The 72,089-nt window shown below is 43.9% G+C and overlaps 1 protein-coding gene across 1 annotated transcript; it reads left to right on the plus strand.

Annotated features, from left to right (window-relative positions):
* The first annotated feature begins 2,288 nt into the window (after positions 1–2,288).
* Positions 2,289–47,397, plus strand: OSR1 (odd-skipped related transcription factor 1). The gene is made up of 3 exons (XM_056125483.1): positions 2,289–2,380; positions 45,566–46,257; positions 46,994–47,397. Exons 1-3 carry the CDS (start codon positions 2,345–2,347, stop codon positions 47,127–47,129), a joined length of 864 nt encoding a protein of 287 aa, XP_055981458.1. The 5' UTR covers positions 2,289–2,344; the 3' UTR covers positions 47,130–47,397.
* The last annotated feature ends 24,692 nt before the right edge of the window (positions 47,398–72,089 follow it).

Genomic DNA, 72,089 nt, shown 5'->3' on the forward strand with positions numbered 1-72,089 from the left:
ATAAATTGAACTAATTTGTATATTTTTTTTATCCCGAGGAGTTTTGTGTTTATCGCATGTGTTTATCACAATCCATCCATGATTGGACTTAATGATTATTTTGACATCTGATTTACCTCTTGGAAGAAAATAACATAGGCTCAGGTTCTATTTCCAATTGTGTCAGAATCTCCTTGAAATTTGTGTGCACAGGGACAAATCGGGGACTTTGGAAGAGAGACATACTCTATGTAGAAAATGTCTTCCTTTGATTGTCCTGTTCTCAGATCCAAGAATCCTATAGGTAGCTTGATGCTATTGCTTGGCACCGTGGTGCAGAATCCCAAATACATGGAATAGTTAAAACCCAGCTCCCATTAATGATTTCATTGCTTCAACTCCATTGGTAATGTCAATCCTTCAGAGGTGCTTTCTGTTCTTACCAGAACAGTCGCAAGCTGGAGGGTGCGTCACCTTCGCAATCAGCACCCCTTTTAGCTGCTAATATGGAACACATGGTGGTTGAAGAGGTTACAGTGTTACAGAAATGTCATTACAGAATTTCTCTATGTTCATGTGTATCATCTGTCACGTAATTGTTTGTTTTACAGCCCATACCTATAATGGGCTAAGTGGGGACTATTTATATCAGTTAACAATGAGTGCCTTTAATTAGCATTTCATACAACTGGAACATGTTAAGAACGCTGACACAAATCTGGCTGGGTTGGGAGATTCCATGTGAATTTCATTATGGAATTGCTCAGATGTTACAGTTGCACAGGTACGAGGTTTCCTTAGCTGCCATAAATGCTATGTAAGTTCAACATGTTTGAAAATTACAAAGTATCACATTGGGTTTCACCAACCTCATGATCATGTGGAACTTGTTCACTTTGTACCCAGACGCCCAATGTTTCATGATAGCTTATCATGGGACCTGTACAGGCAGGCAGAGCTGGTAAAAACCTCTGGGGAAAATGCCGGAAAAAGAAACAATGGGCAAAGCCTTTGTGGTACAAGTGCTTAATGCTAAGTGAGAGGTTGGCAGTTGGATAAAGTATTTTTGTTAACTGGTGAAAATGGTTTCCTTTTCCCCATTCTCAGTTTTAGACACTTTTATTGATTCAAAGAGGCCCCATCAATGTCTTAGATGTTCGAAGGCGAAACTGGGCTTAGTAGATAATGGAGACACAGTTATGTGTCTAGACCTATAAGAAAGGGTCTTCAATTAACCATATTGAAGAAGATAGCCATGTCAGCGTACGGGCCTTTAAATTCCTTTGTAACAGAATCCCCACCTACGACTACAATAGAAGCTGGCAGGCACTTCTAAACAAACTCTGAACAACTCCATGTGATGTGCCCGTTCTCACTTTTAGAATTGTGTAAGGTATGCATAGTATATTCAATCTGTCATCTGGGTTTACAGAATCAGACAACATTTTCACATGTTGATCTCAACTTCAGAAAGAATGTTAATTGTTTTGTCAGACTACAATGAATTTTTAAACAGTGAAGTTTTATCATTTGGGGGGGTGATTTATTACTTAGTGAAAAAACAATCGCCCCATTTTTTGACAGTGTCAGTGTTCCAGTAGTTACAGAAGTTAACAAACTTATTGTCTTTTCTGTGAAATCTTTAAAGTACTGCTTAGTGGCACTTTATGGAAGTTTTCTAATGGGTGTACCTAGCTCTCAGAGGCTTCTTGGAAAAGCCTATGTGTCTTTGCATGGTAAATATACACAGATCACCAGATATCTCTTTCTATGACAGAATTCTGGAGTCTGAAACACTGGAAAGTTACTGGCAGGTCTCTGCTTCATGTTACAGATGTCATCCTGAAGTGCTTAGATTAGGATGATAGTTCGTAGTGAATGTGCGTCACTCCTGCCTATCAACACACATCAGGGCACCTTAGTCATCAGTATCCTCTTCAGTTTCTTTTCTTCTATGCAGGAAGGGGGAAAACACACAGACTACGTGTTTATACCATGTCTTTTGTCCTGTTTCTGGGTGAATTTGGTGTAGACTTTTCTCAACCCCAGAGAAAACCATTAACTTCTCTATTTGTATCAAGAGCCAGATGTTTGTGTGTGATTCTATATACTTCCTTGTTTACTGAACTGATGTCATTTTCATGCACAGACATAGCTGATCTTTAAATTTATACCACTCATTCATTGCAAAATCTTTAGGATTTTAATTATATATCATATAAACAACAGAATTTTGTTGTGAGTTTTAAATATAATGAACAACATTTTTGCTTGCTTTAGGGTCACACCTGGAAGTACTCAGTATTTGCTCCTGATTCTGTACTCAGGGATCACTTCCGGTTGGCTCAGGGGACTTCATGGGTACATGGGAATGAAATCCAGTCGGCTATATGCAAGGCAAGTGCTCTACCCACTCTACTATCTCTCTAGCCCCATGACTTTCTTTTCCTTCTAAAAGTATTTTCCTAATTACACTTGCTATTACATTTAAATAATGGTTACCATCTTTCAACATTCTGAATTTTGTATGGTTTTACTTTAGTATATTTTTATAAGTAGAATATCAAATAACTGATACTTCTCATTTCAATAAAAATCAAATACAAATATAACCTTTATTTTGTTTTTTGTACTTTAAAATGAATACCTTAAAATAAATACTTTATTTCTTTTTATTGAGTCACTTCAAGAGGTGAATCCATTTGAAATAGGAGTGGTTTGGGTCACAAAGTGGCTTGTGCTTACTTCTGGCTCTGTGCTCAGGGATCACTTATGGCAGTGCTCAGAGGAACAGGTTCAATGTTAAGACTTAAACTAGAGTTGGCTGCCTGCAAGTTATGCTTCTTAACTCCTGTGCTCTCTGTCTCAGACTCTGTTTCTGTGTCTCTTCTCTTCTCTTCTCTTCTCTTCTCTTCTCTTCTCTTCTCTTCTCTTCTCTTTTCCTCTCTTCTCCCCTCCCCTCCCCTCCCCTCCCCTCCCCTCCCCTCCCCTCCCCTCTCCTCTCCTCTCCTCTCCTCTCCTCTCCTCTCCTCTCCTCTCCTCTCCTCTCCTCTCCTCTCTCCTCTCCTCTTCTCCCCTTCTCTCTTCTCCCCTCCTCTCTTCTCCCCTCCCCTCCCCTCCCCCCTCCTCTTCTCTCCTCTCCTCTCTCTCTCTCTCTGTCTCTCTCACCCCCTCCCTCCCTCCCTCCCTCCAATCTCCCCATCTGGGTCTATAAGTAAAAATTTTTAATTCCATTAAAGGAATATATTTGATCTTCCTGCCTCCAAGTTGATATGCATAATATAAAACAAAACAAAAATAAAGATTCCCAAGGTCTGTACTGATTTTTTTTTGGTTGCTCTGAGATTATTTTGAAACCCCTAATACTTATGTGGGTCCCTCCAGAGTTGATATATCTTCGATTAAAACAGAGTCTGAGGTTGCAGCCTACACAGGATGTTCCCTGAGTTTTATTGGGCTTCTGGAGACATCAAAATAAATGCCACCGTCCAGCTTGCTGACTGATGGCATGCAAAAATAAACTGGAGAAGGAAAAGGAACAGATAGTAACACTGAGCTCACAGTTCCTGTGCCAGTTCCAGTGAGAAAAAGTCCTGACTTGACAATTCCACAATGGAGAGGAGAGAACTGAAGATATGGGGGACACCCAGGGATAAGAATTCTAAACATAAGAGCTTCTGGAAAACATAAAGGGATATATAACATAAAGTGAGGATTGAATGTCTCAGGATGGTGAGTAAGGCAATCTAGAATTCCTTCTGCTACTATACCAACATTAACTGCCTAATTGAGTTCATCATACTAAGCTAGAATCTTTGCTATAGGAGTACCACACACAATGGGAAAGTCATCAGGATCTTTTCGTAGAAAATAAGCAAATTATGGTGCTGGTACCATGGAAAATTTGAGTTTAACTCTACCACTGCATTTCCCAAAGGGGGGAAATTGGATGGCACTTTCTGTTTGTTTTCTTAAAGAAAATTGATTTCCAGGTGACGATCAAGTGATTTTTTTTCTTTCTGAAAAGAGGGCAGTAAGCCAAATAAGTTGGAACCTTTGTCTATCACTAAATCCTGAAAGAACTAAGTCCTAACCAAATAGAATATCCGAGGCAAATGATGATCAAGACAGATAAGGATGTCTGGAAATAATTCAACTTCTTCATAGCATATTGATATAGAAGATCTACTAATATATAATCTGTGTTATAGAGTTTCAATATTTAAATTACGAATTCACTAAGAGTTGACTAATACACAACTTTGTTTTTCATTTAATTAAAAAAGATATTAGGTTTTGATAATACCTTCAGTCTATTATTGAATAAAATATTGAATCAATTGAGCATTAAATACTATGGAGCTAAACAACAATAATTTACCTCTTGTGCTTGCATTTGTAAACATGAATTCACTTCAACTAGATCAAATTGGAAGGAAGACAATGTAGTAGATACCAATAAAATCTTTTGCCAATGACACTAGAAAAATTAAAGAAAAAAGAAAACTTCAAAAGTAGTCACTAGAAACACAGTAGCTTGTAAACTAAACATGCTTAAAGCAGCAGAAAACTATGACAACCAACGTATTATATGAAGTTCTATGATTAAATCTCACTGTGTGGATTTAATTATAATTGCAGATGGAGGAACAAGTACATTGGCAGACAGACTTGCCAAGCTCAATTTTCAAAACGGAATAACAAAAGCTCGGACCACACCATGAAAAGAATCTTTCTTTGATAGCATACTGCCCCAGGAGAATAGTTATTGAAAGGTGAAAAGGGGCTATAAATGACCAGAATATGATTGGATATGACTAAATGGTTCCTTGTATAGTTGAGAAATGCAAGGTAAATCTTTAAAATGCCAGGTAGAGCAATATCAATAAGTCAGTAGCCAGCAGCCTTAGTCTTCCATATTCTGTTAGAGAACAGAACTCACCTCTCTCTCTATCCCTTTGCTGAAATAATTTATGGCACCCAAATATAATTAGAAACTAGTTTGCTTTAAAACACACACGCATTTTCTTTTGCATATGGCCACCATTTTTTTTTTACTAAGCAGTAATGAAATGCTAATTTTAGGCCATTTACGATCATCAATCATAAAATAAATGTTCAAAAATAAATTGTTAAAATAACAGTCCACCTCCAAGGTAGAAAAATAACACACCTCCAAAACTGCCAAGTGGAATCCAGCATGAGGCCAAGCAGAGGATGACTGAGGGTGGAGCAGAGTGAAGGCCGTTATGTGTGTTCCTGTGTTGATAAATGCCTTCCTGGAGAGTGTGCCCTTTTAGGACTGGTAAAGCCATGGACCAGCTTGTTTCCACAAAGTTTCTGCTATTCATTTCAAATGTAAGAATGCTGAACAAGTTAAATAAGATGTTTATTCAGCACTACTAAGAAGTCATTTCAACCTGATAGAGAAACTAATTTATATTATATGTTGGCCTATAATTATGCAAAGATGAAATCATATCATTTAACACTGCTGGGGTGGAATTGGAGGGTATCATTCTAAGTGGTCAGACAAAGGAGAGGGACAGAGACAGAAAGATCTCTATCAAGTGTGGGATAGAAAGAAACACACTATAGAAATAACAAAAGACCAAAGGGAACAGAACCTGAAAATTGATCTACAGGACTGAAATTATCATTGCAGGAAGTAGGGGAAGGGATTGCAGAAGGGATCCTGTGAAAGCAGACATTAGTTGAAGGTGTGGTGTTGGAACATCTTATGCATGGAACTCTACTATTCATAGTATTATAAATCATAGTGACTAAAGCATATTTATAAAAACAAAAATAAATATTCTGTTATGTATTGAATTAAGGGTCCAATAGACCCCAGTTAGTGGGTATTTTTTTCAGTTTTTATATACTTTATTTTCATAAAGTAGTTCACAATAATTCATTACAGATAATATTCAAAGAACAATCCCACTACCAAGCACCTTCCCACCACAATCAGAGGGAAGTGTTTGAAGGTTGTTGTATTTCATTCTGGAGCCATTTAAGCCCGTATATAAGAGAATACAAGCAAGTATGTTAAAACCAAACAAATGTGTGCTAGTTTTGGCATGTAAGTGGGCTAGAGCTCCAGGAAATTCTGTGTTGCTCTCTTCCAGGAGCTTTAGTTTATAGTCTCTAGATCTTGGCCGTTGATGAGATTACATGGCTCAGGGGGCAGTTTGTGGGTGTGACTACCAAGCTACTGGAAAACTGGGTTGCTTGTGGGGAGGAGGCCTGGAGATCTTTGCATAGTATATTCAGAGCAATGGATAGAGCAGGCTTGGAGATCTCAGTCACAGATTCCCTCATACCTGGGTTTTTCTGACGGTTCTCTCCTGGGTGAAGCTTGTCCAAGTGTGTGGAGAGTGGCCTTGACCATGGCGGCAGTTGGGTTTTTAAGGGTTTTGGCTGCAGGGGTGCTACTTGGGGTGGGGAGGGAAACTCAATCCGCCCCTCTCTGAGGTGCCCCAGTGAAGACAGCCTGGTGTGGGGTCAGGACATGTGAGTTAACGAGTATTTAATCTTTGTACCATATATTGAATTATCACTGTATCACTGTCATCCTGTTGTTTGTCAATTTCCTCGAGCAGGTACCAGTAACGTCTCCTTCATCCTAGTCCTGAGATTTTAGAAAGTGCCACATACAAGGCTCTTTCAGGGTCAGGAGATTGAGACCCATCATTATTACTGGTTTGTGGCATATTGAATACTTCACAGGGAGTTTGCCGGACTCTGCCATGAGGGCAGGATACTTTCGGTAGCCTGCCAGGTTCTCTATATTAAATTAAGTATTTCACATGTTAAGCTACTTAATTTCTCTTAGGAATCATAAAAAGTAGATGTTATTATCTATTTAATTTTTATGAAAAAATGTGAATCTCTTTTTTCATTTTGGGGTAGTTACACCATCAATTAAAATATGAGTTCTTTTTGGAAAAACTCAGGCTAAATTTATTCTAAAGATCTTTTAACGGCAATGGATAGAGAACATATTATTGAATTGCACATTCCATGAGAAGCATGTCAGATAGCATATAATCCAAAGAGAGCATACCTTGTAGGATAACACTGTTTTGTCCTTCCTGCATAGCCTCAGATAGTTTAGGTTTATTAGGTTGCTCCCATCACAGTGCTCCCATTCCTCTGTGTTTATTTGTAACCTCTTTCTTTGTGCTCTGTTGACTTATAAATATTGGTTTTCTCTTCTCTTCAGTCCAATAACTATCAACATATCAATGGCTAGCTATTTTTGTATGGACACAGTAAGAGATAACATTGAGACTTGTAGGGCAGCTCTCCTAGGAACATCTTGCCACAGACTCAGACTACAGTGCTCAGGCCAGATTAATAATTCCAAACCCTAGCAGGGTCCAAATCTAGTTATTACTTTTTGGATCATGACAGCATTTGTCCATGACCAAGCTCTTAACTTATAGTTAAGCATTATGGCACTTTGGCCAGGCTCATCTCAATGCTAGGGTAGTGCATAGCTTACCACTTGCCCTGGGTCCATCCAGTCCCTCATTGGAACCCTGCTTTTAGGAGCGGTAGGAAGAAAGGGCAGCTGAGGCTTTGGTGAGAGAACAGATGCCCAGGAGGGAAGTATTACTGAGAGTCACATTACAAAGGCATGTCTTCTTGTGTCCATACAAAAAGAACATTGCTCTGAATATACTATGCAAAGGACTTAGGGAGAAGAGAAAAACAATATTTACTAGTCAACAGAGCACAAAGAAAGAAGTTACAAATAAACACAGAGGAATGGGAGCACTGTGATGGGAGCAACCCAATAAACCTAAACTACCTGAGGCTATGCAGGAAGGACAAAACAGTGTTATCCTACAATACCTTACCATTACAGCATATGATTTCCACTGGATTGTAGGTATTAAACAGGCTATGACACTGCTCAGTTCATTGTCTCATTGTCTGGTAGGCCCAATGTAAACAGAAAGGTTCTGACTTGGTTCTCTAGCTCAGTCAAGTCTTCTTTTCACATGGAATTAGTAATGTTCATTACCAGTCCCTGATATAATAGGAAAAGAGAACCGTAGATCTCAGCACACTTCTTTGTTATCTGAAGCCATCAACAAATGCAACAAATGTTATAAGTGCAAATAATAACCAGCTAGAAGACAAAATGAAGCAGAAAGTTAAATTATAATAGTCACAAAATGTGACTTATTTAGGGATCAGTATAAAAATTCATGTTCAAATGCTCTATGTAAAAAGTATTTTTAATAATTCATGAGACACACAAAAGTAGACTTGAATAAATGGAAACAAAGCGCTTGCTTTTGCTTAGGACATCTCAACACCATCAGGATGTCAGTTTTTTGTAATTAATTTATAAAATTGATGTGCTCTTATTATTTTTCTATAGAATTAGAAAATCTTATTGAAGTTTTCTTAGAAAAATAAATATGCAAAAGTAACTAGAAATACTCTAGAAAAGAAGTTATAAGAGGAGACTAGTTGTCCAGATATTTAAACATACTATATAACCTTGATCACTAAAACAGTAAGGTAAGATGTTGAATTGGCAAGAACACCAGTGGCAAGAATGGAAAGTATAGGGGGGATATGGAATAACATAAGGTACTCTAGAACAGCGCTTCTCAGCTCAAATCTATGTGGCTTCCAATAATGCACAGATAAAAATTATGCAAATGAAAGCCATAGCATAAGATTAGGGGGTCAATTTGTAGGACAACAGAGGGGACCCAAGGACACAAGTTGGAAAGTAGCTTGAGCGGGCCCAGTAACACCTCCATTGTGAGACTTTTTGTTACTGTGCTTGGCATATTGAATATGTCACGAGTAGCTTGCCAGGCTTTGCCGTGCGGGCGAGATACTCTTGGTAGCTTGCCGGGCTCTCCGAGAGGGGTGGAGGAATCGAACTCTGGTCGGCCATGTTGGTAGTGTACAAGGCAAACGCCCTACCCGCTGTGCTATTGCTCCAGCCCAGGAAAGTAGCTATGGTTGGGAAAATGTTCAGTAACAATGATAGAGACCATGACAATGGTGGCTGTGAATACTGATGCAAAAATGAATTTGTTTTTTGATTAGAAAAATAAGAAAATGACCTATGAAAAGATTTTTTAAAAGATTTTTAAAAATCACCCATGTAAAGACAAAACTAGATCCGTTTCTTACAGTATAAAGAAATTAATTCATACATTTAAATATTAAAAATCACTTTACAAAAGTGCCAAGAACATTGGAACATTTGAAAATTATTTGTATATAGGGATTCTATGCTTGGTTTTGTTTATTCTTTTACTTTTAGTATTTACTTTTAGTATTTATATTACCTGTAGTAGATGCTTCTATGTTTTGATTAAGTTTTGTGATGCAACTTATGTTAAAAAATCTTTCATAACTTTATTCTATTTATATTCTTAACATTACATCTACAGATACATATCTTATTTATATCCACTATGTTCAGTAGTTTTTGAGCATGTTTTTGTTCTTTCTTGGCAAATATTGTTATCATAGCAATTGTACCATATGTATAAGGTTTTATTTGCAAATATGACTTTTGATCAATAAAGTCACATTTCCTTAATTCTTTAGTTTTTGTCTTAAGACACACAGACGCACACATACATAGTTGTTGTTCTTTGTTTTTGTTTGGAGCCGTACCCAGCAGTGCTCAAGACTTAGTTCTGGGGGCTGGAGTTCTGGGGGCACAGCAGGTAGGTCATTTGCCTTGCACGCAGCCACCCCAGGTTCGATTCCCGTCATCCCATATGGTCCCCTGAGCACCGCCAGGAGTGGTTCCTGAGTGCAGAGCTGGGGGTAACCCCTGTGTATTGTCAGGTGTGACCCAAAAAGCTAAAAAAAAAACAAACAAAAAAATCACTCCTAGCAGGTTCGGTGGACCATATGTGTTGTTAAGGATAGAACCTGGTTCAGCTGTGCACAAGGCAAGAATCCCCTTACTGTGCTTGCCACTGCTCTATCTCTCCAGCTCCAATATATTATTTTATTGTCTGGATTTGTTACTTCAGAGATTTCAGTCAACCTGAGGTTCATCTGCAATTGTTTTCTTTTCTCATTGCTTTCAAATAATAATCTATTTTGTCCCTCTTATTCATTAAGATTATTTTAAACCTATCCTACATGCCAGTAAATCAGTTTTAAGCCATGTCAACTATATGACAATGTTTTTAATTATTTCTATATGGTAAAGGAATTGTCTATGTAGATAGAATATGTCTATACAGAAAATTTATATAATTCAGAAATATTTTCTAAATGTAGGGAAGAGTTTTATTAACTTATGAAATTAATAATAGAATGACAATAGCAAGTATAATTTTCAAATTGGGAACAAACACAACTGAAACTTGTCAGACTTAAGCTTCGCACAGTAGAAGCAAAAGTTCAATGTGGCTAGAGGGCCCTGAGGATTGAGCTTGTTCTGGACATCAGCCAATATGTCTAAAGAGAGAAAGGATGGGCTAAAATGCGCAGCTGAATAGTCATTTGTGTTAAATACCTAATTTGGTATAAATACGTGTGATAGATGCAGATATAAACACATGTGTACAAATTCATGCATTTCACAAGCAAAAACCAATACCTTTATGAATGTGAAAACATTAGGTTCCTACCTTAGTTGGGAACAAAGCAAATTTTCCTTCACCTCTGCATTTGTTGGTTGGAACAGTCAAAGAAATCAACAGATAAATCAACATGCTTTGCATGACCCAACTGCCAAGGATTCCCAGGTATGGCCCTCGTGGTCCTTGGCAGCACAAGGCCTGAGCATTTATTGAACTGTTTGGTCTGGTGTCACCCCCCAGAGCACCATTTAGTACCCATCCAAAATCGAAAACCATAACTAATGAATTCCTAAATTGGAAGACTTTAATATAATTTAAAAAATTAATGTTTTCTCAGTTAGTGTATAAATGTAACAGTATCTTCCTCTCCCCCTCCCAATTCATTACGATGCTTATTATCAAAAAGATTAGTGTTAGGATGCAGAGAAAAGAGGAACTCTTATCATTTTGATAAGACTTTATTGGTACTAAAAGGTTGTCGTGTATATCCCTTTGCCCACTTTTAACACCCAAGAGACTATCTCACAGTGATTCAATTAAAAAAATAAAATAATGTCTATTGCTGCAGCAACTATGGGAAATGTTTTAAACATTCCTCAGTTTAAAAATAATTGATCTGCATAAGAGGTGCATCTGAAAATAAAAAGTGAAATCAGGATCTTAGAGATAATCTGTACCCCCACATTCATAGCAGTATTATGATGCTCATCAGTAGGGTGTTATCATCAACATATGTAAGTAATGAAGAGGTTAAATAGATCTATGGCTTAAATATGTCCTGCTGACTTTGTAGCCTAAGTTATCCTTCTCTTTCCAGGAAAAGCTTTAGCTTTAGCAGTTCAGGGTCTTAGAATAGTCTCATTTACAATTCAATAAAGCTGTCTTCCAACTATCCTCTGCTGTGAATAGGAAAATTGCTTTGTAGATGTTTTCAGAATCTCATCACAGCCCAGCACTCATATTTATTTATTTATTTATTAATGAAACACCATGAGGTACCGTTATAGACTTAGAAATTTTTGTGCTTGGGTTTCAGTTATACAATGACCAAGTACCCATCCCTCCACCAGTGCCCATCCTCCACCACCACACCACCATGGTCCCAGCATCCCTCCCACCCCCCATCTCCCCCACCCCACCCTGCCTCTGTGGCAGGGCATTCCCTTTTGTTCTCTCTCTCTCTCCTTTTGGGTCCTGTGGTTTGCAAGAGAGGCATTGAATGGCAATCATGTTTGGTCTATAGTCTACTTTCAGCATGCTTCTTTCACCCTGGGAGGATCCTCCCAACACCCTTTATTTGATGCTCTCTTCTCTATCTGAGCTCCCTTTTCCCCTAGCACGTGTGGTTGGCCTCAAAGTCATGGAGCAAAATTCCTGGTACTAATCTCGGCCACTCCTGGGTGTTAGTCTCCCATTTTGTTGCTTTATGTTCCCCAGATGAATGCAATCTTTCTGTGTCTATCCCGCTCTTTCTGACTCATTTTGCTTAACATGATACTTTCCATGTAGTACCACTTGTATGTGAATTTCATGACTTCATCTTTTCTAACAGCTACATAGTTCTCCATTGTGTAAATGTACCAAACACTCTTACTGAACTGACCAAGGCTTCTAAGACTCTACATGTCTATGGACATCAGTTTTCCCATCAAAGCATAGCTAAAATTTGAGATTAATTGATTTTTTCTTCAAGTCTAGGATTGGATCAATCCGGGGAGGGGGGTGCGGGAGACCACAATTGAATTTTCAGAAATCCAGATGAGTCAAAGTTCATAAAATCAGCTAAGCCAAAAACACAACTTTCTTAAATTATTTTACTAACTACACACTTCTTTTATGAAACCCATTTGGTTGGGGCATAGAAACAATCAAGTTCACAAGGAACATGAGGTATTGCTGTCCAGGTGGGTCTGTCATTCACACTGACATCTCCCAAGGCACTCTTACCACCCATGCACACCAATGGAGACGACTGCTGTACTTCCTTGGTCAACTCCAGTCTGCTCATTCTCTGCCAAATTTATGCTGGATTTTGTGATAAGACACAGATTAGGTTAATTTTATTGCACCCCTCCAAATTGTAGCTCAGATCCAACTGCCTAGATTCACCAACAATTGTCCTCTCAATCTTGTTCCTTTGCCAAATCTATCCAAAAAGAGGAGCTGACATGTGATAATGGTCCTCTCTGTTCTCGGGATCACCCACCAACACTCCCAGTGCCTCCTTTCTTAGAAATAGAGTTACCAGTCATTCCCAATGCCATTCTGAATTTTCTTTCTCCACCAAGCTCCTGAAATCCTTATCTAGACTAAAAAAAGATGATTTTGGTGCACTTTCTTTATCAGCATAAAGTCGTCCAAAAGAAATGTGCTAGAACTGTGTATTTCAAATATGAAATGAATTGAATTTAGGTTCCAAATTCAGAAGCAATGGAAAGACATGTATTCATCGCAGATAAAATAGCACATATATCACTCACGGAGCTTATTGAAAGAATGATTGACATCAGTTACCTAATTGTTCTCCAATTGGTTTTCCCTAAATGATACAATCTTGCATAGTTTGTTGGCACAGTTCTCCATCTTCTTTGCAAGGGGCAGACCTCTGGCACAGACTGGATACTAGAGTTGATTGTATGTATCCTGCAGAGAAACTGGCACTCAAAATAGAGAGATAAAGACTACTTCTTTCAAACTCACCAATCAGATAACTGAGTTCTCATGCATGATAAGGGATGAGTAAAAAGCATGCAGTGACCCAGACTATTACTATGAGGGTAGCTGTTTCCTGTAAAAGCATAAAACTGGGAAACAGAGATTCTCATTTAACTCTAATGACACATGAGGTCAAGTAAACCTGGAGAACAATGTGGAGTAGTAGCTTATTTCTGTACACAAAAGAACATTTCTACATAAAATTTGGAAATTAAAAGAATCTCACCATTTCTAGACTTCTGGTAAATATGGGGAAGATAATGGGAGTACAGAACACAGAACATCAGTCTTAAGTGAAAGTTTTAAAAATAGCAGGAAGGACTATGATAAACTATTTCTTTTAAGTTGAACAGGTATAAGTATGAGTTTCCTTTTATTTTGTTTGTTCCTTTGTTGTGGGGACACACCCAGCTGTGTTTGGGACTTACCCCTGTCTCTGCACTCAGAAATAACTCCTGGCTGTGCTCCAGGAAACCATATGCAATGCTGGGGAATGAAACTGGGGCCAGCCATATGCAAGGCAAACACATTACCCCCTGTGCTGTATGTGGCCCTTATATGGATTACTTTTTAGTAGGCTACCTAGTAAATTCTTATATAATGAAGCATCATTTACTAGTACTGCCAAATAGCCATCTCCTTGTTTCTCTTCATATTCCATTGTATGGACCCAGAGGTCCTGGTGAATGTGAGTGATATTTAGCAGTGGCTATTATTAGCCCATCCCTTAGTGGTGCCAGGTGTAGCCTTGGAGCTGTCAGTATATTGAGAAATAGATAGATGGTTCTTGATTTTCGTCCTCTTGGAGGAAGCTTTTTATAAGCTCTCAGTGTTTGGATTACTCCCTTACCCAGCTTTGAGGCAGTCATGTGCCAGATACCCTCTCTTTCTTTCACCTGCCTCTAAACCCCAGACAGCACAGAAACTTCAAAATGTATCTCTCTCTTTGGGGGGGGCACACCCAGTAATTCACAGGGATTACTCCTTGATTTTCACTCAGGAATTACTCCTGGAGGTGCTCAGGGGGCCATATGGGATGTAGGAATCGAACTCGGGTTGACCGCATGCAAGGCAAACATCCTATCCACTGTGCTATCACTCCAGCCCCTGTATCTCTCTTTTCCTCTCTTCTTTGCAGCAGCTTTGCTAATTCAGCTCAAACCCTTCTCTGCAGGTCAACACTGGCCTGATTTCATAAGATCAGCTTTCTAGGGAAAAAAAAAGATCTAAGCAGATTGATCTGAGAATTCCAGAATGAGGTTTCTGTTTTGTTTGTTTTGTTTTATCTTGGGGGCCCTCCCCAGTCATGCTAAAGACCACCAGTGCTTGGGAGTGACAGTGCTTTGGAGGACATGTACTAGAGGCTTCAGTGCTTGGAAGGTAAACTGAACCCGAGGTCCCCTGCACCGCAGGCATGCACTACAGCCCCTGGAGCTATGTCTTCAGCCCAAGTCCAGGAAGCCTTTTCCTACATGCCATGTTTTGACAACATCCAAATCTAGGCCTTTGCACCCACACTTGCTTCTTTAAATTCTAATTCAGAACAGTTATGATTGGTATCCCCGTGGGAAAACAAGAGAATTCACTACAATATAGAACATGGTAAGAGTGTATTCATGTGCTTCCACTGAATATATAAGCAGACCTTGGAGAATGTAGACAAATCATAGCTCTGTCTTTGTTTTCCCATTTTCTCACCTATAAAACAAGGGATTTGGTTAAGATGGTGGCAGAGAGTCCTTCCAACTATAACATCTGCAAATTCCATGAAGTTACATCTCTCAGGGCTTGGCCTCTGATATGTTAGCACTTAGCAGCTGTAGCAAAGGGGACTTGGAACATCACTGAAGCAATGTCCTGTGACAAGCTGTCCCTATCTAGATGCTCTGTGACTGCTTACTAGCTCTGCAGGCCTGCCTCAACTCAGAAGTTGTCCTGCTCTTGAGTCCTGCTCAGCATTTTTTTACAAAGATCATTTGAGTGTTTCTGTTATACATCTTGGTTGCCATGCAAACTTGGCTCACGGCAGCCTGAAACAAACCCCAAACACCTCCTTACATACTTGCTTTATGACATTCTATTTGAATGCCAATATAACAAGTTTATAGTAAATGGAGGATATGGCAGGAGACTAAAATAACACCATAGTCTTTGAACACTATAATCTGAGCTTAATAATTTTAAGATTTTTAGACATTTGTAACTCAACCTATGGACCTAATCTAGTAGTAATGGTACTTGGGTAAAGATGTTATGCATGGAGCTCAAAAAGATTGTACTGGATCAAATAACACAGTGGTTCCAAAGGAAACTAAATCTTTTTAAAACCCTCAAACATCAGTTTAAACTGTTAACTTTAATTTTATTTTAAATTCATGTTAAAGTAATTGCCTCAAGCTGGGATTAGGTACCGTCTCTGACTCTCCTACAGAGTTAACCATTTCACATATTAGAAATATAAATATTGTTATTAAAAGAAAGGGGGTTAAAAAACAAGTCAGTGGTTTCTAACTCCTGTGGTTTTGCATGAGTAATGTCCCTAAGTGCCTCTTCCCTAGCCTGGACGCCAGTCACCCGTCTCTCCACCTGTTGCATGGCAGAACCTTACACTGGGCAAATTACCCAGCGGAGAGATCACAAGACAGTACTCAAATTCTTGGAAAAAGTGACATTTTAGCCAGAACCAAGAATGTGTATTCATAGTCGTTTGATAATGTTCTCTAGGACAGATTCTTTGTGTTTCTGCTTCTGGTGCAAGGATGCAGGCCTAGATAACACTATTCTCACTTTAAGTTCAGAATGATTAACAGGGTTGGATCGATAACAGAGCATGTAGGTCACTTGCCTTGCCTGTGATCTACCTGGATTTGGTCACCAGTACTCCAAATGGTCTCTTGAGCCCACCAGAAGTGATCCCTGAGTACAGCCAAACGTGACCCAAAAAACAAACAAACAAAAGGAGAATACAAAATGATTGCATTTGTGATGGACTTATGGGTTTGTTTAATTCTTTTCTTGTGTAAATTATGTTTGGGGATCTTTTCATATTTTATAAACCCTCTTTAAATGAGTTCAAGACTATTTTAGAAAAAAGGAGAATATGTCTATTAGAAAGTGCAGTAAATCATGTAGCAAGGCTAGCTGAAGTCTTATGATTCATTGGGGCTTATTCAGCACTTGGGCAGGGATGACCCAAATCAGAATGCTAATGCCTGTTTAGTCAACCTCTAGTGTCCTAACTGTAGTAATGTCAACACTCATGGGGCTGGAGTGATGGTATAGTGGGTAGGGTGCTTGCCTTGCACACAACTATTCTGGCTCAAATCCTCAACACCTTAAATGGTCCTCCTAGCCTGCCAGGAGTGATCCCTTAGCTGAGGAGTAAGCCAGGAGTAAGCACTGAGCAGCATCAGGAGTGGCCCAAATACCAAAGAGAAAGAGAGAAAGAGACAGAGACAGAGAGAGACAAAGAGAGAGACAGAAAGAGAGAGGGGGAGAGATTTATCCGGTTTTGTCTCAGCATTCTAAACTGTAGGTTTAGGACATTCTGTCAAAGTCTGATGGTCTGGGACTTTTCATTTAGTAAAGCTCCCCAAGTTGCACATAAGGGAACCATGCACCAGTGCGTTTTTAAGTGGCTCTTTCATTTCTCCTTCTCTCTCCTATGACTTCCTTCACATCAGAAAGTAGCCGAAAATTGCCCAAGTGCTCTCACCTGACCAATCCCAGGCAGTAGTAATGCAGTGTTCCTGTCCTTACCAGAGAGAAACAGAGAAACAAGCAAAGCGTGCAATTCAGCCCTGCCTTCATAAAACAATATTTTAGAATCCCATCTCCAGTGTGATGCTGCACTATCAGGAATCAGAGCCTCCATCAGAGAAGCTGAGTTTATAAGAGGATGAAAAAGCAGAGGAGGGCCACATTTAGGCCAGCTATAGGGCAGACACAAAAGTCAACTCTTGGACAACTGGGAACAGAATGATATCAGGAATGCAAGCCAAAAACCAATCAGGGCTGCTGAGCAAGGAACAGACCGACAGGGAGTAGACAATACTTCCTGGGCATGACCATTTGCAGTCCAGATGCCATTCCTTCCCAGGTATCTTTTGTCATTGGCGAACATAGCCCAGTATAGACAGAAGCAAGCTCTCGTGATGCTTTTACCCATCATTCCAGGAGCTGAGTAAGTGTCTACCTACACTGGAAAGAGATCATTCTGGAAACCAAAAATCTGTTATTCCATTTGGAAGAATTGCTACATAATTTCTTTTTTGGTCTATTAAAAGTGTAAGTGGCCAGATGTGGTCTTGAGGCAGTTCACTGATGCCCAACTTTTGCTTCTCTGAGCACAGATTTAGGAACAAGCCCTGAGCACTTAAGCACTGCCAGGTGTGATGCAGGACCAAAAAAAAAAGAAAAAAGAAAAAAGAAAAGAAAAAAGGACCTAGCTGTTTTAGTTTTCTTTTATATTTTATACACACTCTGCAGAATGAGTTGTAGGTTATTCTAGAAGGAGACCATTTTTTCTTAGGGAATATAGCCAATCTTATATCTTGGATACAAAATATCCTGGAAGTAATCCCTATTCATGCCAAATTTCCATCTTTGTAATTGATATTTTTGCAAAAAGAAAGGGGAGAACAAACTGTTTCTTCATTACCAAAGAGACCACTTTTTGCTATTTTTCTCATTTTCTTTATTGTTACTTTCTAGAAGATATGACAAAAGCAATAAGTAACTGTCATGTTAGGAATTTAGTAGTAGTAGTAGTAGTAGTAGTAGTAGTAGTAGTAGTAGTAGTAGTAGTGTTTAGATCATATGGTTGCAGTGGTGTCAACTTATAGTTTTGAAGTACAAAGTTACTATTCTTCACCACCAACAAGTTGCCCAAGACCCTTTACTACAACTTGTGTGTCACTTTTAGCCCACCTCTTTATTACCTCACCTAATGATTAGCAATATGTTTTATAAGACCAAACATTTGTTATTATGTGGTTCTATTTCCTCATGTTCTTTCTCTGTCTACCACAGATGCATGAGATCATTTTGTTTTTGTCCTCTCTGTGACTAACTTTGCTTAGCATAATGCCCTCCAGTCACAGTCTTTTCTTATAGCTGAGTGGTATTCCATGTGTGTATATACACCACAATTTCTTTAGTAATTCATTTACTAATGAAAATTTGACTAACTTCTAGGAATATATCCCAAGAGTGCATAAAAGCACAGTAGAAATGAAATCCACACCTATATGTTCACCGCAACACTGTTTGCAATAGCCAGAATCTGGAAACAAACTGAGTGCCCGAAAACAGATGACTGGTTAAAAAACTTTGGCACATCTACACAATGGAATACTACGCAGCTGTTAGGAAAGATGAAGCCATGAAATTTGCTTATAAGTGGGTTGACATGGAGAGTATCGTGCCAAGTAAAATGAGTCATAAAGAGAGTGACAGACATAGAATGACTGCACTCATTTGTGGAATATAAAATATGAGACTAACACCCAAGGATGGTAGAGACAAGGGCCAGGAATATTGTTACATGGTTGGAAGCCTGCCTCATGAACTGGGGGAGAAGGCATCTGGGACAGAGTAGGGATCACTAAGTCAATGATGGTTGGAGAGATCGCTTGGGATGGGAGATGTGTGCTGAAAGTAGATAAAGGACCAAACACAATGGCCTACATTATCTGTATTGCAAACCATAATGACCATATGCAGAGAGAGAGTAAGAGGGAAATTGTAAATCATAGAGGCAGGGAAGATGGGATGGGACAAGGCTAAGGGAGGATATTGGGGATATTGGTGATGGAAAATGTAACTGGTGGAGGTATGGGTGTTCAATCATTGTATGACTGAAACTCAAACACAAAAGCTTTGTAACTGTAGCTCATGGTGTTTCAATTAAAAACATTTTTAAAAAGAAAAAGAGAAAATTTGAGTAATTTCCAATAATGGGTATTGTAAAGAGTATTGGAATGAATGTTGATGTGATTATATCTTTTTAATTATTTTTTGGGCTTTTGGTGGGAGGGTGGTAGATGACCAAATGGATTGACTTCTTGGAGCAATCTTCATACCATTTCACATAAAAGTTGACCCAGATAACATCCCTATAGATGAAGAATTAAGGTTCCTTTTCAGAGATATGTTGACACTACATCTCTGTAAACATAAAAAAGTCAGGAGAAGAGATAAACATATACTTTCCTTAGAGGACATATGAATGGGTTGGTAGACATATTTTTTAAAAGTTCTTTATCACCTATTATCAGAGAACTGCAAATAAAAGTGATAATGTGATACCAGCTCACACCAATCACAGTGCTCTATATCAGAAAGTCTAGGAAAATCCAGGGATGGTTAATTTTATGCTTAAATCTGTTTTTCAGATATTTGTTCAAACATGATATGGAGTATGCCTTGAGGATTTTCCAGGAAAGACTAGAATTTGTGTCCATTGGCCAAATAAAGCAAATTATCCTCCCTAGTGCAATGTCATCCAATCAGGTGAAAAAGATCTGAATGGATCAGAAATCCTGAGCAGGGGGAACCCTGTTCATTTGAGCTGGAACATTCATAATTTCCTGCCATTGGGCTTAACTGAAATGTCATTTCTTCTTGGATTTTCAGTCTGTCAGCTTTCCTGCTGGAACTTTCTCCATCCAGGCTCCTGATTCTCAGTACTTGGTACTCAGATTAAACACTCATCAGCTTGCCTGGACCAATAGCTTAAAAATTTAGATCATAGACCTTCTCTGCCTCTGTAATCTGAGGAGTCAATTACTTTGAGGGGAGGAGGAAGAGAGAGAGAGTGGTGTGTGTATTTGTTCTTATTCTCTGGTGAAAACTGACCAACCCAGAAGTCTTATTCTAGTCTATCAATGTCCAGAGTACATTTTATGCATTTACTTAAAAAGGAAACAAAATAAAACTCATTCTTTTCACAGTCCACCATTTTTACTATGAACAGACACTTGATATCGTCTTCTATTTCTCTCTTATAGCTCCCCTGTTTTTTCCTGAGTGGTGGTGCTTGGTCTGCATATTAGATAACTCCAGAATAGGACCCTTCTTCCCACAGGTACCAGAGGTTGTAGGTGTTGTCTACAGCCTTGCCAAATAGTGGTCAAACCTCACATCTCTGTTACTTGGGAGTAGTCTGAAATGTTCTCCGGCATATTCTGCCTGTCCTTGACAAGCATTGCTTTTCTGCTCATGAGAAGTCCTATACCATCCCCATTTTTATCCTGGGTCTCTCCTTTCTTCCCTTATTTTACTTGGAGCCACTTTGGCCAAAACTTCACTGAGGGATGGTATCCTGGAGGTACACACACTCTATAGTTCTTCCAGTCTTGCAGCTTAGCATCTGTCTCAGATCTTTGGCCACAACCCAGTTTGCTAGAACACCCTTCCTGAGACTCTTCCAACCCTAAAGGATCAACCCCTGGGTCAGGAAGTCAGTGACTCCCAACCAGAGGCACTGCGGCCACAAGACACATGGCTTGTGCACTGGTCTGCCCAATCAGCCAAGTACAATAATTTCTGGTGAATCCATCACCAAAATGAGTTCATTACAACTCTCTTGATGTACCAGGGTAGATTAGGTTTAGGACATCTTGAAGCTCCTTGTCTCTAATTTGGAAGGTCTTAAGAAAAAGCACTCAAGGGGCTGGAGAGATAGCACAGCGGGTAGGGCGTTTGCCTTGCACACGACCGACACTAGTTGGATTCCCAGCATCCCATTTGGCTCCCTGAGCAGTTCCCTGAGTAACTCCTGAGTGAAGAGCCACGAGTAACCCCTTTGCATCGCCAGATGTGACCCAAAAAGAAAAAAAAGCACTTAGTCATCAAGCAACATTAGGTATAAACATGAATATTTTGTTTAAAATGAGAAAAAAGTCACAAAAATGTTTTTCTTCTTTTCAACTTTTATTATACTAAAATAATTGTTACTTTTAAAAAGTTTTAAAAGTTATTGATAGTTGAGTTTTAGGCAGAAAATGAATGTTCTAGCTCAAATCCCACCACTAGTGTCAACTTCCCTCTGCCAGTGTTTCCAAGTTCCCTCCTGTGCCCTGATCTTTACAATATATTATTATAATTGTTCTATTATATATGCATCACTGTTGATCTCTTAGTGTGCCTCATTTGTAAATCAAAATTAACATATGTGTGTTTGTACAAGACATACACACAGTCTAGAGGCCAGAGCAATGGTCCAGCAAGATAGGCAGCTTGCCTTGCAAGAAGCCAACCCAACTTCTATCCCTGACACCCCATTTGGTTCCCAGGACTTTCCAGGAGCAGTCCCTGAGTGCAGAGTCAGAAAAAGTCATGAGCACTGCTCATGTGTCAAAAAATATACACAGTTTAGATAGAGTTCATTAGTGTTTTCACGTAGGTTTCCATTGGTGTCTTGGAACATGTCCCACACAGAAACTGGAGAGAGTGATAGATGGTTTATAACTTACTTTAGGCAATACTATTAACTTTTAAGATTTAGGAAAACCTCTGGCAAGTGTATCATATTAAGAGGTAAAAGTTGAATTTCACATAGACTAGCTTCTTGAACGATACATGTTAGGTAATAAGTGTATGTGTATATGTATATATATGTATATATATGCATTTATAAATACATGCATGCTTGTACCCTGGAACTCTCTGAACACATACGTGTTCCCATAGCATCTCCTCTTAGTAATCCAGTGCCACACTATTCTGTAGAGTGGATATAGGTATCTTCCTGGACGCCTTTACTGCATGAAGGATAGTGTGATTGAGACAGTTAAGTCAGTTAAATATTTTTCTTTTTTCTTTTTTTTATCATTTTTTTATTAGTGAAACACCATGAAGTACACTTATAGACTTATAAATTTTTGTGCTTGGGTTTCAGTTATACAATGATCAAGTACCCATCCCTCCACCAGTGCCCATCCTCCCCCACCACGGGTCCTAGCATCTCTCCCCCCCTCCATCCCCCCCCCCCGTCCCACCCTGCCGCTGTGGCAGGGCATTCCCCCCTGTTCTCTCTCTCTTCTTTTGGGTACTGTGTTTTGCCAGAGAGGCATTGAGTGGCAATCATGTTTGGTCTATAGACTACTTTTAGCATGTCTCTCCCACCCTGGGAGGGTCTTCACAACACCCTTTATTTGGTGCTCTCTTCAAGTTAAAAAAATAACACCATATAACAAATTGCCAAACTTCTGTCAGATTCTTAGAGAAGTATGAGAAGATAATTGATGTTTTATCTGCTTCTTGATAAGCTACCCACTGGACAGTCCAGTGAATGGGGGTGGGGGGGCTCTATTATTTCTTCTTTCTTTGTAATATGCATTGCAGAGTCTGCTGTCACCTTGGCCTGGAAGACCCTCCTTACACTCCAAAAAACAGTTGAGGTGCTTATCCTGTGTCCTTCAAGAGCATCATCCTATGTTCCTACAAGAGCAAATGTGGTGCTTATTCTGTGTGTCCTTCAAGAATTTCCTGTGTTCCCTCTAAGCGCAGCACTCTGCATTGCTAAGCCTGTCCGTTGGTTGATCTCTTGTGGTAGGTTAGAAACTTCAGTAAAAATAGGTCTGTCCTTCCCTACTGTGTCTCTGGAGCCATTCGTCACAGCTGGTAACCACTCTGAAAGTTGGCCCTTTGGTTTTAGGCCATCAAGAAGTGATTTAGCAATGACTACTCCTTCCATTTAAATTTGACCTCCATCTCTGGAATCCATTTATCCCCTAAAGTTGTTTGGCCTTTTATAAACAGTGATTGTCTTTTGTTGCCACATTATCCTCCAGTAGGCATGGCCTATGACATAAAAAGGGATACAATCCTTGCTTTTTGTTCCCTACCCTTGCTTCTTGTTCACTCTAAAGTTGTCACCATTTTTTTCACATCCATGTCATCCATAGATTTTCCCCCACGAAATTTATTACATGGGTTGCAGGGAGGAATCTATCCTATGATACAGAAGAGGAAGACACACTAGGAGAAGGAAGCAAAGGAAAGACTTAGAACAGAAAAAGAGGAGAATCCGGGTAGGAAGATAGCTCAGACAGCTGGAACAACTTCCAAATTTAATCTTAGGCATTACATGCTCTTCAAAGCACTGTCCATGTAGCCTGGTAGCTGCTACCATCACTGCAGAGGTAATACTGTCCACCCACAACATTGAACCAAGGATCTCCAGAGTGTCCCTCAGTCCTCCTGAGCATGATGGGGAGATCTGACCCTACCCTAAAGAAACAGAGGACAGTAAAGAAGAAGAAAAAGAGTAAGATAAATAAAACTGAAGGGGAAATTTTTAAGAGGGGAAAGAGAAGAAAGGGAATAAGGAATATTAAGGGTAGAAAAACTCAGAGCTATGAAATGATTCGGTCAACACCACAGAGGGACTTGGAATCAGTGCTGAGCTTCAAAAGTCCCAGTGCAAGTCTCTGTGCACCATTAAGACAGTGTAATGAAGTGCTACACTGAGAGCCTTAAGAGTTCTAGAAGACAAGGTGGTAGCAAAGCCTTTTAGAGGAGGTGGGTTAGAAACTGAGCTTTGAAGTTTGGAGGATGTTTAGAAATGACAGTAACAGTGACAGCATGCATGTGGAGAATGTTAGAATACCCACTGGGAAATCTTGTCAACTCCACCCAGTATTACCTTTCTTTTCCAAGAAGAGAAACACACAGCCACAGTGACAGAGTAAATTAGCCAGTTGTGCAAAATGGACTTTCAAACAAGTGGACATCAAAAATGTGTGCAGCCTTCCCTTCCCAGCAATGGTGAGTCAATAGTGCAGTCTAAGTATTCAGTAGGGTTATGATGGAAAATAAGGATGGTGCTTGCAGCAGTGGACCCTACCTTCCTTACCTATGTCAATCCACAGTGGTAGCCTGCTGGTATATCTCAGAAGAAAATGGAGAAACCCAATCTGCAAAGAGAGTTGGGGCCCTGACAGAAGCATAGAATCGCCTTGAAGTACAAGGGCTTGTGGACATTTTACATCCTCTTTGGAATCCCTTCTAAACTCTGCCTCATGGGTTTCCTGGTACAAGATCTAATAAATCTGCACACTCAGCTTAAACTTAGTGCCAGCCCTCATAATGGAATGATTACATGTGTTTTGTGTGTCAGAGACCTGACAGGAAGATTATACAGCATAGTGAAGCAATCGTTGGGGTTTTGGCAAGGAAAGAAGGAGATAAATATGTGTCCAGGGGAGAAAATGGCAGCTCATGGATTTGCTGCTTCAATGTCATTCAATCATTCACCAAAAGTGTATTAAATTTAGGCCTACATGCATTTATCAAGCGCCTCCTACGTAGACAGGCATTGGGTTACATCCTCAGAGTACAAGAGTACTCTATACAAGACACATCATTTATCCTTGGTGCATATGGATAAAACCATCAGAAAAGACAGGCGTATGAGAGGTGATTTCAGTACCGTGATGTGGGTATGGTATAGTGTAGAGGAAGGGTATGTGGCGAGGCCTGGGCATCAGAGGAAGCTTCTGTAGTAGGAGTCTGGAAGGATGAGTGAGTGCCGGAGAAGAGCGCCAAGTAGAGGAAGCAATGTGAATTAGAGTACATAAAAGTAAATGGTACACATGTGAGCTGAAAAGGGGAAGGATGGAGAATAGATATTAAGTGACTAAACAGAATTTTTATGTCATCAGAGTCAAGATAAAGATAAAGTGATATGAGGTTCAGAGATGAGTTCTGCCACAGAAATTACCAAGTGATCAAACTGACAAGTTAAAGAGGCATTTCAAGTTGTTGTTGCATAAGACCCCATCATAAAAAAGACTCCAAGTCCTGTAATATGTGGTAAGTGCCAAGAGTTAGAATGACATGGAATGGTGAAGACAGTATAATGGGGAATGGTTCAGTAGTGGTGATAATGAGCATATAGTGGATAATGGATAAGGCCATTGAAAAAAAAGGAACATTCCCAATTTAGGAAATGGGAGTATTTTGATCAAAATATAAAGGTACCATTGATCCCAGTTATTTTTAGGTTGGCATTGGAAGTAAACTAAGGTGTTGGAAAAAATATTCAAGGTGGAAAAACTTAAAGTGGTCTTTTATCTAAAGTATTCTAAGTGGGATATTGTTTTCCTAGCAGACTAAGCTGGGGAGATCATCACTCCAGGGTTAGTTAGTAGAATTACAAGGAGTGATGGTATGAAAAATTGTCTTCTTTGATGCAGGCTCTCAGGAGACTCAGAGATCCCTCCAGATGATTCTCTCTTTACTGAGCCAGTCATTCGATATGAGAACCCGAGGATTCAGTGCATCTTTGGTTCTGTGGTACCAGTGATTACTGGTCTACCATGATGGAGACCTTATAGCCCACACCGATGTATTCCTAGGGGACCATTTGGTGTTGGGGATCAAATTGCCTTTGGCCCTATGCATGATGTGGACAACTCTTTTGTAATCTGACTCTACACTGTGTTCAAGTCAACACAATCATGAAGAACACCCTGTTCCACAGTGGAGAATACAAATATGACTCAGGATCCAAGAGAAATGATAGAAATCCTGTTCACGTAAATCAGCACCATTCCTCCTTGGCCTATCAAGAAGGGTCACTGTATCTAAAGTGTCTTTACAATTTGTCATGGAAACCAAGACAACTGTTTTTGGTTCTGATGCAAAACAAGGCATGATGCCAGGGAAACCAGAGAAATCAGGAGAGTTAGAACAGCCTGTATGTAACACATGGTCGCTGTCCTAATCTTGGTCTATTTGGGTCAGTATTTCTTCGTTCAATCCCTCTCTCTTTCCTTTTGCTCTCTCTTTTTCTCTCTCCTCCTCCACTTCTTTCTCTCAGATAATTTTCACTTGTTGCATTTATACCATACTTAGAATGTCTTAGGTGTATTTATATTATTTTGCATCAATTTATATGCTATCTGATACATGAGTTCTTTCTCATTAGAAAAAAGTTAAATAATTTTCTCATTAGAAAAGATTGAAACCATTCACAAGTAAACTCAGTATAATATGAAAATTTCTCTGAACCACCAAGCTAAATTGTGCTCAGCTTTTCAATTTTTTTTTTTGAGCACGCATACTTCATTTATTTTGCCATCCACTCACTCACTCATCATTTTCTATTTCAGCACCTTTCACTTTCAACTTTCCATTTAGTACAGCCAATGTGTTACATGGGTGAGGAAGTCGAAAGATGAAGAGTGTGTAGAGCACAGGTAAGGGATGAAGAAACAAAGACTGAGTTATCAGAATCTAGGAGCTGGGAGACCAGGCCATGCAGAGCTGAGCCCAGTGCTCTAGTGCATGTCTGCTGCCCTGTAATTTGGAGAATTCAGCCTTCTAAGGAGAGGGAACTGCCCAGCTGCCCAGATGGTGATGGCATCTTCCTAAAATATGATGAGGTGAGTTCAAGGGATGTTGAAGGAATCTAGAACCTGCTTATGCTGAATAAAGGGTATCCCAGTGCCTGGCAGAGTAAAAAAAAAAACCTGCTTTGTAGCCTTTCTGCTGTAGCCCCTGTTCACTTTCTAACAGTGAGACAGAAGAGCACGATGTAGTGACCAACCTGAGTCACCAAGCAGAGTTCAGAAAGGTGGGTTTGGAATGTTGGCACAATAGCAGGCCGTCCCCATGATTCCACTGTAGCCTCAGGTGGGAAAGCTGTGCTGATTTTAAAACAAGTCTTCTAAAAAAAATCACTTAGCTCAAGAGATATGGAGACCAAACTCTGATCCTGATGGGAAGAGGAAATAATGTCCAGCAGTTGTCCACTTAGTGCTAGGAGCTTTACAAAAAGTCTGCTGCTTCGTCATCGCAATGATGCCACAAAACAGATATTTCTCTCATTTTACAGATGAAGGTGCAAGAGTTGAGCAGCTTATCGGGACCAAGAAATTCAAAAGATCCAAGGTCAGGACCAGAGACCAGTTCCATGTGATCCCAAATTCTTTTCAAGCTCTTTGTGTTCCTTCTTCATCTTTTCTAAAGGAGATCTAACTTCTTCCCAGGATTGAGAGCCACGATCCTGGAAGAAACCATGCCCCCATCCTACAATCGCTCCTCGAGATCCTGGACAGAAGATGTCCACTGACCACTGGCCTCTCGAAGGATCAGACCCAGTGTGTCTTCCTCCCTCTGACATCCTAGGGAGACGGGCTTCAGCCACACCGAAGTGATGTGCTTCTGCCTAATGCTGGCCTTGCTGCCCACATAAAGAGTGCCGACTTTGCATGAGCTCACCTCCTCTTGGAGGAAGCGTCCTTCTGCAAGTCACTCCTGACTACATAGTGTTAGGTAGATGGAGAGTTGGTGCCTGGGTGCCTGCTCATGTATTTGTGTGTTTTCTAAAAAAAAAAAAAAAATCAATCTTGCTCAACAGGATGAATTCTTGGATAATAGATTTTTCAGCCAGGAAGCCAGAAACTGCAGAGGCACGAGTTATTTTTTTGGCTGCGGCAAGTCTCCCATCTTAGCTAAAGAGGGAAGCGAACTGTGCCTGGGTTTTCTGGAAACGCTGACGTGAGATGGGACCTTATTGAGGAATTCACCATGGCCCAAGGGAAGGGAGAAGATAAATGCTACCAGCCGGCTGCAACTTGAGCAAAATTCAGAAACAATAGAATGTCAATGTGAGATCATAGGAGGCTGTGGCAAGGGTGACAGAAAGCCAGGGCAACAACTTGGTCCCCAGACAAATGAGAACGTGGATAATGGGGGATGGCACTCCAAACATTGCTTTGAAAGGAAGCCCAAAGAGAAGGCGGCAGGGCAGGCTCTTCCAACCCTGGGCCTTCAGCTCATCTTAGAGGAAGAGGGAGACTTAGTCGCGGTTTGGCAACCTGCCCACTCCTCCCTCCCCCTGCCATGGGCCCAGCCTTCATTGTGGTTTCCCAAGCACGGAGGAGGGCCAGGTATGGCTTTCCCCTGTCATGCCAGTGTTTGTGCAGAGCACGGGCTTCGGGGCTCCTCTGGAAAGTGACTTAGCTAGAGCCACGCTTCTGCCAGCGTGGCAGCTGTTACCACTTATACCAGGAACATCTGGCCTGAGGACTGCAGTAAAAGTGACACTTGTCTACAGAGAAAAAATGTTGAAGTCTACATTTTGGACATGCAGAAATAAGTAATGACATTTAATGTTTTCAGAACGTTGTTACACCGAGCAGTAATCATCTCAAACTAGGGCGCTCTCATCAGCGGTTCTCTGTGCCCGGGCGTGCCTGGAAGGTTTGGGGGAGGGTCTCTTACCCCAACATCATCGTCCACATACATGTGTGCTTTGTCCTCTGCCAAACAAAGGAGACTTAACTCACAGAATGTAGAGAGCAAGAAACCCAATGTTTTAGGAAACGGGGATCTGGAAGGTAGGGCTGAGTAGCAGACCTGTTCCTGGGTAAATCATATTCCAACGTTCAATTTCTTTGCAAGATGGAGAGTTCAAAGATGATAGGCTTATGGGTCCTCCGTGGCTGGAAACAAGGCAATGCTGTCCTTTCTCTGCCAATCTTCCTGGTTAAACAAGATCCTCCCAGACTTGGCTCTTAGAATGCACATCTCACGTAATGTGGCAATACTTGCAATAACTTCAAGTATTGCCACATTACGTGAGATGTGCATTCTAAGAGCCAAGTCTGGGAGGATCTTGTTTTAGGTGAAGGATTTAGGTGAAGGGGAGGAATTCAACAGGGTCAGCCCAAAGGTCAAAGGGATGTACAGAAGAAGCTGATCCCTAGAGATGGAGGTGGCGGGGCACACTCTGCTGCCATCCCCTCCTGATGCCCTTGCCAGTATGCACACAGACCATGGTGCCTTCATTTTCTCATCTTCCAGGTTCTATTTCCAAAAGTGAAGTGGAATAGATGATGCCCATTTGCTGAGGCTGGGCTCCACTTTGCTGGCAGCATTGGGAGAGGATGATATAAGACTTCAGGGAGGTTGGCAGAGATTCAGATAATCAAATAAGAACACATAGTTACAAACTCTGTGCTGTGAGTGAGATCCACTCTCTGCATAGTTTTAACATTCTATCACTAATTATGGGTGCCTTTTGAATTTGAGAGTGTTAGCCGTGCCAAAGTTGCACATGATTGCACATAATGATACATTATTAAATGTGCAAATACCATCCATAGCATATAGGCAACTGCATAAGGTTTCGCCTGATGAGACAAGAACCTGTGAGTCCCTTCTAATTTTCTTATGTTCTCTTCAGCTAGGAGGAGGGAGTGAGAGATAGGGTACCAGATTCCTCAAATACCATCCAGCTCCTTTTCTCCCTCACTCCCCAACAACATGAGCAAGAGGAAATCAACCCTTGCTCATGGAAAACTATGCCCGGCCCTAGTTTTCTGTATTCTCTGTATTCTCTGCTCAAGTTTTGTAACCCATGAGGTCTGGAGAAGAGAGGAACAGGTGAAAGCAGGACACTGACCAGTCCAGACTACAAACTTGGGTCAAAGCAGACGAGCAGCAGACTCAAAGATTATGAATCTGGAGTTTGCTGGGCTCAGTTTTCTTTATTTTTTTTAGATTATTATATAAAGTAATTCACAATATTTGATTACGTTTAATATTCAAATACCAATTCCACCACCATTACACCTTCCCACCACCGTATTTCGGATGTTTCCATCCTGAACCCCAATCCCTGCCCCAAAGCAGAACTGAAATAATATAATATTTCCCTCTAAGATTGGTTGCCTCTTACTTTGAATCCCATCAAATGTGGAAAGGTTCACTCGTGCGTGATGCTCAGCCCAAGCATGTGGAGAGCAGCCATGAGCAGGGTGGCAGTTTTTGGCAGCTGGGGACTGGGTTCCTTGGTGTGAGGAGGGTCTCACCTGGACCTCTCTGGGGCGCCCCGAGTAAAACAGCCTAGCGCAGGGTCCAGCAGCATGGTTATGTCAAGCGTCATGTTTCTCCCTTCGGGAAGAGAAGGACTTGTGATCTGGATGGTGTGGGCTCAATTTTCTAGCAGTTGATTTGATTTATACATCTAGAAGCTTTTTTCTGTTCTCTGGGAGCTGAGATTAAACCTTCTGCTTAGGTAAAGATCCTTGAATGGGATTGTGACCATCAAATATGTTCTGGAACATCCCAGTGCATGTACCTGGGGCAAGGGTCTTGCTGCTGCACTGTGTCCCCAACAGCAGGCCTGAGTCAGCCCCATGCTTTGACTCTTCTCAACAGTTCCTAGATGTGGCTGATGCCACATCAGGCCCCACATGGATTGCTGAGGGTAACTTCAATATGAACTTGGGCTGTGCCATCACATATATCTGGGTTTCTAAGTCCTGACTACAAGACTTTAGGACAGTGGTGGGAAATGTCTAAGTCAATTTTTATATTATGTTTCTTCACTGGGAATAATCAGAGCACTGACCTCTTCAGTTTACTGTGAGGGCTCAAGCAGAGTACTTGGTTGTGAGGTCCAGCCAAACTCACAGGACAGTCCCTGAGGTATGCCCTATAGAGCTATGTCCTCTGAGTGGCAACTTCTGTCCAGCACAGTGATTGGATAACAAATGAAGGAAGGCAGCAGAACCTGAGAACTGGTCTACAGAACTGTGCTTACCATGTCAGGAGGGGAGAGAGAGGGAGGAGAGTAGATGGGACTGTGAGATAGTGTGTGTGTATGTGTGTTTGTGTGTGTGTGTGTGTGTGTGTGTGTGTGAAGAGGGGTGTTCTGCGGGAACTGATGCTCCAGGGGAGGGTGTGGGGTTAGAGTGTTTTATGTATGAAACCTTACCAGTAACAGTATTGTAAATTGATAGTGGCACTGTAGCACTGTCCTCCCGCTGTTCATCAATTTGCTTGAGTGGGCACCAGTAATGTCTCATAACAAATTGTGAGACTTGTTGTTATTGTTTGGCATATCGAATACATCACAGGTAGCTTGCTGTGTAGGCGAGATATTCTCGGCAGCTTGCCAGGCTCTCTGAGAGAGGCAGATGAATCGAACCTGGGTCGGCTGCATGCAAGGCAAACACCCTACCCGCTGTTCTATCACTCCAGCCCTTAAATCACAGTGACTAAAATAAACCACTGTCTTCCCGTTGTTCATCAATTTGCTCGAGCAGGCCCAGTAATGTCTCCATTGGAGACTTTGTTGTTACTGTGTTTGGCATATCGAATACATCATGTAGCTTGCCAGGCTCTGCCATGCGAGCGAGATACTCTCGGTAGCTTGCCGGGCTCTCCAAGAGGGGCAGAGGAATCGAACTCTGGTCAGCCATGTTGGCTGCATGCAAGGCAAACACCCTACCGCTGTGCTATCGCTCCAGCCCTAGTGACTAAAATAAAACATTTTTAAATATGCATTTTAAAAGGCACACATATATAGATATAAAATTATACAGCTAATATCTGGGAAGAAAAGATAGAAAGAAATAAAAAAAGAAGAAAGGAAGGAAGGAAGGAAGGAAGGAAGAAGAAGAAAGAAAGAAAGAAAGAAAGAAAGAAAGAAAGAAAGAAAGAGAAAGAAAGAAAGAAGACAGAAAGAGGGAAAAGGAAGGAAGAAATGGGGAAAGGTGGGGTTAAGGAAGGAAGGTTGAATATTTTCTTTCTATTTTGATTTATGAGGTAACATGGGTTTACAAGAGTGTCTCTGTTCATTTGTTTCAGGGATACATGTTATCACACATACCATTCATCCAAGTGCTAGTGCTCTTCCACCACTGTTCACAAGACTATTCCACTATCCCCAACCCTCAGTTAGTAACTTGCATTCTTTAGTAGAATCTAAGGATGATTCTATGATCTATGACATGATCTATGATCTTATTTTGTTTCTTAATATACTACACATGCATGAGGTCACGTGGTACATGTCTTTCACTTTCTGACTGACCACACTCAGCGTGATGCCCTTCAGTTACAACCATTTTGTAACAAAAAGTGAAACTTGGTGACTGGGCAGGCCATGCGAAACACCGGAGCCCTCATCTGCATGCCCTAGATCCTGAATTCAATTCCTGGACCTGCATGGCCCCCCACAAACTGCAGGGTGTGGCCCTGGTGGCCCCTGCACAAAGTTGCCCAGCAGTACTACTTTGATATCACTGAACTCTGAGGTGCACAGAGCTGAGCTGAGTGGCCCCAGAGGTCCCTGGACATAGCTTGGGATGACCCCTGAAGAAAATGAATAAAAAAAGATTTCATCTTGAAAAGCAACTGCATCTGAAGCAATGGTTATGTGAGTTGTCAGTAGCCAGCCTGCTGGAAAAAATTTAACTGAGCAATTTCCGAGCTGAGCAGGGCATGTCTCCTCTCATACCCAGCCTTTACTTGGCAGACAGCCCCTGTACTAGTTGATTGAAACCTATTGCCCCATGTTGGACCGCTGACTCTCCAAGCTCCCACTGAAGGTGGTACCTGTGCAGTAAGGACGTTCCACCACCACCGTCAGAACAGCTTTCCCACCACCAACACGACAGCCACCTGATCTTTTGCAGCTCCTGTTGGCTGTCTTCTCATTTTCACAGTATGAATCCCACCTCAGTTCTCTTTTCTGGAGAAATGGGCTGAAATGTTAGTAGCCAGCTGAGTTTGGGATACTCCAGGTCATAATTCCAGAGATTCTTGATCTGGATTTGATAACAACAGTTGAGTTTTATGTTATTTTTCTCTAACTCCTTCTTGTTGATATGTGATAAAGGCACCGAGCCTGTCCGTCATTTGTCCGGAAGTGAACAATCATATGCAAATGATCAGCACTTCATTTTGGTCTAGTCCAGGTTTTCCTGTGAGAACTAGAGGCACTGTCAATAACTGATATACCTGGAGTTGCTTATGAATGAAGGGATTCTGGTGGGAGTGAGCTAACATGAAGTGACTATACCACTTCCAGCTGTGACCCAGGGGTAGGGCCCCTGGACCTTTAATTGGCTGCAGGGATGACCATGGGCTCCTGATCTTGGTATGCTCCCCTAAATTGGGGTATAGCACAGGCTTCACCTTTTTTCCCTTCTAATATAACTTCACAGAAGTCAAAGAGTCTGAGAATTCTAGTGACACTTGGGAGAGGTCCTCTTGCTAGCTGCTCACTCTGCCATTCTGCCACTCCAGGGCAAATATGATGGGTCATTCTCAAGTGAAATTCCTCATTCCACCTGCCATCTCCCCAAAGCATGGGTTTCAACTGCATCTATCAGACTCACCTGGAGGCACACTTCCAGGGATCCTCACTTGCTGACTGGGCTTGTCTTGTTCACCTCCAAGGACCCTCACTTCCTGGGGAACCCAACACTTCTTCCAGGTGACAGCCTGAACTGCCCCCAACACTAATGAGAACAGGGCTCAGTCCCCTTCCATTCTGGCAATATCATCTCTTATACCTCAAGGTGAGGCAGGCACTACACAGTTCCACATAACTAAGAAAAAATAGGAACCTTAGAAGTCCTTTGGAATGTCTAAAGTGTCCTTTCCCTTCTATTCTTCTATTCTTCCTTCCCTCCTTTCCTTTGGTTTCCTCTATTTCCCCTTCTTTCTTCCCTCCTTCTTTCCTTCCCTCATTCCTCCCTCCCTCCCTCCCTTCCTCCCTCCCTCCCTTCCTTCCTTCCTTCCTTCCTTCCTTCCTTCCTTCCTTCCTTCCTTCTCCTTCCTTCCTTCCTTCCTTCCTTCCTTCCTTCCTTCCTTCCTTCCTTCCTCCCTTTCTTCCTCCTCTCTCTCTGTCTCTCTCTCTCCCTCTCTCTCTCTCTGTCTCTCATCACTTTTTGTTCACTTTGGACCACACCGGAAGTACTCAGAGGCTACTCCTCCTAGCAGTGCTCAATTTCTGCTGGTGTCCATGCTCAGGGACCCATGCAGGGCTCATACCCGAGCCTCCTGCATGCAAAGCAAATGATCTCCCCTGCCCTGGGGTCCCTTCTTGTTCTCCTTGAGCTTCTGAGTCACCCTACCCTTGCCAGAATGGTCACTAATGGGAGGCAAGGGGCAGCAGGGCATCTCTCCTTGACCTTATTCTACTTCATTTTCTTCTGCCCATGTTCTCTAACTGCCGCTCTCAGGACTGGTGAGGAACAAAGTCAGTCAATGAAAGCCTGAGGATGATCTAATTTACGCTTTTCTTTGGACAAACTCTGAGAGCAGAGGGCAGACCAATACATGTGAGCAGGAATATTCCTAAAATACATCCTTTCTGACTCTTCTGTGAATTCTGGAGCTTTGATGGCTGGGAAAAGTGAGCATCCAAGGCTCACTTTTCCCAGGTCTGACTGGTGGTCAAGTAGTGTGGGCACAGGGAGATTGAGTAGAAGGGGCCAAACTGCATGTAAATAAGTGAGTTTGGGAGACTTACGAGACAGCAGAGGGAGTATGCTCAACAATACTGAGTTAGACAGTGAATTCTGACGTGTTCTCATGGTCCAAGAGAGATGAGAATGATGTGAAGCCATAGAGGAGTTAGTACACCACAAGGTGCTCATCAGCTTGTTCATCAGGTCGCAGTTTATAACAAGAGGACACCATTACCTTGCACTACTCAGTGGTGCTTGTTTTTATTTAATTAATTTGGGGGGGTCACACCCAGCGATTCTCTGGGGTTACTTCTGACTATAGGTAAAGGTAAAGGCCCTCCCGTTGATCGTCGATTTGCTCGAGCGGGCCCAGTAACGTCTCCATTGGAGACTTTGTTGTTACTGTGTCTGGCATATCGAATACTCTCGGTAGCTTGCCGGGCTCTCCGAGAGGGGCAGAGGAATCGAACTCGGGTCGGCCATGTTGGCTGCTTGTAAGGCGAACGCCCTACCCGCTGTGCTATCGCTCTGCACTCAGGAATTACTCCTGGCAGTGCTTTGGGAACCAAATGGGATGCCGGGGATTGAACCCAGATTGGCTGCATGTAAGGCAAACACCCTACCCTCTAACTTGGTCCCAGTGCTTGATTTTTTAATTGTTGAAAGAGAGAGTGCTAATGGCTAGGGGGAAAGGTGACTCAGCAAAATACTCTGCAGGAATTCAAGGGAAGGAAGGAAACGCAATGCCCTGATGTCTAACCCCAAGAGGGCAGAGTAGGAAGCACCTACATTCCAGGGAAAGCAAGTTAATAGACTCCCTCTCTTCCCACTCCTTGGGTTCTTCAGGAAGATGGCTCTCCACCCTCCCTGGGGCAGAGGCCAGGCTAGCAGGCAAGGAGCTGGGGAGGGAGAAAATGGTCTTCAGAGACTCTTTACCTCATCATCCAGCGGCAATGAGACATCGAGTCTCACAGGAGATCCCAGCCCATGGTTTTTTCCAGGATCAAAAAAGAACTGTAGCCAACAGTTGCCCAACGGTGTTATTAAGAAAGAAAGAAAGAAAGAAAGAAAGAAAGAAAGAAAGAAAGAAAGAAAGAAAGAAAGAAAGAGAAACAAAGAGAGAGAGAAAGAAAGAAAGAAAGAAAGAAAGAAAGAAAGAAAGAAAGAAAGAAAGAAAGAAAGAGAAAGGAAAAGATAAAAAAAAAGAACTTTGGTTGCAAATCTATTTTGGAACTGGAAAAAAATTGTGGCTCCGGGCTAGAGCGATAGCACAGTAGGTAGGGAGTTTGCCTTGCAAGCGGGCAACACGGGTTCGCCATATGGTCCCCTGAGCACTGCCAGGAGTAATTCCTGAGTGCAGAGCCAGGAGCAACCCCTGTGCATTGCCAGGTGTGACCCAAAAAGGAAAAAAAAAAATTGTGTCTCAAGGGAATCCCTGTTTCGTCCGCTCTTTGTAAGGGCAAAATTGTGCGTGGTTTGAAATGAGTTGGGGCACCTTTCAGGATTTCAAGAACAACACGTCAGGAAGAGAAGAACGCTCCTAGACAGGCTCACCTAGGGATGACCGCTTGGAGACAGCGCCTTCGGGGAGCGCGCGGAGATGTCAAGGGCTCGCCAGCAGGTGGCGCGTTTTCTTTAGGATTGTGTCAGCGAGGCTTGGGCAACCGCGGCCAGACGCGCGCGTCCCCGCGCCGGAAATCTTCGCAGATAATAACCCTCCGGTGTCTGGAAATGTTTAATTACCGCGAACACTCTTTCCTCCCCTGCGCCGCCCGCCGCCGATGCAGCCCTCCAGAGCCCTGGTAAGGGGCATCTCCGCGGGCTTCTAGCCCGACTCTCGACTCAAAGAAATTAAACTTCCCGCGGTTCTCAGTTGCAGTCTCGTTCCTAATCATATTTATCTGCACCTTTGGATGAGGAGACAGTTCCATCATCTCAGGATGTGGGTCTGTTAAGGAATCGGGGGGGCGGGAGAATAATTCCGAAGCCCTCCTGTTTGTACCCGACGTACAAACTCACCACACCCTTGTCACACATTGCAAACGGGATGATCTTGATTGCACAAAATCTAATCATCCCATTTTTACCGATGAGATTTGCCGTTCAGGCAATCATTCCAAACCATATTTCTGCTCCTTACATGTTCTTTGCATAAACTACCAGGGTGGGCAGGGGAGGATGCGTGCGCTGTTAAACTTAGGAAGATGACGCACAGTTAGAAGATGCTTTTGTGCGCGGAAAGAACTCAGCACGCGGGAACGCCGCGGGCAAGTTCGCTTTGCCTTGCAGTTCTGATACTGTACCTGATCCGGTTCTGTGCTCAACCCGGGTCGCTGCTCCGAAAGCCCTGGGGGTGCGAACCTGCTACCCGCGAGCGCTCTGCACAAACCCGTGTGTGGTGTTGGTGCCCGGTTACCCACCTTCCTTGCTTACAACTTCCCCGCAGAGCTGGATTTTGACCTGATTGATCGTAATGGTTCCAGAGGAACTATTGAGCCATTACAATCCATCATCTAAATGAATACGGAGGGATACCTAAATCTCTCCGTTATTTGGGCTCTTTGAAAGCTCTGTACTGCGTTAAAGAGGGGAGGGAGGGGGTGTTTCTAATGAGCGTAGCCCCTGTGGTTGGCAAAGTAGCCGCGGGAAAGTTTGCTTGGAAGCAAACGCTCTTAAGGAGTTAAGTAAATACTATTTTTTTTTTGAAAATGAGATTTTGTGAGTGGTGTGTGTGTGTGTGTGTGTGTGTGTGTGTGTGTGTGTGTAAATTTGGGGAGTGGTGGGTTCATTTTTTTTTTTACCGAAAACACCCTCCAAAGGAACATAAACCATTTCTCGTTCATTTTCTGCAAGCTGCTTAATTTTCATTCCGGGATTTCAAACCCTGTGCTTGAGCAAGAGTTAGGAGACACGATGAGCTGGAAAGGGGAGAAGAGCAAAGGTTCTCACCACTGCAAGCGCGCCCAGGCAGGACACGCCAACGACCCGGACTCTCCTGGGTTCAAGGCGACGGTAACGCGGCGGTTGTCCCCCGGCACCGACTTGGGGCGGAGGAGGGAATCTTTCACTGCTATGCCCCCACTATCTTGACCAGATTTAACCAGAACCCGGAAGCTTGGTATTTACTCCAAGGACCCTTCCCGATGCCTCTTGGTTCTGGGTCCCTGGAGGGATGGGGGTGGGGGACACGGTCCCGTGCCGGGATTGGACGCAAGAGCGCGAGCGACTGCAGGATTTGCCTGGGTCTAGTCTCCGGCTGCCGCGGCCTCAAAGCCCCCAGAGGCTGCAGCTACGGAGTGGGGCGGAGTGGCCCGACGCGGCCGCGGAAGGGGTGGGACTGTAGGCAGGAGCTTTCTCCTCTCTTCTGGACTCCAGGACCAAAGGGAAGTGAGAGCCGCCGGCCTCTGGCCTCACTAAAATGTGTCCCTGTAGCCCTCAAGTGCCCTGGGTCTGCAGGTATCCAAGTCAAAGTCCAGAAAGATGCTTAGACTAATCAATTTCTCTAAAATATGTGGGGTGCCCAGAGGGTGTTCCTCTCTGGTTTAGAAGCAGAGATCTTAGCTGCCAGGCTTCCTCCTGTCAGCCCAAGGACCAAGACACTGAGTGACTTCCCATGGAGGGCATGGCCACAGTTAGGGGTCACGGCCCCTGGAAGTTTGGATTGGGATCAAGGGCGCATCAGTGACAAGTAACTCTTGAGCTTCAGTTCCCGATTGTGCATTCTCCGTGAAAGAAAACCCTCTGGAAACCAGGTTCTGGATTAGGTGCTGGGGCCCAGGCTGCCTCTCTTAAACCTTGCCTTGATCTAGCTTGGGCAGCAAGTGCAATGGAGACCCCCGTCCAGGCCAGCTCAACCTTGTTTCTGCCTCTTGCCCCACACTGCTGAGGCCCAGCATCTGATTCAAGTTGGGATCAGATTTTGTTGTTGTTGTTGTTGTGTGTGTGTGTGTGTGTGTGTGTGTTTAACAAAACCTGCAAAAGAGGGGGCAGAGCAATAGTACAGGAGATTGAGCATTTGCCTTGCATGTGGTCACCTGAGTTTGGTCCCCAGCATCCCATATGGCAAACCTAACAATGCCAGGAGTAATTCTTGAGTATAGAGATAGGAGTAACCCCTGAGCATCGCTGGATGTGAGCCCCCCTCAGAAAAAAAAAACTGGCAAAAGAGGAAATAAATGACCAGGTGATAGGGTCCTTTTCTGAGGACCCCAAACTCCCTCCAAAAACTTTTCAGGATCCTGCTGCTTTGAGTTTCTGGAAGTTCTTGAGCTATCTTGGCCAAGGGTCCTGCTTTAGCGGGAAGAGAACACCAGGAGGAAAGTGGTGTTTTTTTTCCCCCTCCTGGAAAAGCAGTTTTGGCCTTTGGAGGCCAGAGCAGAAGGGGGGATCTGAACACCCTGGGAACCATCCTTCTTCCTGAGTACCCATTTCCTGGGGACTCTCCTCAGTGGTAAGGACAGCCACATGTCCTAGAAAGGGGGTCTCATTTGAATTCTTTCACTGCTGGGAATGGAGGTCACCCTAATTTGGTCCCCTAGGAGAGTCAGTGTACCAAACTGGTACACACGTTTCCTGATGCAAGGTGTAGCCAGTGCAAATTGGGGGTCCCCTGCAGGACCTTCCCCCAGGCCTTCTCCTGCTCTTAGAACTTATTTCCTTTGGAGTCTCAGAAGAGGGAGTGATCTCAGAGGCTTATTCTCCCAAGGGGTCGTACCTTATTGGCCAGCAAATAACCCCAGTCCCAGCAGCTGCTAGAATGCCCTCTGGCCAGGCAAACTTATATGGGTTCCTTACACCAGTGTTAACTCTGACAGGATGTGGGTACAGTCCCCTGTGGGCAAAAAGTGACCCCATCTTTCTCCTTTTTGCTGGAAGCAATCTAAAGGCTGGAGCGCAGATTCTGTTCTAAAACCTGGGTTTAAGTCCTAGTCTTCTCTGACAATGCCTGTCAGAGGTTTAATCTCTCTCACTAGACTTTTGGAGGTATTCACTACCAATTCCTGGGTCAAGGAACTGTACCCTAAAAAGTGTTATTTGGACTGGGGAGATAGCCCAAAAGGATCTGGAATACATGCTTTGTATACTTAAGTTCTGAGTTCTATTCCTCAGAGCACCACTGAGAGTGACCCCCCCAGGACCGAGCCAGGAGTAACGCTTGAACACTGCCAGGGAAGTCACCCAAGCAGAAAACAAAACAGAATCCAGTCTTGATGCCTGAAGTGGGACTAGGAGCATGTCATCCTTAGCGGTTTAGTACCAATGTGCTGGATACCCACTGGGCCAAGATTCGGGCCCTGCAGGGTGCAAGAGAAGTCCCATTAGCAACTTTGGAAAAGTCCAGGTGTGCAGTAGAGTGCATCTGGAGAAACCAGTCCTCCTCCCAACCCTAGGGCTTGTGAGGTGGCATAAAGGGGTTAACTGGAGGTCAGTTCCCATAAGCTGAGTAGTCAGGAAGGTATTGGGACTGTCTCCAAGACATAAGTAGGGAAGACAAAAATCGGGTCCCCCTCTTGGATCGAAGGCTCCAGCTTAAGGAACAAGCACCAGGAAGTCAGGGGTACTGGAGTGGATGGCCTCGGGAACTCTCCTCCCTTGCCTGGGCACCGTCCAAGCTTCCATCCATCATCCCCGAACTAGCCCGTGATCAGAGGGCGCGGCTGTGCTTTAGGGTGGAATCCCAGAAAAGTTCCTTTTCCCCGAAAAATAACTGACATTTTGTCCCCACCCTCCCCTCTGATGTCACCCCGCCCCCAAGGTTGTGGTGGGATCTAGATGAGCCCCTGGCGCAGAGCACGGGGTGCTGCTCCATGGCCGGGGTCCGCCTCCTCTGCGAAGAAGAAACTCTGGGAGAAGAGCGAGGACCCAAGTGCCCTGGAGTCTAACCTCGCCGCCGGCCGGCCGAGGCGGGCGTGCGGATGCGAACCCCAGGCGGCAGAGGCTGAGCCCGGGATGCGCGGGGACAGAAGTGGAAACGCGCCGCTTCAGCCTGCTCTCTGCTTGGGGCTGTTTTCCCAAGCTCGCCAGGCGTGTCCTGGTGGAGCGACCAGAAAGGGTCGCGCCGGACTGAAAGTCTGGGGGAGGGGGCGCGGGTCCTGGGAGGTCGCAGCCAAGCCAGCGAGCGCAGCTGCCAAAGTCGGCTGCCCGGGTCAGCAAAACTTTGTCTTTCTGTGCGCAGGCGCAGGGCAAGGCTGGAAGGGGGGGAGAGGGGGGGCAAAGGAGGGAGGGGAGGAATCCCGAGGCTCAGGAGGAGGGGAGAGAGGGAGGAGGGAGGGTGGATTAAAATAAGTAGGCGGCTCGGGGCTCAGGGATGAGTGAGTCGGAGCTCGGCCTCTCCCCAGCACGCTCTCCAGCGCTCCGGGTTCAGCCCCGACGAGCGAGCGGCGGCGAGCGAGGCTCTCCATCCCCCGGCCGCCAGGACTTGCCCGGCCGCTGAGCGCTCCCGCGCGTCGGGCGCTCCAGTCCGCGCCGCCCGACAGGGGCCGGGACCCGAGAGCTCCCGGGGGGTGCCTGTGTGACCCAGCGCCTCTGGTTTCCCGGGTCCCCCGCAGCGAGTCCCTCAGACGACCTCTGCACCCCCAGAACCGCCAAGGACCCAGGTAACTGCAGCCCCGGGAGCCCCAGCTTGGTGAAGGGAGAGTGTGGGGTGGTAGATTTTGGGGGTTCTCCGTCCCAGTCCGGCGGGCGCCTCTCTCTCTCTCTCTCTCTCTCTCTCTCTCTCTCTCTCTCTCTCTCTCTCTCTCTCCTTCTCTCTCTCTCCTCTTTTCTCTCTCTTCTTTCTTCTCTCTTCTGTTCTCTCTCTCTCTTTCTCTCTCTTCCTCCCTCCCTCCCTCTCTCCTTTCTCCCTCCCTCTCTGGGTCCCAAAAGGAAGCTCTTTTTGCCCCGTGAAGACTGCAGGATCTTTGTGAAAGAGACAGAAGATGCAGCCCGGAGAGGCCGGAGCTGCCGCGGCCGGGTTCCGACCCCCGCGGGATGAGGGGGGCGGGACGCATCTAACTCCCCGCCGCGCAGCCGGGCTCCGCGCAACCTCGGGTGAGGTGCCCACGGACTTCAGAAGTCAGCCTGCGGCGCCAGAAAAAAAAAATCCCAGGCAACTTCAGTGGGCGCTAACTTTCTGGAAACGCGCGCCTGGGCTTCGCCTGACCTACCTTAGTGACTGCAGGAGGAAGCGGGAGCGGATACCCGGCTCTCGCCGCGCTTGGGACAGGTGCATGCACGGTCCTTGCAGGTCGGCGCTGCGCTGCCCGTTGGTCGTTGTGACCCAGTGGCGCTCGGGTCTCTGAGGCCGGTTTGGTACCAGGAGCGAGCGGCGGCGGCCGGTGGCCTGTGGCCTGACCCGGCGGGAACACTTGCGCTCTGACTTGGGGTTGCTCGCAACCAGGTGCTTGCTCCGTGGTCAAGGTCTGCAGCGTGAGACCACGACTATGTGGCTTAGGGAATCCGATGCGGGTTGATGCGCGCACGGTTTCCCGCGCGGGAGCGGGAACGCCAGAGAGACGCGGGTGCCTGTGGTTTGGGGATCGGGAGGGAACGATCCGCAGGTTTCTGGGGACTGTGGATAGCCCCAGCTTTTAGGAGAAAGATGTGAGCCAGACGGGAGAGGAAAAGAGGTGAGGGGCTGCCGAATGAGTAATTTCCACCCCCCCCCACCACCACCATCCCTCCGCCCCTTAATATATTTGATGAGAAGAACGAAAATCCACACGCAGTTCTTTTTTTCCCGCAGCGTGGGAAGTGGCGAGGTAAGCGCTGCGAGTGGGAGCGAGCAAGCTGTCTTTGTGACTTCAGTGTGGCAAATTTCACGGGGGCTAAGAGGTGCGCGCCGGTTCTTGGGACCAGAAACCACCACGTGTAGGATCTAGAGCGGGTGTCGCGGGTTCACGGCGGGGCTGGCGGGGACTGGGAGGGGAGGAGCGGGGAGAAGGTAGGTCCTTTTGCGAGGCTCTTCGAAGTTTCTCTGTTTGCATTAAGAACCGGGAGCAGATCGCCGCCAAGGGCGCTGGGGCTGGGCAGAGCCGCGGGATGACCCGCCTCGCTGAAAGGTTCTTTCGCTCTCGTTTCGCCGAGACAATTCGGCCGATGCAGCCGCCGCTGGTCCATCTTCCCGCCGGGAGTCCAGACCTTGCCACGACTCGCGCTGGGGATTCAGATGTCAAGGATGATTTTCTGGGGCTGCCGCTGCTGCTGGCCTCCTCCAGGCGCCAGCTCGTGGAGTTCTCTCCGTCCTCATTAATGCAAGCAGTTAACTCGCTCACGCTCAATTAGCCCCGAATAAACCACTTTAATAGACTCTGCACACTTCATTAATGCCCGGCACAGGGCTGGCGGCAGATACGGGATTGGGTCTCTACACCGATTTATTAACCGGTGCGGGTACAGTGCGGGGGATCGGGGACTTCGACGCTCCAATTTCATTTGTCGTGCGGTGAACGTACCCTGATCCGCACTTCGAATGCGTAGAAGCCCGGTAGGACGCGTGGCCCTAAGACAGGTCTTCTCTTACGGTTAGGAAATTTCGAAATTTAAAACTAACCCACTAAGGGTTGGGAGTGGGAGGGGGTGAGCTTTTGGGACCTGGAATTTCTGTTCTGCTTTGGCTTGTGGAACTGGTGTGAGACCGTATTTATTTATTTTTTTTCTTAGCTAATCGTCTGATGCAGGATCGTGCATTCGGGTCATTCTTGGTATTAGTGTCGTTTCGAACGAATTTTGTCTCTGCGTAGGTCCTTGGCGAGAACCTGGGCAAGTAGCGGCAGAAAATAAGAAACTGACAGCGCCGCGGAGCAAAACTAAATTTGAGCATTGGTCGGGGCAACAAGATCAGGCAAAGAGCCTGGAAAGAAAGTTTGCTTCCTGAGACCGTAGCCAGTGCCCCCTTCCTCAGATGCAGCAGGAAAGTCCAGATTAGTCTCCAAGGTTGTGGGGGTGCTTCCAACCCAGTGGACACCACTGGGCATCAGCAGCTGGGGAGGTCACGGTGTTGGTTTGGTAGTGCAGAGGCCAGATCAATCTTGAGACCAGCAGGCGGAGGCCTTGGTGGCGCCCGGTTGCCCAGTCGAGCCTGGGGGAGATAAGGATCTGATTTCCAGCGCCTGGAGGGGAAGAAGAGGTGACAGCTGAATCAAAGAGTGTCTACCTCGCCCAAGTTAGCACCGACCTTTGAAGTCTGCAAAGCTCCTATCCGGCTCCTTCCTCCCCAACCCAAGCCAGTTTCAGCTCTTTCTCCCGTCCAAGTTACTGTTTGCTTCCCTGTGTCTCTAAACTCTAGAATGATCTAGGTTTGTCCCTCTCTTGACTGGTATAGAAGAGGAGTGAATGAGAGGTGAAGGGACACGTCCTCAATCCCCCCCACCCCCTTCTAGAGGCAAGATTACTGCAGATTTGCCCGTTTTCTAAGCGGTGAGGCTGGACCGATTTGCCAGTTCCACTTGCTTTCTGTTTGTCAATTTAAGCAGTGCAACCAAAAGTTAGCTCTGGGATTTTCTACTCACCTTCTTAATGCAACCCACCACACTTTCCTGCCACGTCTAGGGGAAAAGGATTTCTGGGTCAAGATTATCCTCAGACTTCAGGAGGGGATGGGGCAGTTGCCTCCCAGTAAAAGTGTCTTTTGTATGTAAAGCCTGGGCTGAGCATCAGTTAGGCATAAGCCGCCTGGGTAGGTGTCTGTGTGTCCTTTCCAGGAGGAAGCCAAGAGGTGAGTGGTTTACAGACTCCAGGTAGGGAATTTACTGCAGGTTGCAGGACGGTATTGAGGAACAGAATAGAAGGAATAAGGATGGAAGATGTGGGTAGCAGAAAGATGATATCTAAAAGAGATACTTCCCAAATAAGTTTCCACAATGACCCCGTCAATTATCTCTGTTCAGATACAAGAGGGAGTTCAATATTTCAGCTTCCTCTATCCCTCACCCCCATATACTTTGGGCTTCCTTTCTTCCCTTTCTCCCTCTCCTAAGCAGACTTGAGTTAGGGGTGTCTGGGAGAAGCAGAGAAAAGAGGTCGCTCAGTGGAGCCTAGATCTCTGGAGGTACTGGCTAAAGAGACCAGCAGATGCTAGGGCACAGAACCCTCCCGCATGTCTTCGTTTGAGCCTTGCAGTTGGGAAGACAGACCCCAGCAGTAAAACCCAACCTCAATTCCCCTGTCCTGAGCATATCCACCTGCCCCAAGCTCACGCCACACCTAAACATCCTGAAAGCCGAAAGATCCCTCTCCCATGGGTAGGGACGACACTGAGGTCCTCTGGATGCGACTGCAGGTGGTTGAGTGAGGGAATCTGTTTGGTAGTCCACTTGGCTGTCCCTTGGCTGTCCGTGTTGTCCTTGAACTGACGGTGTCTCCTGGAGCTATGGTAGAGTTCAGTTCACAGACAGCAGCTCTGAGCATGGTGTCTTGTCTACAGGGCCCAATAATGGTGAGGAAGAAGAGCAAATCTGAGGTCAAAGTTGAGAGGTGGGGGGAAAAGATGTCATGGCATCCAGAAGCCATAGTGAAGGTCAGCGAGGAGACCTGAAGGGACAGGAGCTGGCGATGTGCTGCTATGTGTGCTGTCTAGGACCACCCCCAGGTGCTGTTGGATCCTCTGTGTGTGCTCACGGGTGGAACTGTGTTTCATCCTGGTGGTCATCCTACTTTATCTTCGCACTTTGTCGACTCTGCTTCAGAATGTGTGAATCCGTGTTTATTTGTCAGTATGCACTTCTGTGTTTGTTTATCTGCACATCAATGTATCCTTGTGCTTCCAAGTTCCTGTTATCTTTGCAGGAGAGTAATTCTCTGTTGGACTCTGGTTTGCATGAATATTAGTTTCTACTTGTCAGTGACTCGGCATTTCTGCCTTTCTGGGTTCCTGACACCCTAGGAACTCCAGGTGGTGAAAATGTATAGGATTATAGGATTTCTTTTTCTTTTTTGAAAATCAAGTTGTTTATCTCAGCCAGAGACAATTTTCTCCATGAGGGCAGAGTTTGGTGTAACTGAATTCTAATTCCAAAGAAGGTCCACCTACCCTGAACTTCTCTTTTCCTCTTTCCCCTCCCTTTATTTCACCACAGATAGAAATTTACCGCTGCAACGGCCACCATGGGCAGCAAAACCTTGCCAGCACCGGTGCCCATCCATCCATCCCTGCAGCTCACCAACTACTCCTTCCTTCAGGCAGTGAACGGACTGCCCGCAGTGCCCTCGGACCATCTGCCCAACCTGTATGGGTTTAGTGCGCTGCACGCGGTGCACCTGCACCAGTGGACGCTGGGCTACCCCGCCATGCATTTGCCCCGCTCCTCTTTCTCCAAAGTGCCAGGCGCCGTGTCCAGCTTGGTGGATGCGCGCTTCCAGCTACCTGCCTTTCCCTGGTTCCCTCACGTCATCCAACCCAAGCCCGAGATCACTGCAGGAGGCAGCGGCCCCGCGGTGCTCAAGACCAAGCCACGCTTTGATTTTGCCAACCTGGCCTTGGCCGCCACACAAGAAGATCCATCCAAGCTTGGCCGGGGGGACGGTCCTGGCTCCCCCACTGCTGGGCTGGGCGCTCTCCTGGATGTGACCAAGCTCTCTCCAGAAAAGAAGCCCACAAGGGGACGCCTGCCATCCAAGACCAAGAAGGAGTTCGTCTGCAAGTTCTGTGGCCGCCACTTCACTAAGTCTTACAACCTACTTATCCACGAGCGGACGCACACGGATGAACGACCCTACACCTGCGACATCTGCCACAAAGCCTTCCGGAGGCAAGACCACCTACGGGACCACAGGTGCGGCACTGCGGGTGGCCGAGGAGAGCACTTGGCCTCTCTCATCTCCCTCCTTTCCCTCCTCGATAATAAGGAGATTCTAAGGAGACCCCGAACTTCCCCTAGCTTCTGGGAATTCTCTTACGAGCAAAAGGAAACGAACTTTCTTAGATATAGTTTCTAGGAAAAAAATATGGGGTTGAACAGGACCTCAGATCGGGTCTCCCTGCATTCCAAACCCTCCCAGCCTCCTCTCCCCTTCTGCAATTCCTAACACTGTGCATCCAAAGTTCCTATAAATAATAGAAATGCCCATACACCACACAAGGCAGTTGAAATATATAGCGAGTGAGATCCAGTAATTTGCTTCTTCGTTTTAATTATTTTTTAATTTTAATCATGATGTGTTAGAGGCTACCCTGTTAGAGGCTCTAGCAACCAGCCTGCAGGGGCCAGTCCCCCTCTCTCTCCTACAGTGTTAACTCCAACAAGATAAGGAGGTGGTACTTTTTCGACCCCAGAAGGCAGAGAGGGTTGCCTGGCAGGACCTATTTAGGGTCCAGAACTTGGATGCCCCAAATCTTTTTCACCTTCCTCTTCAACCACAAACTCAGCTCTTTCTGGGATCCTCATTCCTTACCCCCCTCCGGCTGCTGCTTTCTCTGTAGGACCTCCGTTTCAGTGGGAGGGGGTCAGGGACAAGTGTTTATCACATTGCATCACTTTGCAAGGATTAATTCTCTGTTTTTGCTCTCAGATATATTCATTCCAAAGAGAAGCCTTTCAAATGTCAGGAGTGCGGGAAAGGATTTTGCCAGTCCAGGACTCTGGCTGTCCACAAGACGCTACACTCACAGGTGAAGGAGCTCAAAACCGCCAAGATCAAATGCTAAAAGCAACCTCCGGGTCGCGAGGACGCTGGGTCACGCCGCCCCCTCCTCCAGAGGGACCAGAAGCCAAGGCGACTTTGGCGGGCAGCGGGAGGGGCTCCTGGGACCTTACCCCACCCCAAACTATGTCCCCCGAGTCCCGGGCGCACGCGGAGAACTCCAGAGCCACGCCCCGGGCCACGACCCGGGCAGCCCCGGACGGCTCCCCCAGGACGCGGCTAAACTCTTGGCCAAAAGGCGGTACTCACGTGGCGGAAGGGAAACTGCATTTTTTTTTAAGAAAAAAAAAAGGAAGGAAGGAAAGAAAAAAAAAACCACCACCAACAACGAAAGCTTCGCGGAGCTGCAGCGGCGCTTTTCCCAGAAGTATTACTTTTTTCTATTGTTATTTTATACGTTTTTTTCTTTAAAATTCCCCTCCCCCGACCCCAACCCCCCGACCATATAAGCTTGTAACAGACTGCGTGAGCGAGGGAAGTGGCAGAGACCCCGCCTTCGCGCCTACCCCCCTGCCCTTTACCCCCTCGGGAGCCTGCAAAAGTGTAATCCGTGTATCTGCTTCAGCCGGCGAGGGAGCGCCCCTGCCTGCAGCCCGCCCCGGGCTCTCCGAATCCGAAGAAGCATCCCGGGCCGCCGCCCTGGGACTGGAGGCGGCTGGTCCCCAGCTCTCCCGCTCCGCTGCCCAGTCACCGCGCGCGCGAGCAGCCGGCTTGGAGCAGGGCGTTGTATTGCGATTGGCACTTTATGCTGACCATCGGTAACGGACATTTATCACTGGAGTTTTTTTTTTAAATATTAAATAAACGGTTATTTTACAGGCCTTGCAGGATGGGTAATTTCCCTCCCCCCAGCAAAAAAATTGGGCGGCTTCTTTCTTTGAGAGCCCCGAAGCAACCCTCAGAATCTCGCAATTGTTGGGATTGATAGGGGTGGTGTGGGAAAAGAAACTTTCTGGTTCTCATCTACCTTGGAACCTACACTTCATTAATTTTCTTGCTTTTCATCTTGGATCTTAGGATCTCAGTCTCCCCATTTCTCCCCACCCCCGCCCTTTACCCAAGGACTTTGAGTTCAGGAAAACAAAACAAACAGAAAACCAGAACCCGGCCAGAACATGGGACGTGAGAAATTCCAACAGCTCCCAGTGTTGGGGTCGATTAGGGTCCACATAAAGAACAGAAAGCCACCGGCCTCCCCAACCAATGTCCTTCCGAGGGGACTTCTGCTTTAGGGGTGCAAAGAGCCCGCCCTCCCCCCCCCCCTTATCTGGGACCAGGGCCCTGTCTCCTGGCCCTCCACTCTACTGCAGAAACCTCTGTCTCCCCCAAAGTCTCCAAACTGGGGCGCTGCCGGGTCTGGAGTGGCACGTGTGGTCGCCACTAACTGGTTAAGATCCCGATGTGTCTTCCACGCAGTTCCTCCTTCTTTTATTAGGACCGCCTCCCACCTACCCCTACAATTCTGGGGCGAGAGTTTATCCCCATGTAGCGATCATGGTTCCACACCCACGAAAATTCCCAGCCGGTTTAAATCCTTGTCTGGAAGGGCGGTTGGCCGGAGAAGTTTGGGAGGAGAAATCTGAATCTGCCCTGCACCAGCTGAATCTTTCCCGGGACCTTCTAGTTCTCCCACTATCAGATGCCGGGATGGGGGTGGGGGGTAGTGGGGGAGGGGGGGCTCTGCGTCTGGGGCGGGTCTGCCCTCAGCCCCAGACCCCTGATAACCCAGCGGCGCAGGCGGTGGTCGGCCTTGCCCCAACCATGCCAGGTCGGGCTTGTCTGCCTGGCACGCTGAGGCCACGGAGCAGTCTGGGGGTGAAATTCCCAGAAACGGGGGTCCCTTCATTCCTGTGACTCGGCCCAAGAAAGCTGGTCGGGATTGTAGGCGTTAAAACTGTTCTGGCCGGTCCCTGCGTCGTCACCCCGATCTTCCCTAGGAATGTCTCCTGACCCGGTGGGTGCTAAAATTTCCTGGGCCTGGAAGCCGGATGGAGGGTCCCAGTGCTCGAGCTGGGTCTGCGCGGAGATCTGCCCTTCGCTTTTGGAACCGCGCTCCCCCTGCTGGACACGCCCGGATGGGGCGGCCGGCACCCGGCTACCTCTGGGTGTCCTGCCCCCAAACCCTGCGCAATTCTCGGTCGCAGTCCGGACACGCCACTCCTCGGGATGTCTGGTCTTGCCCTCATACTTTGGCTGGTCTCCGTGCTCGCTGCTGCGAACCACAGGCAGGGCGCTGCCCTGGCTGAGGCGACACTGTTTCATCTCCACCAGCAGGGCAAGAACCCAGTTCCTCTTCCACTCGGGTCCATAAAAGGTGTGCGCAGGAGAGAATGGGAGTCTAGAGTTCACAAGAGGGACCTGTAGTTGCACTGGAAGGCTTAGTGATTTTTTTTTCCCTGCGAGGGGTGTGTGTGTGTGTGTGTGTGTGTGTCAGATTGGGGGGGGGGGACGGGAGAGGGGTTCTTTGGTGGCTTCTATTTTGGAGAGCAGTACAAGCTTCTGTGCACACAACAATCCCCCCCCAGCCCCCACCCCCAACTGCTAATTGAATGGGTTTGGGATGAGTGAGGGGAAATGGTAGTTTGGGCCTTGGTATGGTCCAAGCTCTTGATTATGACTTGTGTTGCGTCCAGGTCAGCACACAAGTTCTTTTACAAGCCGAATGAGGTAGGGGAATGTGATTGTTCTAAGTCAGTGTGAGCATACACACACACACACAGAGAGAGAGAGAGAGAGAGAGAGAGAGAGAGAGAGAGAGAGAGAGAGAGCACGAACTCCAACTATTCCATGTTCTGAGGTTCCATTCTTCCCAGGGACTGTCATAGTTTCCCTCTCCCCCTTCTTCACCTCCCACCTCTCTTCTCCATGCTTAGGCTTTGCTACTAGGAGATTTACAGTAGCAAGCAAGCATTTCCAGCAGTCACTCCCCCCCACCCCACCCCTCCAGGGTGGGATTAAGGAGTGGGGCCAGGCAATGCTCTTTGAATATTCAGGCCAATCATAATGCTCCTGCCTTGGTTTGCTCTACCCACTCTTATACTTGGTGGACCCCAAAACCACTTCTCAGTGCTGTGTGCTAGCGACAGAGTGACAGTCGATACTAGTGACAGTGATCTCATAGATTGTGCAAAAGCAGCAGCAAATGAAAGGAATGGTTGGGTCTCCAACTCCCAGCCCCCACCGTTATGAGCGGCAATTCCTCAGAGATGTGGTTGAGGCAGTTTCCCATTAGTGCTCAGGGCTGTGTGGGCCCCATGAAAATCAAAAACTCGCAGGGTTTCCTTGAGTATCCGTCCTGCAAGGATTGTCAGCTTCACCCTGAAAAGTCCCATTTTCTGCCCCTCTTCCTCCATGCTTTTCTCAGGAGCTAACCTTCCATCTCAGGCAGTTTTTCTGGGAAGAAGAAGGGTGGCGCTGCCTTCCAGGGTTCAGCTGGGACCCTTCATTGCTAGACTCCCTGGTCATGTGTGTTGGGGTCAGCTCACTGGCTGGACCTGGTAGGAAAGATTGAAGACTCAAGCCATCCTGCGCGGAGAACACAGCTGCTAGGCTCTGGGAAAAGATAAGAAGCCACCAGAGGAAAGAAAAGTCTGGGGGTTTGTTCCTAGGAGAAAGTGGGTCAAGCTCCACTTCCTTTAGAAATGTTTGCTAAGAGTTTGGGGCGCTTGAGGACACCCTTTCGCAGGGAACTTCCTTGCTGTGGAATCCAGGGCTCTGACGGGGTGAGAGAGGAGGAGAAACTCGGTGGGGTCGTCTAAGAACCTTTGACATTATCTCAGGGTTGTGTGGTATCCTATCCTCTATCCCTGCCCCTCTGGGCTCTGCTCGGAAGATTTCTCTCTAAAGTTTGCATAACCCGACCCCTTCCCAGAGCAATCGGATATCAGTTCTGTGACAGCAGCGTGGTCTCGCTGACCCACTGACGTCACACAGGCGTCTGGCCACAGCGCAAGGGACCTGCAACTGGCACAGCGGTGTCTCATTTACACGATTCTGTGACGCTTGACGGGCCCCGTCTGGAGCAGTGACACCAAAGGCTCCCAACATTGCCGGGCCCCGTCCCGCAAATCCTGACCCTTCCTGGCGCCAAGAATCGGCTCGTTTCACCATCAGAATCCGCAGATCCCAAATGCTGGCAGGTGCTTTGGAAGAGGGAGAGTGATCGGCAGCGTCCGGCTCCTGGAATCTCAGGGCTGGGAAAGGTGCGCACGCCCCCTGGCCTCTTTCCCAGCCAGAGCAGCCGCAGCTCTTGTCCAGCTCGCCCCGCCCCGCCCCGCCCCGCCCCGCCTGGCCCCGCCCCCTTTAGCTCCGCCTCTATAATCGTCCTACCCAATCACCTCACCCCGCCCACTTTTAGCACCGCCCCTCGCACTCGCCGCCCCGCCTCCTGCGCCGGTTTAGCGCACAGGCGCAGAAAATCCGCGACTCCCGGAGCTGATCGCGATGGGCGGACTGAAGCGCCAGGGTCCTGGGGCAGTCGTCGCCACGTTTTCAAGCATCACTAAACGCTGCGTGACATCGCGGGCACATCCAGCCGCCAGCCTGTAGCCGGAGAGAGAGAGAGAGAGAGGAGCCCCGTGCACGAGAGCAGCTCCGGGTTCCTATGGTCTGGAGCTCCCTGGAGTGGGCTGCGCGGTCTCGAACCCTTCTCATGACTAGGTGCAACCACGAACCCTGGCTTGACCTCCCTCTCTGCCCAGCAGTTCTGCGCTCTGGCCTCACGTAGAGCCAGACTGATGGTCCCAACCACTGTACCGAGTTAATTTTCCCCTAAGGACGCAAGAACACAAATAGCAGGTCAGCCCGGGAATCAGCAGCAGAAGAATTAGGAGGTGGGTTGCATTTTAGTGGGGAAAGGCAGAAAGACTCACCTGTGACGTCTCAGTCCCCTGCTCCTTACACGTTTGGGGCAAATTCCTGCCTCAAATTAGCTTTTCTTCCAAGTACAGAAGAGAGACTCTTCTGCTCTCCTCACTGATCTTGTTAAGTAATTGTAGAGGTCCTTCCTTCCTTCCTTCCTTCCTTCCTTCCTTCCTTCCTTCCTTCCTTCCTTCCTTCCTTCCTTCCTTCCTTCCTTCCTTCCTTCCTTCCTATCACACCCAGCGATGCACAGGGGTTACTCCTGGTTCTGCACTCAGGAATCACTCCTGGCAGTGCTCAGGGGAACATATGGGATGCTGGGAATCGAACCTGGGTCAGTAGAGTGCAAAGCAGACATCTTACCCCCTGTGCTATCACTCCAGCCCCCATAGCTGTTTTCATGATCTTTTCTTCACGACTTGAACCCTCAGATGGCCGTACATATCTCTTGAATCTATGCCTCTAATATTTTAACATCAGAAATTTCCCCTGAGAACTTTCAGGTGTGACTCCTGAGCACAGAGCCTTGAGTTAGTCCCGAGCTCCACTGGTTGTAGGCCTCAAACTAAAAGCACTGTAGCACTGTAGCATTGTCCTCCAGTTGTTCATCAATTTGCTGAGCGGGCCCAGTAATGTCTCCATTGTGAGACTTGTTGTTACTGTGTTTCACATATGGAATTTTCCAGGGGTAGCTTGCCAGGCTTTGCCAAGCCAGTGAGATACTCTCGGTAGCTTGCTGGGCTCTCCGAGAGGGGTGGAGGAATTGAACCCGGGTGGGCTGAGTTGGCTGCGTGCAAGGCAAACGCTCTACCCTCTGTGCTATCATTCCAGCCCAGCAAACAAAAGCAAAAACTAAAAATAAATTTTGTTTGTTTGTTCTTCAGCCACACCAAGGAGGATCTCTCCTGGTAGGGCTGGGTGCCAAGGGGGTGCATTTGGGGTTTTGGGTTTTGAATTCAGGTTTGTCATGCTGTCACTCACAAGGCAAGCATCAATGTACTGTCAGGCCTCTAAAACGAAAAAATGTTTTTTTCCTTAAATTTTTATTAGTGAAACACCATGAGGTACAGTTGTAGACTTACAAATTTTTGTGCTTGGGTTGCAGTTATACAATGATCAAGTACCCATCCCTCCACCAGTGCCCATTCTCCACCACCACCAGTCCCAGTATCCCTCCCACTCCCCTTCCCTCCCATCCCACCCTGCCTCTGTGGCAGGGCATTCCCTTTTGTTCTCTCTCTCCTTTTGAGTGCTGTGATTTACGAAAGAGATATTGAGTGGCAATCTTGTTCGGACTATAGTCTACTCTCATCACACATTTCCCATCCTGAGAGAAACCTCCCAACACCCTTTATTTGGTGTTCCCTTCTCTGTCTGAGCTGCCTTTTCCCCTAAGGTGTGCAGTTGTCCTCAAAGCCATGGAGTAATCCGCCTGGTACTTATCTCAGCTATTCTTGGGTGTTAGTCTCCTATTTTGTTACTTTATGTTACCCAGATGAGTGCAATCTTTCTATGTCTATCCCTCTCTTTCTGACTCATTTCACTTAGCATGATACTTTCCATGTAGTACCACTTGTATGTAAATTTCATGACCATCTTTTCTGACAGCTACATAGTATTCCATTGTGTAGATGTACCAAAGCTTCTTTAACCAGTCATCTGTTCTTGGGCACTCAGGTTTTTCCCAGATTCTAGCTATTGTAAAGAGTGCTGCAATGAACAGACAACTGCAGATGTCACTTCAACTATACTTTTTTGCCTCTTCGGGGTATATTCCCAGGAGTGGAATTGCTGGGTCAAATGGGAGCTCAATTTCTAGTTTTTTTTGAGAATCGTCCATACTGTTTTCCAGAAGGGCTGAACCAGTCGGCATTCCCACCAGCAGTGAAGGAGGGTCCCTTTCTCGCCACATCCGCGCCAGCACCGATTGCTTTTGTTCTTTTGGATGTGGGCTAGTTTCTGTGGTGTGAAATGATATCTCATTGTTGTAAAACGAAACATTTTTTACAGCATAATTGAAAGGATAATAGAACACTACTCTCATATATTCATCAGAATTCACATGTGACACTGTTGTTTCTCTCAATGTGGAGGATTGAACCATTAGAAATTTAGCTCCAGATTTTATTATATCTTCATACATTTCACCCCTAAATATATAAGTATACATCCGTTAGAAATAAAGTACACATCCATTAGAAATAAATTCTGTAGAGCCACATAGCTAATGTCATCCAAATAAAATTAATAATTTAGTATCAAATGCCCATCTACATTCAAGTTTACAAATTTTTGAAATTTTAAAACCCATTGTAAAATTTCACATTCTACTTGCATTTTTTTTTATTAGTGAAACACCATGAGGTACAGTTATAGACTTACAAATTTTTATGCTTGGGTTTCAGTTATACAATGATCAAGTACCCATCCCTCCATCAGTGCCCATCCTCCACCACCACGGCTCCCAGCATCCCTCCCACCCCCCGTCCCCCCATCCCACCCTGCCTCTGTGGCAGGCCATTCCCTTTTGTTCTCTCTCTCTCCTTTTGGGTCCTGTGGTTTGCAAGAGAGGCATTGAGTGGCAATCATGTTTGGTCTACAGTCTACTTTCAGCATGCTTCTCCCATCCTGGGAGGATCCTCCCAACACCCTTTATTTGGTGCTCCCTTCCCTATCTGAGCTTCCTTTTCCACTAGCACATGTGGCTGGCCTCCAAGTCATGGAGCAAAATTCCTGGTACTAATCTCGGCCACTCCTGGGTGTTAGTCTCCCATTTTGTTACTTTATGTTCCTCAGATGAGTGCAATCTTTCTGTGTCTATCCCGTTCTTTCTGACTCATTTCGCTTAACATGATACTTTCCATGTAGTAGCACTTGTATGTAAATTTCATGACTTCATCTTTTTAACAGCTACATAGTATTCCATTGTGTAAATGTACCAGAGTTTCAGTCTACTTGCATTTTTCATCTAGAACAGTTCTTACTGACATTTTATTTTGTAAAAGTAGTATAGATTTGAAATTTGCAAAAGATAGAAGAGCAGAGAAGAGCCATGCACCCTTCACCCTGTTTCTGTCCATGGTTTTATCTTCCAAATTGATAATGCAGCATCATAATCAAAAATTGATATTTGGTTTAGTGTGTACATACTCTTTGCTGGGGTGTGTGTGTGTGTGTGTGTGTGTGTGTGTGTGTTGTGTACTAACAGACTGTCTGTGTGGAGGGATTGGGGTGGGATGGGGAATGCAATAGCAAAGGCAGAGTCCTGTAGTCACAACTGTAATCAATATTCAGAAACACATTATCACTACAGACACCTACTGGTGTCAACATTTTTTGTTTAGACCAGGTGACTCAAGAGAAGGAAAATTGATCACACTTAGCCATTTTTTTCTATTCTTTCTACTTTTCCGTGGGTATTCTTATTTATCATTTTACCCTTTCTGTTTTGAGAATAGTTTAGTGATTATTTTAAGGTAGGTATATGCTGAAAATATTCCCATAATTTTCATTAACCCACGGATGTCTTTATTTCTCTTTGATTCCTGAATGATAATTTCACGAGGTACATAATTTTTGGTTGGAAGGTCTTTCTTTTCAGGACTTAAAAACTGTTATAAGGTATTTTTCTCTTGCTGTTTTAAATATATTTTCATCTCTTGAATTCTTTAATTTTCAGAATTTTGGTTAAGATCATTCTTAGAGAATTCAGAAAAATAATATGGGAGTAAGGTTCTTACCTCACAGATGGCAGACTGGTTCAATCTCCAATATCGCATTTGATCCCCCATGCACAGCCAAAAATAATCCCTAAGAACAGAACCTGGAGTACTCCATGAGCACAGTGAGTATGATCCCAAGACAAACAAACAAGCAAAATGATGACTATTGGTGTGTATTTCTCTGGGTTCTTTATTTGTGGAGTTTACTCAGATTTTGTTTATTTTATTTATTTATTTTTGCTTTTTGGGTCATACCCGGCTATGCTCAGGGGTTACTCCTGGCTCTGCACTCAGGAAGTACTCCTGGCAGTGCTGGGAATCGAACCCGGGTTGGCCACGTGCAAGGCAAATGCCATACCTGCTTCACTCCATCCCCCAGATTTTGTTTATTTTTCAAAAAAGGTTTTAGGTATAACTTTTTTTCTTTTTGGGTCACACCCGGCAATGTACAGGGGTTATTCCTGGCTCTTGCTCAGGAATTACCCCTGGTGGTGCTCAGGGGACCATATGGGATGCTGGGAATCAAACCGGGTTGGCTGCGTGAAAGGCAAATGCCCTACCCGCTGTGCTATCGCTCCAGTCCCTTTAGGTATAATTTTTAAAAAAAGTTTTTTGGGTATAATATATACCTACGTTTTAGTACAGTTTAGTACAATTTTAGTACAAGTTAGCACTACAAAATTTTCATAGAAAATTTGGTTCAGGGTGTTTTCTTTCTCTTGTTCAGTTTGGGTAATTCCTACTCTTCACTCTTCCAGGTTCTGTCCCTCTATTTCACCAGTGAAATTTCACTTTTAAATTAAAAAGATTTATCCTTTAAAATATAAAATGTCCATATTACATTCTTTTATTAATTCTTGCTGTGACTTTCTATTTTATGGTTATTTTCAGGATTTCTAATTACTCACTGAAGTATAGTTGAGGAAACCATCATTTGTACTATCAGGGAACTGATAGCTGTTGGTGATTTTTTTCTCTTTCCAGTTAAGACTTTCCTGGTTCTTGGTCTGACATTAGATTTCTGATTACACTTTTCAAAAATTTTGCCATTGTAAGAGTGGACCATATTTAAGTCTGTTTCAGCAAATAACCACTGCTAATGGGGTAAAGGTTCAAGCTTGTTGCTTGAACTCCCTTGACACTCTTGTCCTAGAGGGGTTCCTTATTAATCATTTGTTGGAAGTGACACTGCCTCATGCCCCTCCCTCCTTTGGGGGCCTTCTATATTGGGAGAGAAAAGATTTTATTTTTTGTTGTTGCTTCCACATGCTTCTAAAGATGATGGTGGTGATAGTCCTTGTTCCTCCTGGGTGATTGAATAAGTCTAGCTGTCCACTCTTTCTTCTCGGATACAGTTGCAGATGTGTGGGGGGGGTGGTGGGGGAGGTGCTGATGGAGGAAGTCGAACTCTTTTACAGCTGGAAAAAAATAAAAGTCTAAGTTCCCTTCTCAGTCTTTACATCTTGAAGCTCTCTTTTGTTGTGTAAATGAACCTATGTTAGCCTTATAGAATTGTACACTAAGAGATGAATACATTTCTTCACAAAATTTTCACATCCTAGGATGGGTCTTTTATTATTCTAAGGTGAATCTAGATTGCTACTCTAATATGTCTTGGTGTTTTAAATTTCATATTACAAGATTATTACCTCATATTTTGACATAAAATTCTCTGGAATGGTCTTTTATTAGAAAGCCATAAAACTTTTAACTACATTCAACTGATGGTAGGTAGGGGTTTTGTGAATGAAACAAACAATTGATACTTATACATTAGCTGAAACCTCTTGAGTTTTTGACCCAGTAATATTGAGACTTGTGTTAGTGTGTTTATGATAATAAAAAATCTTCACGTTTAAGCAGTGTCTGGGAATATAGATTCATTCCACTCCACTATGTACTTGTCTGGCTTTCAGATCATAATTTTTTTTTCAGATCATAATATTTAATACAGATTTGTCCATAGAATTTTAAGCCTCATTAAATTTTTGGCAATGAATTTAGAAATCTATCCAAATTTTTATAAAATCTTAGGTTAGTTTCCTTCATTGTCAAAGTTTTTTCTAGAGGAATAGTAGTTTGTTCTATTTTAAAAATAGTGCCTCAATGATTTCTTCTTTCTTTCTTTTTGGGTCACACCCTGTGATACACAGAGGTTACTCCTGGTTCTGCACTCAAGAATTACTCTGGCAGTGCTCTGGGGACTATATGGGATGCTGGGAACCGAACCTGGGTCTTCTGCATGCAAGGCAAAAGCCCTACCTGCTGCGCTATCACTCCATCCCCACCTCAAAGCTTTCTTAATGGTGCCCTGGTTAGGAAGACATAATTATCAAAGCGAAAACTTATCCTCAGTTTATATTCTTGATTGTTGAAGATCTCTGACTTATGCCAGAGTTTAGGTTAAATGTGGACATAACTGAGACAGTTAGTAGCTATCTTTCCCATATAAATGATGTTGTGATGCAGCATTTTTTCAGTAAATCTGGACAGTGCATTAGATGATGTGGGTAGGAGGAAGTAAGAAGCAGAATATCTTTGATTATAAGCAAGTTTTCTTGCTGAACTTTGATGATCACCTAAGTCAGATTCCACTGCACCTCAGAACCTCAGTATTCTTACCTAAAATGTTTATTTTTTCTAACTTACTACTTGTTCTCAGAGAAAATTGAAATTTGTGCCATAAATACAGATCATGTTGCTAAAGATTCCTTTTATGTAGTCTTTAAAAAATGCAAATTTATGGATTTTTTTATTTCTTTTGTTCTAAAAATGTTTAAAATAAAGAAAATCTTAAAACTGCATAAGGGAGAGGCCAGAGTGATAGTACAGTGGGTAGAGCCTCTGCCTTGCCCATGCCTACTGTTCTATCAAAGATCAAATTCATCTTGGGTTTGATCCCCGTCAACCTCTGTGGTCCCCCGAGCCTGTCAGGAGTGATCCCTGAGCACAGACCCAGAAGCATGCACTGAGCAGTGCCAGATGCATCTGCTCCAGATGCCAGCAGGCACACAACAAACAAAAAATTGCATGACATAGATATAAAAAATATATAAATATAAACATTTTATGGACTTTATTAACAGGGTTGACTGTTCCCTGTGTGAGAATAAAATTAATTTTTCTCTCCTGGTTACTCTGATTTGTCAGTGGTGTCAGTGGTTATATGTCAGTGGTTATATGTCACACATTCAAATTCATGCAGAAACTTTGCACATGGCATAGAGAATTGACTAGCAGACATAGTGCCTTGAAAGAAATACAATTAGAAAATTAATCTCACATTTGGAAAGTAGACTGAAGCATGTGGGTTCCTTGACTTTTCCCAGAAGCATAATCAAAGCAAACAGACTGCTCAGAATAAGAACAATTGAAAAAAAAAAAACAAAAAAAAATTGAAATAATGCTAACAGGTTCGTAAATAGGTGTTTCTGGAGAAACAAGACATTCATTCAGGATTTTAGAGGAAACGGCCTCTAACTATGTGGTTAAGATGAGAATTTCTCCAAAGACCGTCTGTAGGAGACAAGGATTCCCACCTTTATTCTTGGTGTACCAGACCTCTCCCTTCGTGCCAGAGTTGATTTAGAGTTCTTCAGTGTGGCAAGAAGCTAGCAAAGAAATTTTGTAGATTTTTTTTTTTATCTTTTGTTTGTAATCTTAAGTATATGAAATTAGGGAGTGAGCCAAAGCCAGGTATGACAAGATTTAAGATGTGGATGTGAATGTCATTTCACAATTGGCAAGTTGACTTCTGAATGGAAGGGGAAAAAAAGTGAAGCAGTGTTTATAGTGTTCTCTTGTGTTCCTAATATTAGTTTACTTCCTTATATAAATCTCTCTGAACAGCCCATTAGCCATAGGCCGTCAGTGCAGCCTCTGAGGAAGCCAGGTGCCCTTTACAATGTAGGTTTCATTGTTTTCCACAATGGGTGCTTGTTTGGCATCAAGTCCTTTGAGGTGTTCAGAAAAACCCTGTGTAAATATGTAGCCAGAAAGAAAGAGGCCTTGCAGACTTTGCCTCTGGTTGCCCTGGGGGCATGCGTTCCTCTGCCTAAGAGGCTTGCTACTAGAAGCTGCCTTCCTTGAAAAGATTCCTATTCATGGGATGATTTCAGAAATGACCTCTTTTGAGAAACGACCATCTAAATCTACATCTACTTGTTCCCCTAGGGTCCAGCCTCAGCCTCAGCCATGCTTAAAACCACACTCCACACATTCGGATGAGCCTCACACATGAAGGAACAGGTGTTTGGGATCCAGGGCTTAGTTCTTGGATCGGGACTGGGCCTCCTCTACCCAGATCCCTCATATTCCAGTATCTAGGCATTACACCCACCAACTGCCCCCGGCACCATGTAATCCCATCAATGGCCAAGAGCCAGAGATTATAAAACCCAGCTCCCAGGAGTGCGTGGTCACATTCGAGGCCATGCGACATCTTATTATCTAGTTCTTACTCTGGAGAAACTGGCAGGCTACCGAAAGTATTTTGCCCGCACAGCAGAGTCTGGCAAACTCCCCGTGGTGTATTAAATATGCCAAAACCAGTAACAATGATGGGTCTCATTCTCCTGACCCTGAAAGAGCCTCAAATGTGACACTTTCTAAAATCTCAGGGCTAGGATTAAGGAGACATTACTGATGCCTGCTCGAGGAAATCGATGAACAACAGGATGACAGTGATACAGTGATTTTTTATTTTATTTATTATTTATTTTAATGAATCACCGTGAGATATACTTACAGTCTTACAAACTTGCATGATTAATGTTTTGGTCATACAATGTTCAAGTACCCATTTCTCCACCTGTGCCTATTCTCCATCACCAGTGTTTCCAATATCTCTCCCCGCTCCTCCCTACCTCTGTGGCAGGCACATTCCCTCCTACACTCTCTCTTTCTGAGTGTTTGCAATACAGATACTAAGCAACAATCATGTTTGGGCCATAATCTACTTTCAGCACACATCTACCAGTGTCACTTTTCCCTGAATCTCTCTCTCTCTTTTTTTTTAATGAGAGGTAGTTAGAATGAAGAATATGAGGAGGAGATAGTTTCATTCATTGAATCCTCACCTTATGTAAGACACTGTATAGTGATACAGTTTTATTAACATGGTTCCTAATTTGATAATTCAAGTTATTTTTCAAAATTTTTAATACATTATTTTTTCCCAGAATTTTATTAAAGCACCATAAATTAAAAAGTTAATCATAGTTGGATTTTTGACATACAATAGTCTATCTACAATCCAACCACAAGCGTGAACTTCCCTCCATTTTCCCAGATTCCCTCTCCTACTCCACCCCCCCCTCCCCAGTCTGCCATCTTGACAGGCACCTTTTAAATCTGGTTATTAAAGTTTGGGTCTCATGATACCGGTGTTGTTGATTTTGTGGGTTGGATATTCAGCTCAATCATTCCTTAACACACCCATTGTAGCTGAATCCCTTGATGCCAGCTTCCATTGCTTCTCATCTATCTCTTCTCTGCTTCCCCTTCACTCTATTTTTTTTGTTCTCCTCCCCATATTTTGAGGCCAAGGGTGATCTATGCACTCCCTCTTTAAACCATTGCATTTATTCATCCAGTTCTAAATATCACATATAAGTGATATCATCCTGTGTTTGTCCTTCTTCATTTTACAAGATATCTTTCAGATCCATCCATGTTGCAGTAGATTTCATCATTACCTACAGCTGGGTAGTATTCCATTCTACACCTTCATGATCCACTGACCTGTTTTTAGACATCTAGATTGATTCCAAATCTTTGCTGTTGTAGTGAGTGTTACAGTGAATAGTGGTGTGCATATGTCCTTTTGAATGAATGTTTTTCTGTCCTGTGGTAGATGCCCAAAAGTGGAATTGCTGAGTCATGGGGTTACTCATTTTTAAGTTTACTGAGAATTCTCAGTACAAACTCAATACATCAGGATCCTTCGTGAGCTCTATTGCGGATTCACTACCAAGATCTCACCATTCTACAGAGAAGTAATCATCCATATCAAGAGAGGGGTTCGGCAGGGTGATACCATTTCACAAAACACTTCAGTGCCACCCTCGAGAACATCATGCGATGGCTGGAATGGGAAAACATGGGAGTGAAGATAGATGGTCGGCAACTACACCACCTCCGCTTTGCTGATGACATCGTTCTAATAACACCAAACATCAACCAAGCGGAACGACTTTGACCGTGAATGTGGAAAGGTCGGACTACAGCTGAATCTTGTGAAGACAATGTTTATGAGAAACAGCCTTGTTCCTGACGCTCCATTCGCTCTCAACGGAACCACCATCTCCGAATGCAACAGTTATATATACCTAGGTCGAGAAATCAACATGATGAATGACCTGGCACCTGAGTTGCGCAGGAGGAAGAGAGCGGCTTGGAATGCCCTCAAGAGCATTGAAGAAATAACTAAAAGGACAAAGAACCTCCAGCTACGAGCACATCTCTTTGATTCCACTATTCTTCCTGCATTAACATATGCCTCAGAGACCTGGACCCTACGAAAACAGGATGAGAACACTATTCGGGTCTCTCAAAGAGGAATCGAAAGAACTATGCTTGGAATATCACGATTCACTCAAATGAGAGATAGAATCTGGAGTTCTGATCTTCGTCAACGCTCAAGAATCAGGGACGCTGTCTCATTTGCCAAGACATCAAAAATCAGATGGGCTGGACACGTAATGAGGTTTACAGACAACCGCTGGACTAGAGCCATTACTGATTGGATTCCACGAGACATCAGAAGATCACGTGGACGCCCACCTATAAGATGGTCAGACTTCTTCGTCAAGACCCTAAATGATCGGTTTGAGGCTCTACATGTTCCTAAAACGAACAGATACCATTGGGCTACGCTAGCACGCAACCGGGATGAATGGAGACGTTACTGGCACCCGCTCGAATAAATCGATGAATAACGGGGATTAAGTGATTAAGTGATTAAGTGAGAATTCTCCATATTGTTTTCATGGGGTTAAACCAGACTGCATTCTCACCAATAGTTGATAAGAGTTCCTTTTATACCACATCTCCACCAACACAGAGTGTTCCCATTATTTTTGATATGTGCAATTCTTACTGATGTGAGATGGTATCTCATCGTTGTCTTCATTTCTATTTCCCTAATAAATGATCATAGGAATTTTTTCATATGTCTACTGTTTGTCTTCATATGTCTTCATATGTCATCTGTTTGTCTTCCTCAGCGACGTCCCTGTTTATTTCCTCTCCCCATTTTTGATGTTGTTGTTGTTGTTGTTGCTTAGCTTTGTGAATACTTTATATATCCTGGATATCAACCCATTTATCTGATGTGTTGATCACAAATATTTTCTCCCATTCAATTTGCTCTTTTTTTAGTTTTAGTTTGTGTTTCTTTTGCCATGCAAAAACTCTTTAATTTGATGTAGTCATATTTGCTTATTTTTGATTCTCTCACCTCTGCCAGTGGCATTGTATCGATGAATATATCAAGATCCGAGATCTAAATTTGAGATCCAGACCTTGGAATGTTCTGGATATATTTTCCTTGATGTATTTTATAGATTCTGGTCTGATCTCAAGGTCTTTGATCCACTTTGAATTTACTTTTGCATAATGTGTGAGATACGGCTTTAATTTTTTGCATGTGGTTATCCAGTTTTGCCAGCACCATTTATCGAAGAGGCTGTCTTTACTCCATTTCATGCTTTCAGCACCTTTTTCAAAAATTGAATTACCATACATGTGGAGGTATGTTCTTGGCTATTTTATTCTAACCCACTGGTCAGTCTATCCTAATTCTAATACTATGCTTTTTTGATCATAGTTTATAGTTAAGTAGTGAGACAACCCGTTCCCCATTCCTCACTTACTTATTTTTCATACATTTTTGGCTAGTTGGGTTATTTTATGATTCCATAGGAACTTTATTATGGACTGTTCAAAGTCCTTGAAGAATGTCCTCTGAATTTGGATAGGAATTGTACTGAAACTTTATAGTAATTTTGGTCAGATGGTCATTTTGACAATATTGATGGACCCAGGTTTGATTCCTCTGCCCCTCCCAGAAAGCCCAGCAAGCTACCAAGAGTATTGCCCGCACAGCAAACCTTGGCAAGCTACCCGTGAAATATTTGATATGCCAAACACAGTATCCAGTATCACAATGGAGATGTTACTGGGCCCGCTCAAACAAAATCAATAAACAATGGGAGGACAGTGACAGTGATAGTGATTCTTTCAATCCAAGAGCATGGAATATTTTTTTCATTTTCTAAGGTATTCTATTTATTAAATATTTTGAAGTTTTCATGGTTTTCAACTTAACAACATCTCTTTTGTTAAGTTGATTCTTAGATGCTTTTTTTTCATTTTCTAAGGTATTCTATTTATTAAATATTTTGAAGTTTTCATGGTTTTCAACTTAACAACATCTCTTTTGTTAAGTTGATTCTTAGATGCTTGATAGTCTTGGACACTTTTGAATGGAATCGAGAGAATGGGATATTTTCATTTGATCTCTTTCTCTTTGGATTAATTATTTGAATATAAGAATCTGACTGATTTTTGGGTAGTGAGTGTGTAGCTGGCCACATTGCTGTTGGTTTATTGTTTCTCCATGTTTTTAGTCAACTCTTGAGTCTTCTATTTGTAACATCATGTAATCTGCAAATAGAGATAATTTGACTTCTTCTTTTCCAATTTTGATCCCTTTGATTTCTTTTTCTTGTCTGCTTGCTATTGCTAGAACTTCTAATACAATGTTGAACATGAGAGAAAACAGTGGAAATCTTTGCATAGAACCTGATCTCAGTGGGAATGCTTTCAGTTTTGCACTATTAAGAATAATATTTACTATTGGTTTGTTATAGGTATTCTTTACTATCTTGAGGAAGATTCCTTCCAATCTTATTTTGTTGAGGACTTTTACCATAAATAGATGTTGGATCTTGTCAAAAGCCTTATCTGCATCTATTGAAATGATCATAAGGTTTTTATCTTTCCTTTTACTGATGTGGTAGATTATGTTAATTGATTTTCATATGTTGAACAATCCTTGCTTAATTGGAATAAATCCCACTTGGTCATGATGTGTGTGTGTGTGTGTGTGTGTGTGTGTGTGTGTGTGTGTGTGTGTGTGTTTGGTATATTGTTGGATTTGGTTTTCTAACTTTTGGGGGGATTATTGCATTGGTGTTCACTGAAGAGATTGCTCTGAATTTTTCTTTTTTTAGTAATTTCTAGTTTGCTTCACATATCAATGTAATGTTAGCTTTGTAGATGGTGTTAGGAAGGATTCCTGTTTCTTTGATACTATGGATGAGCTTAAGGATAAATGGCAGAAGGTCTTCTTTGAAGGATTGATAAAATTCATCAGTAAACCCATCTGGATGAAGACATTTGTTTTGGAGGAGATTCTTGATTACTGTTTCAGTTTCCTTTCCTGTGTTTGGCCTGTTCAGACTTTCTATTTCCTTTTCTTTCAGTTTTGAGAGATCACATGTTTCTAAGAAATTGTCCATTTCTTTTTTCTTTTTCTCTTTGGGTCACACCTGGCGATGCACAGGGGTTACTCCTGGCCTTGCACTCTGGAATTACTCCTGGAAGTGTTTGGGGGACCATGTGCGATACTGGGAATTGAACCCAGGTTGGCCGTGTGCAAGGCAAACCCCTACCCGCTGTACTATCACTCCAGCCCCAATCTGTCCATTTCTTCTAGGTTCTCCAATTTAACTGAATTGTGGTGTTCGTAGTAAGCTCTCATGATACCTTGGATTTCTGAGGCCCTCCCGTTGATCGTCGATTTGCTCGAGCGGGCCCAGTAACGTCTCCATTGGAGACTTTGTTGTTACTGTGTCTGGCATATCGAATACTCTCGGTAGCTTGCCGGGCTCTCCGAGAGGGGCGGAGGAATCGAACTCGGGTCGGCCATGTTGGCCGCTTGTAAGGCGAACGCCCTACCCGCTGTGCTAGGATTCTGTTATAATTTCTACCCTTTCATTTCTGATCCTATTTATTTGGTACTTTATTTTTCTCCGTGAATCTAACTAAAGATTTGTCTATCTTATTTATTTTGAACAATCAGCTTCTGGTTTCATTGATTTTCTGTATTGCTTCCTTAGTTTCTATATCATTATTTTATACTCTGAGTTTTTATTTTCTTCCTTCTGCTGGTCTTTGCATTCATTTGTTGTTGGTTCTTCAGATGATTGAAATGTGTTTTTAGGTTACTGATTTTATCTTTTCCTTCTTTTATAATGTAGACCTATTTTGCTATGAGTTTCTCTCCAGTATGGCTTTTACTGTGTCCCATAAATTTTGATAACTTGTTTATTTATTATCATTAGTCTCATGGAATTATTTTTATCTATTCCTTGATGTCCTCTTTGATCCAGCTGTTATTTTTAGTCCATGTTGTTCAGTCTCCAGGTGTTGGAGTTTCTCCACAACTTCTTTTTATGTCTATTATTGTGGCATTATGCTCTGAAAGGATATGTGGTATGATTTTATATTTGTGAATTTAACTAGGTTTGTCTATGGTCTAATATGTGGTCTATCCTGGAGAATGTTCCATGTGCACTAGAGAAGAATGTGTATTCAGCTTTTTGAGCCCGGTATATACCCACTAATCCAAGCTCTTATTGTTCTTAGTTTAGTACTCTTATGCCTTTACTGATATCTTGTCTAGTTGATCTGCCCGGTGGTGACAGTGAAGTGTTGAAGTTCCTCACTACTATTGTGTTTTCTTCAGGCTTGTGTGCAAAAGCTTTATAAACTGCTGATCCCACACTTGAGCATATAGGATAATTATAGTTAGTATTTCTTGATTTGTTCTCCCATTAATTAATAAGTGGTATCCATCTCTCTGTCTAATTAATTTCCTTAGATGGGATTCTGTTTGATCTGATGTAAGTATGGTTGTCCCAGATTTTTTTCTGTTTATCATTTGCTATATGATTGTTTTCCATCCTTTCACTCTGAGTCTCTGTCTGTCCTGTTATCTTAGATGTGTCTCCTTAAGCAGCAAATGGATGGATTTTATTTCCTGATTCAGATCATTTTATGAGAAAGTTCAGTCCATTGATATTCAGAGAAATTATTGATATAAAGGACTGTGTTGCCATTTTACTGTGTGGAGTTGTTACTTCTATAATTGGCTGTTTGGTTTATGTAAGTGGTCTTTCATTATTTCATTCATAGCCAGTTTCATTATAGTAAGTGCTGTCAGCTCTTGTTTGTCTGAAAATATTTTTATCCTTTCCTCCCATCTAAATGAGAGCTTTTCTGGATACTAAGCACTAGGTTGAAAGTTTTTTCAGTGAATAATTTGAATATGCCATTGAACTCTTCTTTTCTGTACTTTCATAGGAGAGATCTGTTGTGATTCTTATGTTTACTTTATATTTAAGGTTTCTCTTCTCTCTAGAAGTTTTTAGAAGTCTGCCTCTCTCTCTTTGGATTTTGCCATTTTGATTACTACATCTCTTGGCATTGTTCTGTTTGGGTTTATTTTGCTTGGTACTCTTTGAGCCTCTTGAATCAGTTTTTCAGCCTGCCTTCAGAAAGTGAGGAAATTTTCAGCTATAATCTTTCCCACCACTTGTTCTTACCCTTTCCCATTTTCTTCTCTTGATAGTCCTATAATTTAGAGATTGTTCCTCTTGCTGCTATGAAGTACCTTACATTCTCTTCCATTCTGGTGCTTCTCTCCTATTTTGCCAAGTTCCTGTCAATGCTGGCTTGTATTTCAAGTTTGTCTATATGGTTCTCTATCTATATTCCTTCAGTTCATTTTGTACGGAATCTGTCATCCTCTGAATCAGTTATTCTTTGAGTTGGTCGAATTTCTCATCTAGTTTTTGCTTAATTTTACTGACCAGTGCTTGCTTAGTTTTGATTGCCCAATGTAGTAAGTGTTGATATCAAGTCCTCATTGACCAGGCTTAAAAGTTTTAATGGGCTTTAGAATTTGCTGGGGCTTCTATCTCTGTCTGACACAGCAATTGGGTTCCTTAGTTTCCCCACTGTTCTTTGAGTTTTGTGTGGGTTAATGTTGGAGGTTTAGGTTCACAGTTACTTAAGAACTGATATGTTCAGTTGTTTAGACGAGAGGACTACTGATAATACTTCCGCTGTTCAGATTTTCCCCTGTACTATGTAAGTGTTATCACTAGACCATCATTATAAAGAGTGTGTTCAGTGGTATTTTTGTGAGAAATCTGCACGTTTTGGTTTGGAGAATCAGAGGTGACGTTAGATGGGGTGACTCCCTGATCTAGGGGCTGAGATTTGTGAGGGAGAAGCCCACAGGGTCACAGTGGCAAGGCCTTCCATCTGGAGCTTGGTGAGAGAGAGCAGGTGGGCAGAGTCCCAATGCTCAGAAGCACACACCCGAGTTTGGAAATTAAGAGTTGATGGCCGACAGGGTAACCCCCTGACCTAGGGGCTGGGATTTGTGAGGGTGAAGCTTGCAGGGTCCTGGGGAGAAAGGTGTCCCATTTGGAACCTGGGCCTCGTGAGAGCTATTTTTCAAGATTTTTTTTTTTTTGGTCATACCTATCGATGCACAGAGTTTATTCCTGGCTTTTGCACTCAGGAATTACTCTTAGTGATGCTCAGGGGACCATGTGGGATGCTGGGAATCAAACATGGGTTGGCCGTATACAAAGCAAATGCCCTACCTGCTATACTATCGCTCTATCCCCTACCTTTGAACATTTGATATTTCAAAAGTCATACATTTTTATGGGGTTAGAATAATAGAAAAGTCAGTAGAGCTCTTGCCTGGCATGTGGCCCACCCAGGTTTGATCTTCGGCACTGTATATGGTCCCCCATGCCTGCCAGGACTGGTCCTTGAGCACAGAGCCAGAGTAAACCCTAAGAACTGCCAGGTATCATCCCCCCCAACAAAACACAAAAAAAGCTACACACATTTTGTAGAAAATGTATGTGAAACTGCTAATTTTCAGTCTTTGCTGTGCCAAGGAGATGTTCTATGAGTAGGTGGAGATATTTGGACCAGACTGTGTAGGTACATCTTATACTACAGTCTGAAAGAGACCAGTTAGTCACCTAAGCTACTCTACTGCCTTCTCCATCTCTATTCCAGTCACACTGATCAATGAAGAATTCAATGCAAGATGAAACTCTGAATGGCAAAGGAATGTTTCATCAGCAGAGCTAGAGATGTGTTTGAGGTCTACATTGCACTACTATCCACCATTGATATGCACAGCTAAGATGCTGCAATATTATTGAAGCTCTCAATCTTAAGAGTTAAAATAAAAAATGTAGAAGAAAATATGAGGGTCATCACATGACCCTCTCAAAGGAATTCTGTCCTTTCATGATAGAATACAGATTTGGGGACCCAAGTAGAGTGGATTGGAGCAAATATACTTGCTCTTCCTCCTCCTCCAAAAAAGGAGGGACTCTATTCTACATGAGACACCTTACCAGATTTTCCCAAAGAGTGCACATAGTGTTTGTGCCTTACTCTTACAGGTCAAGGCTAGAAACTGAGGCCTCAGAATTCCTGGGCCAATAGTCAGCTCTCATTGGGAGACCAAAAACTTTCTCATTGTACTCTCATAGCTTTAGTTCCCTTCCAAGGAGACATTAAAATTCAGCACTCCACATCTTTCTGGGCAGGGCAGGTAAGAATTCCAGGACCCTCATCTGTTATAGGAAAATGGTGCAGATCCCCATGAGTGCCTGGATTTTGGAGTCTGAGTAATCAATTAGATTAATCTAATTGAGAGTTAACTCAAACCTGTGGTGTTACTAAGATGTGCCTAGCTTAAAAGAACAGCCATAACCCAGTTATATTAATGAGGAAATTTCCTGGGAAATAGGAAAAAAGATGACTAGCTTCATAAATTGATGGGAAATGTCTCCTAAGCATTTGGGATGTGAATGAGAACCATGTGTTAAAATTGGGGTGCAAGAAATATCCCATTGCTGCCTGTACCCTGTTCAACTAGAACATGAGGCTGGTTAGAAGGGCCTTTTGCAGAGAAGAGAGCAGTAGTTTTTCTCTGGTTCAAAATCCCATACTGATTTTTTGAAGAATTATAATTGCAAGCATGCACTTTTTAGTTCCATTTTACTTTGTATATAAAGGGAAACTTTAAAAATGATCCCCACCCCTGCACATGTGCGGAAGGCAAATAAAGCCATCCTGCTAATTTAATGAAGATCAAGCTGTAAATGTTACTTTTATGGGGTGTCAAGCACTCAGGAACTTGGTAGCTAGAAGAAAAGGAAGAGGGGGGAGGCCGTGTGTGGGTAGTAGTGAGACTCATCCCAAGGGACCAGAATTTTTCTCTACTTTTCTACGGTTCAGAGGGCCTCTAAAGGGAAGAGGGGGTTTGTCTCTGCTATAAAAGAACAATGCTGAAATCTCAGCTGGAGCAATGACATGGCTGTCAGCAAGCACTCATCCCTCTGGGTTGGTGAATGTCTCCCTCTGGTACCTCTGTGCCAGGGAGTTCATACTGAAGACAAGCGTCTGTCCAGTGCCCTCTGTGGTATGCAGCCTATCTACAGAGTGAGGCAGAATGCAGGGAGGGAGGGCTGGCCTGTCCTCCCCTGGTGTCCTTGCAGTAATCCCCTTGTCACAGCCACCTCAAAGACTGTTCGCCCTGCCAGAGGGGGTATGATGGGCAGCCTGTCAAATAGATTGTGAGTGCATTAGCAGGATTAGCCTGAAGGCTAATATTGCAGTCTTTCAGTTCATTCACAGCAACTAGAACCGGCTGCTCAGGCACAGTTTTCAGAATGATTGTCACATTTGGGATTGACCCTGAAGTGGTCGAAGAGGGATAGCGGTCCCATTATCCTTTACTGGCGTGTGCGTGTTTCTATACCACTATAGAGATTGATATTGAATGCTAATCTTATGTTCTTTTGTCATTGTTTTAATAAGCTAGTCAAATAGTCACCTCTCAAAAACATTCAGTGCTTTTTTTTTTTTTTAAAAAAAATGGCAGCTGTTGAAGTATTGATGATATTTGCTTGTTGACATAGCCAACACTCATTTTGGAAAAATCGAATCAGGAAAGTATAGGAGAAATATTGAAAAATAAATTTCAGCAGATATTATCTCTGATGCCATTTTGATGTATTCTTATGCAGTCTTCTTTCTATGCATAGCTATAAAAACTGCAATTTTGCTTATTTGTTTTATTTCAACTTTTAAGAAGCGGAAAGGGCCCGGGATTGATTCAGTGATAAACTACCTGCTTTGCACGCATGAGGTCCAGACTTTGATCTCATAGCACTGTCCCAAGGACCAAGTGTCATCCTGGAGATGACACAAGCATTTGGGATCCCAGGCACCACAACCACATGCAACTCTGGGCAAGCAACCATGTGTGATTTCCTGCTCATCACAGAAATAACAATAGTAGTACCAACAACCAAAGGGATGGAGTGATTGGGGACGTGACTCAGTTGTAAAGCACATGCCTTGCATGCATTTGATCCCTGACGGGAGAACACAAACATATTACAATGTTGAATAAGATTATTCATATGGGGTTTTCCTCTTTGTTTCTTAAATGTAGACATTCATAGCTATATACCTCCTTTTCAGAACACCTTATGCTCACGCTAAAAATCTTGGTATGTTGTGTTTCTGTTTTCCTTTGTGTCAGGGTACCTTTAAACATATTTATTATTCTTTTCTTTGATGCACTGTTTTTTTTTTTAAGAATGCCTTGTTTTTGTTTTGGGGCCACACCCAGTGATGCTCAGGGGTTAATTCTGGCTCAGCACTCAGAAATTATTTCTGGTGGTTTTTGGGGGACCATATAGGATGTCAAGGATTGAACCTGGGTCAGCTGCATGTAGACAAGCACCCTACCCTCTGGACTCTCTAGCTTCAAGAATGTGTTTTTAAACATCCACATAGTTGTGATTTTTTTCAAGTTACTGTTTCTTAATTTCACAATATAGTGCTCGGAAATATAGTTTTTATCATTCAATAATATTCAGTTTGCATAGACTTATTTTGTGACTATACATATGTTCCTTTCTTGCAAATATATATGTGTGCATCAGGGAGGAAAGTGCATCCAATTACTATTGGATAAAATGCTTTGTATTTCTTTATTTTAGTTGTTTTGGCCACACTTGGCTTGGCTCAAGGCTTACTTCTTTCTCAGTGCTTCAGGGATCACATCACTGGCAATGCTTCTGGGGACCATATACAATACCAGTGATTGAACTGGATCAGCCACTTGCAAGGTGAGTGCATTAAGCCCTGTGCTATATCTCTGGCCTTTTGTGTTATTTTAAAGTCTATTTGATATAAAATGTAGGTGGAGCCTAACATTTTCTTATTGATTTTTTTCTAAATTATCTATTGTTGAGAGT

The sequence above is a fragment of the Sorex fumeus genome, unplaced genomic scaffold (assembly GCF_029834395.1).
Source record: "Sorex fumeus unplaced genomic scaffold, SorFum_2.1 ptg000006l, whole genome shotgun sequence".
Classification (NCBI taxonomy): Eukaryota; Metazoa; Chordata; class Mammalia; order Eulipotyphla; family Soricidae; genus Sorex; species Sorex fumeus.

Bases quoted from the DNA above. Each gene is read 5' to 3' on its own strand.
- OSR1 (XM_056125483.1), top strand. From the start codon at position 2,345: ATGGGAATGAAATCCAGTCGGCTATATGCAAGGCAA. The intron at 2,381-45,565 runs GTGCTCTACCCA...CACCACAGATAG, and splicing joins GTCGGCTATATGCAAGGCAA to AAATTTACCGCTGCAACGGC. The intron at 46,258-46,993 runs GTGCGGCACTGC...TTTTGCTCTCAG, and splicing joins GACCACCTACGGGACCACAG to ATATATTCATTCCAAAGAGA.